The sequence below is a fragment of the Pecten maximus genome, chromosome 16, assembly GCF_902652985.1.
Source record: "Pecten maximus chromosome 16, xPecMax1.1, whole genome shotgun sequence".
Lineage (NCBI taxonomy): Eukaryota > Metazoa > Mollusca > Bivalvia > Pectinida > Pectinidae > Pecten > Pecten maximus.
In genome coordinates this window covers 10,152,238-10,224,326 of record NC_047030.1, presented here as the reverse complement: position 1 = coordinate 10,224,326, position 72,089 = coordinate 10,152,238, and the positions used below count along the sequence as shown (strand labels likewise).

General features: G+C 35.6%; 1 protein-coding gene across 1 annotated transcript; it reads left to right on the top strand.

Moving 5' to 3' along the window:
• The first annotated feature begins 36,232 nt into the window (after nucleotides 1–36,232).
• Nucleotides 36,233–66,287, top strand: LOC117345282. Its single transcript, XM_033908334.1, has 2 exons — nucleotides 36,233–36,433; nucleotides 64,168–66,287. Exons 1-2 carry the CDS (start codon nucleotides 36,356–36,358, stop codon nucleotides 65,641–65,643), a joined length of 1,554 nt encoding a protein of 517 aa, XP_033764225.1. The 5' UTR covers nucleotides 36,233–36,355; the 3' UTR covers nucleotides 65,644–66,287.
• The last annotated feature ends 5,802 nt before the right edge of the window (nucleotides 66,288–72,089 follow it).

Below are 72,089 nucleotides of genomic sequence, written 5' to 3'. Positions count from 1 at the left end.
AACAGAAACAGAAAAAATATCCGATATTGGGATGGTACTACTTAAAAAGTGCGATATAGTTTATTGCACTTTTGCGGAAGAAAAAGTTATGCGTTTTGTAATTGCAGTAAAGGAGAAGTGCTTGCCATTCTATTTTCAATTACACAAATTAAAAAAAACAAGTAAAATGATTTACGAGTGAGGCCTAATTCCCATAGAAATTATTAATTTGCTTTGAAAAATCGACTTGTTTTCAGTTGGATGATGCCTGTTTATTTCATTAAAACCTCCACGGAAAAATATTCGACGAGTCAATATGAATTCACTCTGGGATCACAAAAGAACACTGATGGCAAAGAAAAAAACAAACTGAACCCAGGAATTGACCAAGCGAAATCTCATGAGAGATAATTCAAGATAAATGTGTGTCAAACTGATAAAATACTCGTATATGGCTAATTTATATTACGCTTTAAAATGTAACCAGCCTGATCAACAGTTGCATACACGATGGGTAGTTAATTCTATGAGATATCCTCTGATTGAAATCCACCAACATCCCATTACGCAATGACGTAAAGGAGACAATGCTTGCATTGAGCAAGTGGCGGTTGTTTATAGTGCTAGAACAAATGAAATAACACACCTTGATTGACAAAGTACGAACATATAGTAACCGTCAACCTTTAAGCTAAATGACAAGAATGGCACAACATGTACAAATTTTGAAGACTTTGGTCGCTCCCTGCCACAAGCGAACATTCAATTGAAGGCAAATTATGAGTGGGCGTCAAAGAAAACTTCAGAAAGACGATGGTTCTGTAGAAACAAATTAAAACACAAAAGTCCATATTTAGTCGCCTCTTGCGAATGTTTGTTGTATTGAAATTCAGATTTCATCACAGTTCCTTGTAATGATAATCAAGTTTGTATATTTACCATTGTATGGCACTGCCACTATATAACCCTACCAATTCAGTTGCGAGTTCACCAGCTTATGAACTGCCAACTGAAATTTATATTTGAAAATTAAAAAAAAAAAATCGCACGACAAATAAAAAAATCGCATATGGTAAATATAAGCATTGAACGGCTTTCAGTTGGCATTCATAGTCAATATGAATGCCAACTGAAAGCCGTTCAATGCTTAAATACACGGCGATAATATGTATAGAAAGACAGGGTTACAATAAATAAAGAAATCGATAAATAAATAAAAAGTATCACATATTTTTTTACGCGATCTTTACAATAATAACATCTAAATATTCATCAGTAGTATATACAGTGTGTATCGAACGAATATTTAATCATACAAAATAAATAATATCGAGCACGAGAGGTATAAAAACCGTTCGCATTATGAATCCATCATATGGCACTGTTTTACAGCACTCTTTCTTACATAGCCTAAACCCCAGAATTGTACTTTATGAGTTATTGCCTTCGAGGCGTATTTCAATTCAATGTATCTAGGCCAGTTGATGATAACGCAATGCTATCATGTCAAGTGTTATAATTTACAGTTCCATCGTACTAATGTTAATTGTATATTTATTCTGTGAATGTGTATACGTACATGATGCCCGCTCGACCGTAAATGTCGTTATGGGTGACTGATGGAATATGACGTGTGTAAATCCAGTTTTTAACGTGATTTTTGCCCGAATAAGTCCTTTTGATGTTATTCATGTGTACTTTAGATGTAACTAAGATAATAGGTCGCACATCTTTCACAATGGATTAGCTATCTAATATTTATATGAAAACGTTTCGACTTACGTCTGAGATGTCTGTATCTGTTCGACGTCGCCTGGGGGGTGTTCACGTTAATTGAAACAATGAGCTTAACTATACCAATCTGAGCGCGATGGTTCTACGAGGAAAAAATGAAAAGCATTAAGAAAGCTTCTTCTTATTTTACTAACTTAAATAATCTAATTTCATCACCATAACACACCCTAGGCTAACCGAAGAGTCGTATTAAAGTGGAGATAATCAGCCATATACACGGAATTGCAGATAACGGTAAATTATATATTTGTTCTTTAAAAAAAGGAAATTAATTTGACTGGATTATTACAATTTTTGATACTTAGTGAATGGTTTATGTTAATCCACCTCTAAATAATTCATAATCGATAGTGAAATCGATACAAATAGAAAGTACCACAAGCACGAGACCCAATGAGTCCTCCTTCAACGTATACGATCTACTATATTTCCTCACAAAAACATTGTCGGTTTTACTTGACGTAGTTTATAATTTTAATACAGAAATGTGACTTTTGTATGCTGAAAATTGGTAGGTAATTAATATCGCTACGACATTTAATCGAATCGAATGAGTAAGCTGTCGGAAAACAATCGTCAAAATATTCTTAACCACGATCATGACCGTGAAAACAAAACATGGTCTTGTAATGCATTATTTGACCCGAGAGTCACGGTGACATTGAAACTTTACATATATGTTTCAAATGAATATCGTAGACCATCCTCTGACTTTAGATAGCTAATACAAAATCACATTGAAATACAAAAATGTTCATTCATAGCATCTCTCAGTTGTATAGTTTTGAAATTAACATCATCACATAGTAACGTAACACAATAATTTTAAACACATGTTTGGTAGTCATTATATACTTGATTACCATAATTATAGGATATAAACTTATTATTATCAACAAAGATATTTCTGTAAATTGAGATATTCTTAAATGTGAAATATGTATGCAAGTAAGTAAATATTCAACGATTTCAGAAAGTGTCAGGGTTGACATGGTAAACATTATTTTACGTTGACATCATTTCGCTGATCCCAGATAATGGTTATATCTCTTACTAGCTATCACACCCAGTAACGTCTACATGGTTTGTATGTCTGTATAACGTTGTCATACAACATATAATGACGATCATTTTCCTATATACTTGATTAATCATCAATTTGATTAGTCTTATTGGGATATAACTCCGTTCCGAGATCATTGCAACCGTCACCTAGGCGACAAAATTAGTTAAACGTGATCTGGAACGTACTGTTCTGACCAATTCGTCCACGAGTTGTTCTAGTGATGTAGTTCAATGTCACTGGAAACAGAAAGGATAGTTTCACACTGTTGGCTTCAATACACTATTCTTTCGATATACTCCCTGAGATACAGCAGCTGTGAAGTTATGTTGCGACATCGGCAGCAGTTCCAGTAAAAAGACATAAACGGTATTGAATCCGGTTCTACCAAATATTGGATTTTTTTCAGAGGCATGTACATGTATAAGCTTTGGCAGATATCTGGGTCAATATTACCATGTCGACATACTGTAAAAGTGGAAATATTCGCGGTGTGGAAATTTTCGCTTATTTCGCTATCAGTAAATCTCCGCGAAAATTTCCACACGCGATATATTAACACATAAAAATACTAAATGTAAAAGATACAAGTTAGCGCAAAAATATCTTGACGGCACGAAATATCCACACCGCGAACACTTTGGAAGCTGGCGAAGCGAAAATTTCCACACGCGAAAATATCTACTTTTACAGTAGTACACAAGCACTATGATATAGCATTGGTTCATCTACTATGATGATAAATAAAGATAATCTGAAGCTCTTATATATCAAAACAAAATAACAGTCTCAACGTTGTTCACCAATTGATATTTATATTTAAGCTGCATATTTACTATATGAACCTCGTGAGCTCCGTTTCGGTTCATAGGACTACATGTATGTATAAATGCATGAATGTAAACGATGGAAGTCACACTTGATCCTCTGGCTTAGCGATAAGAAAAAGTCGTAGTTTTATTATCCCCCCCCCCCCCTACTAGCTATCACACCCAGTATCATTTACATGGTGCAGGTGCTACTGGCGTGTATATTTCGAATGGGGCAAGTGTTCTTGTTATTGGTGGTAAGTATTGCGACAGAAATAAAATGAATATCATTTAAATGATGTATCATTCAACCTTTCATTTAAAGACGATATCTGCCCTTTCACACTGGAAATCGAGGAAGGAGAACATTTGTGGTTTATCGATGTATCTAAAGAGAGACATGTAGGAGTAAAAGGGAATATTGGGAGCAGTTCCTTTTGCTTGAACACCAAAATGATCAGAAGTTAGAGGGAACGGTTAAGCCTGATGTCAATATATCGTATGTCGCACTACGTAGTCAATGATCATTATTTCGGTGAGATGGCACTATAAAGGCGTTCGTCATTTGCCCGAATGTAATGTTTGTGGAAACTGTTGTTGTCATGTGGCATTTGTGGACTAATGCCGTTAACAAATGATGTTGATTATTAGCTTGAAACAAAATATGCTACAGTTTATTGCTCCATGCCTATTCTATTCCCTTGCCTGTGTTGCAAAATAAACATGAAATTGTTTAATGCAAGAGTTCAGGTGTTAATTAAGTACATCTGCGGCAGCACGTGGTGGATGACATTTATGACGTGGTGTACATTGTCCGTTGGGATATCATCATTTTAATTAGACACACCATTAATGAAATGTATTGTATTAGCTTGTCTCATACCATACTGTATTATTCAAACCGTGTGTCGTCAAATGGATGTCTAAAGAAAAAAGAAAAATACAGATGCAATTATTGGGTTGATTGTTATGAAAGGCAAATTACTATCACATGTATATTAATTCAAAATGGACCAATCTCAAAAATAGGCAAATTGATTAACATGAAGTGTTTTGGAGCATCTCTAGTTACATTTATCTCGGACAGTTTCAATATTTCATTTGAATCCAACATCATTGAAGAGTTCCGGAATAGTTATAACTATTCTATACTTTTACGTATCTTCCAACCACACGACTACGCCTACACATATCGTACACAGTACATTGATGAAAGTTATGATTATGGACACCATTCTATAAGATTACGGAGACGGGGGTCTCCTAATTTGACATTGAAGAAGCTACCTTTTGACCTTGTGGACTAGTTCTGTATATATGGTATTGCAGAAGCCATTGATATGACCAGTTGTATCCTTCTGGGGCAACCATATGTGTCACTTCAAAGTGGCGGCCCTTGAAGAACTGAATTTCTCTTCTCGGTATTCTTTTGGATGGACGTGGACTATCAGCTTGCTATCCCACTGCGATATTAAGAGATGTAACATTTCCCTGTTTTCTTGTCTACCCATTCTATGACTTTTTTTAGTTCATTTAATAGTGGCAAAATGTACATATGTCCTAATCGTTCTTTTGAAATCCAATATTACACATTATGACATTTGTTGAAATTGTGAGACCTTATCACCTCCCCATTCAGAACTTGATAATAATTTTTAACTCCTTCAAGTTTAACTACCTCCTACAATAACTGCAGGCCGTTGACATCTCGGGACGAATTCTAGAAGGACAAATAGCTGTATGATGCAGTTTTTCATTATCGTTATTGATTGTGGCTTTCAATTTGTTTTCCTCTGAATAATCGAGCAGTTGAATAAACGTTAAGCGACAAATATATTTGCAACACATTAATGAATACAGTATACTTATACGATACACTATATCATTTGCAACTAACCGTGAACCAAAATGCAACACAGGTATATTAATGAACCCATCACATCGTCCCGCTGTCTGATTTTATTTTTGATATTTTGAAACATTGGCGCCAGTTTTCCATATATATCAATGATTATTAATTATACATGGTCATAAAACGACTTTATTGCTGTGTAGATAAAATTAAGTAACTTTATTAGCCTCTATCCCATGACATACACCACAGGACGACTACAGCTCATGACAACGATTTTATTTTGATTACTGCACTGGGTAACATGCTTGACAACAACATCATTCAACAGCTAATGTACGAGTAATACGATGGATGAATTTTATCTACACTACCCGAACTCATAAAAATATAGATTAATTCTATATTATTTTGAACTGCATACTGACATGTGTATCTACATATATACTGATAATTTGCTAGTGAAATGTAAATGTGATTCGCTCTACTATCTTTAAATCATCTTTTATTCATCAAAGTTATTTATGTTCAGCTGTCATGATTAAATGCTATATCTCCACTGTCTGCTTGTCATCCATACGATAACTTGAACTAAGAGTCACACAAAAGGCTCGCCAGAGATAACCAATGTAAATTACGATATTTCAATATGTTCTGATTATTAAGAAAGTTTCTATCAGCCACAGAATTTCTGATACAGCTGATGGGTATAGGACGGTCTTGTCAACATCTCATTGCAGCATTATATTGTCAATAGTAAACTTGTGTTGCTTATATTAAACCCTTTTCCGTCTTAACCGTGGAACTGTTTTTATTCCGATAATCATCGTAAACGTCAAACATACTTTACGCTTCTATCATTTTTGTCCAATTACAGTAGCACTGTACAGGTTAAACAATATTGATAATAATAAAAAAAAACTGTCAAAGTGAAATTTGTTATCTCTTTAGCAATGAAAATACTCAAGCAAAGAATTTATTTTTCCCCCGTGAAAATGTCTTGAAGGTTTCCAACAAATGCACAGTATTTTTTTACGTTACATATAACAGAGTGCACGTTTGCTTTTATATTAAAATTTGTTTATTGACATAACTTAAGAATACAGCAGTGATAATCTTTGTTGACAATTGTGAAAATAGCATAGCTGAAATCACCTCCAATAATACAAGTTTGCTTTTGCTTGTCTGGAAGAATACCATTTAAAATATCTTTATTTTGTCGAAGCTGTTTCTAGATTTCAGAATTAAATTACATTTGCTGTTAATAAGGTAATACCTTCGAAACTTGTTTGTCCGTGTCTCTGGTCGCATGTAAACGTTAGTGTCATGAATTATTTGTATTTTTCGCTGATTAAATCTACATCTCCCTGGCTCCCCCGGGTGTTGGAACGATAGAATACGCCTTACGCCGGATTGGTGTTCGGCGATCCAGAGCCCCTGCGCGCCTGTTAGATTACAAAATTTCTGGTCATATATCAATGAAACTTATGGACAACGTGTTTGTCAATTCACGTGCAATGTCATAAGGTCAACACGATATATACAATATATATGTATGTGAAAGTAGAACATACAGCAGTGCTGTTCGCTTAGAAAACACTTCTATTTTTTGTGGTTTATCTTCCTATGAGGCATTGTGTTTGATGACGTGCACAGAAGCCAATCGGGAAGACGGTAAACAACTATACTTTGCATGCAAACTAACGCATACTGTATATCCTAATTAGTTTTCCCTTCAGGAGACCAATTAATACAAACTGTATTTACGTCTGATTTCACATCAGGCCACTATTGATATGTTTACAAGCTGTTGACAGTTGTTTGTTTCGGTCAGTGCAACATATATTTTCCTGGTCATGTTTCTGCTCCAGGAGTTTACAATCCTGTTTATCTCCTGTATACCTGATTGTCTGCCCAGGCCAGTGCTGTCCTTGACAGCTTTGGTTAGGCGTGCATTGCCCTTGTCCGTGTTATACCGCAGATTGGCTCGCGATAGGCATTGGTCAGTAATTCTAGACTTAAAAAATGACCGCCGGAGGTCAATTCTGGTCTGACCGCGAGATGGACGTATGTGCTTTCCCACATTGCCAATTTATGTTATGATCGCCGAAGAATCGATGTAAATCAGCAGATTCCTCTTTTTTTAATTTCTCAACTCCACGTTGTTAAGCATGTACATTTGTAAATATTGAATATCGTTATTCCTTTGATATTGCTATCCAATCGAAACGCTGCATACTGATTACTGCAGTGCTATCCACCTTCGTCGTGTTGCAGTGACGTTGAAAGTCACATAACATATACATGCATCAGTACATGAATAAAGTAAAACAACATATCACAGAGATCAGAAAAGAATATAAAACTATTGCCTCATTACAATTTTATGGCTGGCATCAGTACCAAAATTAAATTTTCTTGAAAATTATGACTATATGAAATATACAAAATATACCAATATATAAATTAAACAATATATAAATATACCAAAGTATAAATATTACAAAATGTAAATATACCACAATGTAAATATACCATGGCTGACACACCTTGATCATTCTTGTCATTGTCTGTTATCGTTTATGTCAATCAAGTATCCAATTATTTATTTACCCCCAAAAATGTTTTCCTATATTCCTAGCTATGGAGACAGCTCCAAATAATAAATGCGTCATAATAATGTAGTTATATACAGATATCATTTCGAATTCGTATGATATTTACAATGTAATTATATTGGACTAAAGTGTATCGCCTAGCCAAAATTCCATGTACCTGCGGTGTACACCACTTCACCACATCCATGTTCTTTGTGTAGTCAAACTCGCCTATAGACGTCGTGAGAACGGAAAAAACTCAGAACACATAAGCTAAACTAAATTATGTGTTGCAATGTTTTCTAAAAGACGTCTTCCAATCCAATTACGCCATCCAATGCTCGCTATTCAAAACAAGAACAAACAAACAAAAGAAAAATAATTATAAAACCTGATTAAAATCGGAAATTGTGCACTCTGTTAACTGACTAGGGGCGTTTTTTGTCGCTTAGTTTGTTTATTTTATTTTTGTTTTTTGCTTTTTGTTTTTTGTTTTGCTTTTTCGACGTTTGCCAAAATGAGCTAATTAACCAGCAAGAATAAAACGTTTCATTTTATCTAAATGGCGTTTTTTTTTTCATTCTGAAAATTTAATATTAATGACGCTGACAAGAGTGTATATTACGTGTACTTTAGTAATTTACATCTTTATTCCTGAATGCCGATTCATTAAACAAGGGAGAGTACTCCAAACCAATTGCAAAGACTTAAAAGTGGAACTCTTTTGTTTTCGATTATAACTTATTTTGTTCGTATTAAATATACATATATCGACATATCAAATAGCCAATATCACTTAAAGTGAAATCATTGTTTAACATGCTTCCGTACTGTTGTTCTCCGTTTTATATCAAGTTCGCAGAAATATGAACATGAAGACGTGAATAGGGAAATATATCACTGCTGAATAACGGTTTTCGTGATATTTGATAGCGCATGCGCACCCCACATCTCAACTGCAAAAACTGGCCTTCTGCGCATCGTCTGCGGTTGAAAAGGCTTATGCACAGCGTCAGTTAAAATTCTGAAGATGGCCAAATAGGCAAAAGAAATCCCTAGGGAAGCAATACGTATAGTAGATGGGACCTGTTTAGGTAAGCCGAGGCTACCTGGACGGTGCACATGCCTATTCTGCGGAGTGTTCGGTACATTTAAAGTGTGTTTTTACAAACGAGGCAAAACATGAACGTACGGTTAGCTCCACTTGTTGTTTATAAGTATAATTTTTTACACTAATTGGAATGGATATCACCTCTTCATAATCAAGAATTAACTTTTCGTCATCAAATAACATCTGTTACAACTATAACCAAATCCGATGTCGAAAACAGGTTTACGTACTGTGTCCCTGTTTACAAAATGACTGACTCGACTTTTAACCAGCCACGTGGTATTATCAGCGCTGTATTCGAGAGAGAATTTCCGACTAAATCATGTGGTCAAACTGGTCACTGGAAATCGGTGTGAATATCGGTATAGAATAGAATAATAAATATATAAAACACGTACAATGAATTAAAAAATAATGTTTTTACCTTGATGTCCCTTTAACGAGTGGTCTGCGATACACATTGTATATTGGTAATTCCAGCTAACATATATGGAATTCAATAAACGTGTCTGCATTGTTACGATATGACCAGATAAAAGGTGTTTGGGGAGTCTGGACCGTGAGAAGGTGACAGGAATCGATTAAAAACGGAAGATATTACTTTCATTAGAGGAAAATTGACAGAAGATAGTGTACATATAGACTGCAAGAAACATCCAGTTCTATGCAGCTTTCAGATGTTATCCGAAAAACTGAACACGACATATTGAACAATACATGTCACAATACAAGTAACAAAATCTCATATAAATAACCACAATTGCATTGCTGATGATTGTGTTGTCTTGATCTCTGTTCATCACAAAATGATAGTTTCATAATTTTCAATTGTTTCAAGTAATCTAAGCGTCAAAGTCTTCTCGGTGACGTGTAGGTCTCCAGGCCCCTATTATTTCGCTCGTTCACAAAATATCACAGAGCATCCGGTGATTTGCATTTCTGATAAAAAAACAATTATGGATTTTTGTTGTCTTGCGGCTACACTTCATCCATTTAATATTACATATCCACGACCAGATCGTTGGTTAGTCACGAGGTACAAACCTAATATCCCATATTTCTGGCCTTGAGTTGTATCTCGCCGCCTCTACGCTAGAGCTGTTAACGGACAGTATCTCCTAATGTTCTTTCAACAGGTGAGGCGTGTAACAATTTGCTCTAGATTTGTTGAGTTGGAGTTAAAGTTTCGTTAATGCATCAGTATTCTTCCTTTTTTAAAAAGGTAACATTGTTTATAACTGCTATGTACTCATAACAATAGCAGCTTGTCTTGTTAAACATGGTCGTCGCAGGCGTTGTGAATAATAGCGGCCATTACACTGTCTAATAGAAGCATTTAGCCGCTTATAGCCGCCTCCTATAAAGTGCACGCAGAAATTTTTTGTTGAGGGATTTATGTTGTAAAACTAGAAGACGCGCAATAACCCGATGTTAACACAGCGAAATAGATCCTGACTACAGAGTGCACATCTCCCTCTATCATACCTTTCTTTAGATATTGTAATAAAAATGTAATATGTCATTTTTGTTCATCGGGAATACATTTCCATTTGATACTTACAATAATAAATACATCTAAAAATAACAGTGATAGAGCATATTTCACAGCACTTTGTTACAGATGATTCCGAATAAAAAAAAAGATAAAAAATTTAAAAAAAACCCACAATAACATAGCCAAATATTTAGATAATTAAATTTGATTTTCTCCCTTTTGATAAATCAAACAATTCCCAATTTGTATGATATGCAAAATCATTCTAGGATATTGTATTAATTTTTGTAATCAACCTTTTGTAACGGGGTACATGGATCCTGCAATATATTCAGTATTTTATCACATGTGTACTTTAAAAATGTAATACACACTTGTTTCAATATTACTTTTTTCATTCTGCACGTTGTTCAGACATTCAAGGCATGGCCAACATTAAACGCCATATTGAGCTTTTGTCAATTGATCTCTCATACATACTGTGGCATCATTCGATTGCATAGTTCTTGGAAGACATTTTTCGTTATGAGGTAGACAAACAAAGGATCGCGGAGACAAGCAAGACAAGGGGCTATCTCAAAAGTACTCCCCGGTCCTTCACATGCTTGTCTTCATGCTATGTTTACTGGGAATTGTCAACATCAACACCAACCAGTGAGTTTTTAGATATAGAGATAACACACTTCAATTGTCAAGATATGGCAAGGTCGTCATAAAATTGGACTTGAGCTTGTCATGTGCCGATATGTCTCTCCATAGCACATGTATGTTACCTGTGATATTCACACGTGGTCTGGTCAAGGTGTATGGCTACATTATCCAATACGGCGTCAATATAACATTTTCGAGATTATCCCTGTATTGAATGTTATAGGTAACCGTCTCTGTTTTATGCACAAGTTCTACCTCAAACTGGGAAATTTTTAATTGTCAAATATATCCATTGACGAGGCAGTTAGACACGTATTCAATATAACTATCCCCCGACCCAAGTTAAAAGTTACTTTCTTAACCAGCAAGTCTGCTAGCATTTCATTCAATCCATTAATAGCTTCACGTCATCCTATCAAGGCGTTTTGACTGACAATCTAACGATTCACTACTTACAAGTGATGAATTATGCCTTCCGTATTTGATGTCTTCAGTATAATTATATAACCGACTCAAAAATCTGAGTCTGTGATTATCGATCTCATTTCCTTCTGACCGTTATGTTTAGAAGTAATTATTGAAGATTATAACGCACCGCAAGAGCAACCGCGACCATACAAAATAAAATCGCTTACGTGTTGGAATTACCTCACAGTTAGTCACTGTTAACAGTGATAGCTGTGACCTTGATAATGTCTCCTTCTAATGGTAGGTTCTATTTTGACGTCAAATGCTCGTGAACGTATTACGCCTACGATTCGGATTTTTCTCAATACGCCAAAATGCCTTCATTTTCTTGTGAGATTTATCGTTTTCATCTAAAATAAAGTTGCTATCAGCAATGGAAAACCATTAATGATTTCGTTTTGATTTAAGCTATAAATAATGAAATATTAATTTTATCACTAATAATACTTTCCATTAGATTTGTTTCTTAAGGTGACATTTTTTCTAGCGATGTTTCCTGTTGATAATCTGCAAAAGAATGACTGAAGAACAAAATTGCCTGATAAGAGAAATAAGTTAAGATCCCATTTTATTTTGTCTCTCACAAATTGGGACAGAGGTTACATGATAATGTCATAGAATGATAAGCTGTGTTCACACAAACGTTCATAAACATATATCAAACTTTCTCACTATTCATTGCTAGGAATGTATCGACACATGCAAATATGTTGGTTGGTTGGTTGAGATAGTCAGATGTAGTTTAATCTTTGTAAAACGTTAGATTTATATAACAAACAGGGATATCTATACATGCCATGATAAGCTGTAAGTGAGCATGAATCAAAATGATAACAATAACAAGTCGGCATAAAGATTCGTGTATTTAGCCTACCAATAGTTTGCTGATAAATCTTGCAATCGAGGATATTGCTAACTATATATTTGTATTGAAATATGATGTGCTGTGTCATCGTTTGATTTGAGGCCCTGTCGTATTATGTCACAAAATCTACTGTAGGCAGAATAGTTGAATAAAACCCATTAATATACAGATCGTCTTTTGTGAAAATATATCATGATATGTATACGAAATCAGTTGCCAACATACAGACTACCTATCAACATTTTACATCGACAGAAACATTTCAAGACCGATAGTAAACAATTACTTATATACGTTCTGAATGAAATGATTTCCGTTATACTTAATAATCTAAGCTCCAATATAACTGACACAATCTCTCTTTCGAACTCAGAGAACATGTCGTATAGGCGATCAATGATTTTCAACTTGCTGCATATGCATTTTATGTACAACTTATATCATTGTCAATACAGAAACATGGATGAAACATTCATTTAATAGTCCCTTCAATGTGATATTGGATGAAGATCTATCAAACATCGTCCCTTTTACGAATACCAAGGACAGCGAACCATCGCACAATAGCAAGAATCAAAATCAGAAGCAACCAATGGAACAATGTTTAGACTTTTAAATAAATATACCCATGGGACGTTTATAATCAACAAGCCTATCACCTAAATTATTTTCCTATATATTTTTTTCTTTTTTTTACATGAAATTAAAAGAAAACAAGTTTCAATATCGTTTTTATTTTAGTCTACAAAGAAAATAAATGGTGTTTAAAAAGGGAAAGCAAGAGTAATTAATTTTTGAAACATGATTACTTTTTTCTTAATTATTGTTGTATGGTACAATAACACTTTGGGGAGGGAAATGAGTTAGATGTTTTGAAACTCTTGAAGGGTCAGTGACATAGCTGGAACATTTGTAGGATTCAAATCTGTGCAAACGTAGGGCTGACGTAGACTGATTCTTTCTAGGAGGAATTTACCTTGGAGCATCGTAAACACCAATTTTCAGACAATCATACTTAAACTATTTTGAACTTATCTTATTAACTAAACGTTTTCAGGCTTCAGCGTACGAACATACAAGTCAACATATGCACTCTTCCTTTGTTTGGTGTGCAATAGGCATTGTTTCGGATCGGTGATACAGGGATTCCCAACTTATCAATGAAGTACATGAACACAGTGTTCCATTTCATAACGAACATATCTAATTACTACGCGTATCATAATTGCGGGATGCTTTAATATACATTCACTAATAACAGAGTAAATAATTAACGATAGGTGGCGTTCTCTTATACCAGTATGGATTTGTAATTACTAGTAGTGTATTGATTTGTCAATGGTAATTGTTTGATAACTTGGCGTTTTACTTTACATGTCGAATGCTTTGATAAAGTACCTGTGGCTGTAAGATTAATCTCTTCATTTAAAAGTAACATTGATGGTAGTCTAAAATGTGTGTGTGCGTTACATATATATATGTGTGTGTGTTGGTAGATAGAAAACAAATATCGATCTATATTATCGATATTATTTTACCGCACCTCTTTCACTATCTGAGTGGCATATGGTACCCTATCATGATGCAAGGATGAGAGCGCATTTATTTAAGACGCAAGAAGTGAGTGTTGTTCCCTGACTTCGTCATCAAGCTTTATGTCAGAAAATGATTGAAACCTTGAAGTGAAAGGATATCAACTTTTAATATGATATTCATCCATTATTAGTTTATTATTTTTTTACAATTAAGATAATTAACCGCCTGTTAAATGAACAAATAATGAACTAGTGTGTTATTATTGACCTTATCTCATTGCAGGTTGATCGTACACGGCGAAATACATGTTCAGCCAGCACAAGGTCAACCGTACCGTCTATTTTTTTCTACTGTGTCTTCAATTTTTTGTGCTGTGCCCGTTCTTTTTCCTGTTGCCCGGTGCAGCCCGTTGCAACACATGAGCTCTTTTTTTCATTTTTTCCTCTTCTCCCTTTTTCCGATTTTTAATTTTCTTTTGTTGATTTTTCTCAAACACCAATGTGGATGCGTGGATGGGCAACTCCATTGGTAAACACTTATTAATACTAATTACATCAGCATATAGTTACCGGCATATACTTTTCCCGCCGATTGGGATATACTTAGGTAGAAGTTGATGCCCGGTATTTGCATGTAGGCCTGCATTTACCCAGATTCGATTTTCTGGTCGGTAGTATTGCCGTGAGCCTATTTACTTATGTAGTACTTTTACAACGAATTGCATTTACAACATGGACAATTATTGATGTACATCAGATAATATCCCTATATGCTTATATATAGTAGTGTTTGGCGGGTATCCAGTAAAAACCCAAACACGTTCATGAAGTAATTCATGCCTGGTGTCCAACTGTAGCCTTCCCTGCTAGAAGTTCATGTGCACGTGGCATCGTGGTTTATCTACGTGGTAGGGATCACGTACCAGGTTATTAGAGTAATTTACTTAATGCCAGATAATTAGTGAATTTATTTATTTACAAACAAATCCCAGATGGTACTATTTAACGTTCGTATGTTTGATGTGAAAGCAGTATCCATGGTCGTCTTTATGAATAATTCACAGCATTCGATTCGGTTAGTTGTGTCTTCTGACGTCAAGCGACCCTTGGGGTACATTGTCGGGTGTAGATACTGAAACGGAAATTATCAAGGCGATCTAATACAAAACAAAAACAAAAAACTAACACATAAAAAAATCACGAAATAAGGAACATTAATCTGTTTCACATCAGAGTGGATGCTTTCTTAATACATGCAGGTGGACATTCCACATTTATATATGTATTGCCCTGGCTTTGAGAATACGTGAATCCATGTTCCTCCGAGGCGTGACATGTCGGGGGTGAACGTATGTCTCCCCAGGGCAAGGCTCATAAAGTGTCCAATATAACGAAATCAATAAAATAATTTCTCCGACGGGGCATTTCTGAGTTCATTTAGTTCAAACCGTTTAAATTCAATACTTGCTTAGTCTTTCCTGTTGTTGAAAATGTATTTTTTAAATAAAACACAGTAATCTATCTCATTTCAAATGTGATATATCTAGGTCGACGTTTGTTTGTTGTCGTCTGGAGGGGGGTTGGGAGTTGGGTGTTGATGGTGGGCATATTCAAGAAAAGCTATTTTACCAATTAGCCGACATCCTGAATTCTAGGTATTACGTATATTACGGGTAGGCACTTTATGCAGGAACATCATCTATTTTATCAATTCGCCGATACCCTGAATTACGGATAGTGGCAGCCGTACACAACTATACCTTCCTTTGGAAATCTGAAATTTCAAAAAACAAGTAAGGAACGGTTCGATGGGGATAATTCCTTTCATTAAAACATTTTGTTTAGAAGTGTGTGGTAGACTCTGAATCCAAAACAACATGATCTACATGGTTGGTAAAATATAGCCGCACTTATCTGCAATCGTTGCGTTCAATTTTGATACATAATTAAAAAAAATACATTGATTATTAAAGTATGCAAAGCATTACATAGCAGTAGCTCTATACGAAGTGCAATATTGCTGCTTGATTTACGAAAAAGGTTTTTACTTTAACTTCAGAGAAACGTTTTGCTGATACATTTTCCATTTTACACATGGATGTTTCATTTGTGATTAAGTTTACGAATGGGCTGGACAGTAAGTCCGAAACTGATTTAAATAATATTTTTTCAATAATGTTTAGATATATTTTTGGTGATACATTTTCCATTTTACACATGGTTGTTTCATTTCTGATTAAGCATACAAATGGGCTGGACAGTAAGTCCGACACTATCTTAGATGATATTAACACGCTATTTACATACATTGTGTTGAGAGTGTGGCACTGGGGCTGTGAAAAATCATGAACCAATATTGTGTTTATAAGCATACTTTTCCAAATGATAAGAACAAGATTGTATTATCGACCTATATCGCTAATTCGTGGTATGAAGCTTTGGATAGGGGCTGTCTTACAGTTGTTTTATTTCTTGATTTCCTTAAGGTTTTCACCTGGTCAACCACAATATGTTATAACATAAACCTCAGTTATACGGCTGTTCTTAAATGCAAAAAGATTTTTTTTTTTAAATCGTTCTTCCTTAATCGTTTTCAGACTGTATGATTTAAAATTGCTTTGGGTGAAAAATCAGCAGCTAAATGTTTGTGTGCCTCAGGGATCAATACTTGGTCCTATGACATTCATTTATGTGTAAATGATTAACTTCTTTAAAATAACTCCCTCACGTACGCTGATGTTAACTCAATAGTGAAATCGTTCATCAAAAATATATGAACTTTTTTAAAAATAAATTTTGATGCCTAACCAATATCTACTAGATCATCAACACATAACCTGTTTTACTTACCATCATTTAAAATATGACTGTTTAAGAGATCTTTTACTTACCAGGGTCCATCTAAATGAGATGTTTATCTGAAATTGTAAAGAAATGCAACTTCATTTCTTTCCTTTAAAGTGTTAAAAAGCTTTCTTATTTAGTCATCTTAATGCAATACTGCTTATTTTATCGTACGTCTGGCTGTTTTCTTATGTGTTTCCCTGCGATATACACAATACATACTGTATATTTTATGTTTACTTAACTAAACGTAAGAAGAGTCTTTGACTTATTTTATTATCAAGAATAGATACAGACTATTATCATTATTTTTACCATATAACGATAGCAGATTACAGAGATTATCGATAAAATATAAAATAAAAATTGTAAGTTTTCAGATGGAAATGACTCCGAGTAGATAATAACGAAATGATGTTCGTTTATTCGGTGATATGTTGTTTGTGACAAACTTCCAATGCCATCGGCTTTAATGACGCTTACGAATATAATGCCTTTTATGATATGAATGCAAGTACGCGCTCTCAACGCTCTTGTCTGACGTCAAAGGAGGTGACTTTGTAGGAGTGACTACGCTTCTTTTCCGTATGGTTTTACATTGACCCCTTCTGACTCTATGACTGCTGCTTTTAGAATTTAGCAAATAAAACACTCAAGTAATCAAGCAATTTGATTTTCCTTTAAAACGTGCTAAACCAATGAAGTCATCCGTCCAATCGGAATACAACAAATTGCATGTGGCAAAAGTGGGTTAATGTGTTGCAGGATACAAACCATTATTCTATTGTACTCACTTAGACGTCACTGAGTGTCCTTGATCTCAGTTCAGAGAGTCACAAAATGTTAAAATACATTCTGAACTCCATCAACACCAGCACGTGACGACAATTTCCACGCCACGAAATATTTTATAGAAATATTTGTAACAAATCCATTGATATATTTATCATACAAAGCGCCAATACTAGGTATATTATATTTATGTATATATCACAACACACAATGTTTATTCGTAGAGAGATTCATATTGCCAGAAAAATACAAATACACCTATGGCCGTGGCTTACATAAAAACAAATTTCCGTGATCTCTTAAGCTCTAAAATACATACATGTAGAAAAAAATTCAAATTTCAAACTGAATGATTTTAAAAAAAAAAAAAAAAAAAATCAAAAAACGAAAAAAATTGTAGCATCCCGTATGTATTGCAGTGTCTTGTCTCTATGAATTACTGACCCTAGTCATTAAGGATTAATGTATCTGGACTATGAATTACTGACCCTAGTCATTAAGGATTAATGTATCTGGACTATGAAATACTGACTCTAGTCATTAAGGATTAATGTATCTGGACTATGAAGTACATGAAAGCATAGTCTCAGGAGTATACAGTCTGGTCCCTATACGCTTCTGCACAGAGCTCCTATGCAGCACTGAGAAGATTATAAGACTTTCATATATGTATATGTAGGATAGGGATATTCCACCCGAGGGGTCACAAAATGTGGTGAAACCCGAGGCTTGCCGAGGGTTTTACCACATTTTGTGATCCCGAGGGTGGAATATCCCTATCCTACATACACACATAATGAAAGAGTCTTTTTCTCTCATATCATTACCGAATTTCTGGCGAAAGTGTCCCTCAGCCATCCATTTTCTTCAATTTTTTAATTTCTTTATTTGACGTTTTTACTAAATATACGTGTGATATTCTGAAAGATCATACCCTATTTTTGGCAAACAATGTTTGCACACAAATTTCATTCATTTTGTGGTTAAGTGATGAACGAATGAACAATTCGTCGATAAAAATTACCGTAACTTGACCGACTTTTACGTGGCCGTGATCAAATTGTCACCATCCGAGAAAAAGAAGTTCTATCAATAATACTGAAAGCCAACGCTGAAATGAGTTTTCCAACTTCACATATAATTTGATTTGCACCTCGACATATTTAATCATTTCACAGAACACACTGTACTTTTAAATGTCAAGTCAAAAAATTTTTATGAAATACTACGTCACTGCATGACGTCACGACTGTCATTGGAATTCCATTCATAGTTCAATGAGAGTGATGTCGATCTCGATCGCCATGACGCGGCGATGTTTCGTGGCTGGTAATTTTAAATTCACTGTGATTTTGGCAACTTCGTGTGTGAACCAGCGAACAGTGACTCTATACGAGTATTCGATCTTTTCTGTGACATAGGATTATATGTGTTTAACCGGTTGTCTTGATGGAATGACGAAGGTAGGTCAGTCGATAGGCTAACGATGATCATATTGAAAGGCTAGGATGGCAGTTAGTTTTCATGGTTACTCTACACAAATATAGACTCTGAGTTACAATTGAAATACATATTTTTATATGAACATCGAGGGGTGTCATTTTTACCGAATGTTCGTTCATTTAAGAGCCAATTCCCAACTTCCAAATACACAGGTTACTGAGTAGGCCTAACAGTTACTGACAGTACAGTAGAGTAAACAAATTCCAGGGCCCCTGCTGACGCAAACGGAACCATTTCATAGGTTGTGACGTTTGACATTTTCTTTTTTATATTTTTTTATGTATGGCTTTTATTTTACTTCCTGTCATTGCCAGGTGATTGTGTGTGTTTACATGTTTTTAATGACAAATGACAAATCTGTCGAGTAGGCAAGTCTGTATTGTACTGTAACTGTTACAACAGGCCTGTAGGCGTAGTCTGTTTGTTACAGTAACGGAGTTATCTGTTCGCTCAGATGAAATGTCTAATCGTTTAACCGTGTAGCCCTATTGATTTACTGCTGATATGATATATATTTATCTAAGAATGTATGTATTTTTAAAGTTAAGTCCAACGTTTCAAAACAGACACCGACGATAAGGACTGTCGGATGTGAACACAAGCAGACGACGTTGTGAGAGTTGTCCCCCTTGAACGCAGATTAATCCGCGCTCGTGAAATGCTATGTAAGATAGATTTATCTTACATAGCTATCTTACATGGGCAAACTCTATCCAACATGGCGAGATATGAGAGAAATTATCAATCCTCTGTACAATATCACAATAGCCTTGCTCACACTCAGTTTCAAAGAATATAATAAATATTAAAACCGCTTCCATAGGAAAATTCAGGTAGGCGTGTTTCACTTGTCGCCCTGCCCCCCTGCCCCCTCCCCCTCCCCCTCCCCATTGATGGATCAATGATTTCCTCTCCAACTCTTTGACACCCAATTATTTCTTAACCATTGCCTGTCCGCATAGACTTAATAGAAATCATGAAACTATTCTTTTCTCATTTGTGAATAACCCCCGACTTGATGCTGAAAAATTGGCTATGAGACAGGCATCATATTGGACCCGTTATCATCGTATCACTTCACTCGTTATGGACGGCTCATGTGCTGACAGCTAAATTTTGGAATTTGATGTGCCGTTTTTTACTTTGTTAATGCCACACGTTACATGTCTTTGACGGACAAATAGCTATTTCCCCAGTCGAACACAGTGATTAAACACTGAATATCAATAAACCAGAATTGATGTAAGTAATCTAATTTACGAAGCCATTCGACGGTTTCAATTATCCGGTTGTATATTAAATTAACCTCGTATGAACGATACTGTTGAAAAACATCTTGTATTAACTGGGCGAGAATATTAAATATTTCATGTACTACACTGATGTTATTCCCAGCACGGACGGACTAACAGACAAGGTCATCTACACTCGCAATGACCACTGTCCATCTCATCGATGACTTGTTAGCATACATAAATATGCATATATGTATCTCAAATAAGATATTTATTCTCAGAAGATGTGACCTGTGCTGGCCGTATGATGTGGGTTCAGTTGCTATTTGAACTCAGTGGGCAGTAAATGATCAGTATGTTTGAAAACAGCTCGACGTGCATGCCTCATTGAATACTTTTACACCACACACTTATTAGTCTAAATGAACCATGCCTATTCACTCTTCTTGTATGTACGTGACACCAGGCTTACGGACTATACCATATTTTGCCTAGACTTGAACCTATGGTGAAACCTTGTAATGCTTTCCTCGCGAAATCGTGGCCGAGGCAATTTTTCAAAACATGCACGAAAATTGCTGTTTCAAATCCATCCTAGAATCAGATTTCCATGTGTGATCTTTGCTTTGTACACTGGTTTAGAGTAGACAGGCCCAGACCTTATATTGGTAGCAGGACATACAACAAAGGCATACAATGCCCTTTCATCGACATACGGACAGTGCGTGTTCCTGCAAGTCAGCAAATTGCTCTGACCTTCATTTGTCACCAATAAAAGAAATTTATTTATTAGCTTTCTTTGTTTCACTTTGTGGCATCACGATTTGCCTGGAGTTTACCACGATACTCTGACAATATATCACGGTCGTTTCAGGTGAGGTCTATCAATGGTTTGCCAATGCCTCAAATGATTTTTGACTTATGTCCAATTGTTGTATGCTATGCGTAGAATAGTTGTGACCGCCAAGCGAGCCCTGTCATTAGTGCTTAGAATAGCTAAGAGTTATTTTATGATATCGAGAAGAGGTATATCAAGATTGGTTTTGGCTTCAAGAACAGGCGTGTTAATGGTTGTTATGTATTCGATGACGTCATCGTGAAGCACGTGTATGCATTAAGGTAAAGCTGACAATTCTTATACATGTTTTACATTAAATGTGAGTTGTGCCAATGCTTCGAAAAGTATTGTTTTAACGTCGAGGATTGCAAATACTTATAAAGGTTGTGAGGTCCGAGTGAAAAAATATGTTAAAACGTAGAATGTGTTTTTTACTTTCTGGTTTGAAATAGCCATAGCCAGTTTAGACTTAGCTTGTATCAATTATTTCATTTCATAAGCCAGATTATTCCGGAATCGGTAATACATCTGAAAAGGTTTGATCTTCAATTTTGTATTTTTTACTCAGTACTTTGGTGACACTATCAAGAACTGATGTCTACTTCTATTTTCAATAAAACTCTCACATACAAGACTAATATACCATCTAGTAACTAAAGTTCTACCATAGGTACATGTGGGACACCAGTAACGACACTGGTCCTGTAGTGGCAGTCATAACAAGTCTGTATTACTTCTTTTAAGCAACATATTGCCTAGCACAAGTACAAGTTTATTTTTTTGTGAGGGATTGCCCAAGCTTTTTCGGAGTTCCGTCTTCATTCTAAACATAAATTGAATGTATTTTGTTCAATCGAAGTAGCATTTGGTTTACTTGAAGAGGGGTGTAGTGTGTACTCAGTGTAAAATAAATTGGTATAAGATGCCTTGTCATAACCGTGCAATTGGCAGGTATATTTAAGATGTGAAACATTTAATTTCTGTTGAAATCTACATATGTAAGCTGTAATCTAAAAAAATGTTTCACGGGTAGTGTACTTATTATCAGGTTTCCTTCGTGAGATTGGGAACACCTTGGACAAGGAATTCTAATGAACATGTGACTTTATGGTTGATTGGTCTTGGATAAAATTGCCATATAGTGCTACATAATCACGGATTATCAAATCAAGAATTTTTACTATTTTTTTTTCTAATTTTTACTTTTTACTCTTCATGTTAGCATGTCTTTAAATTAATATAATGGTTTAAATGATAGTGATATATGAAGTCATGCTCACATAAGGACGTAGATGTTTTTTTAAATGCGAAAGAGCAAACTGTTTTTGGTTTTTCTTCATTAGTTATGATGGGCGTTTGGTCGCGATAAAGAATCATTCTTAAAACCCAAACTGTCATCTTCCCATATAGTCCAAGGTATGTAATGAATGGAGAATGTAGCTATTGATCAAACCCACAAATATGTTTACAATAGGATTGACCGATAAAGCCAACAAAGCACATTAAACAACATTGTGATACTAAAAAGCGTTGACATATACCATCAAAGTTTTATGTATGCATATTGTGAGATAAAGATAAAACACTTTTGTTAGCCGAGTGCATACAATGTTTTAATCCCTTAACTATCATTTACATATTGATCGTTGTTTTGATATTACCATTGAAAATTAAAAAATAACTAAATATGTTTTAATTTGATACTGACATCAATTACGACCAAATTAGATTTCGCCAATAATCTATTTCTCTCAGAATGTTATTTTTATATTAATGTTTCATGGAATTTCATTTTATGTATTAAGCAATGAAATTTCCCACACCTGTAAAAATTGTTTGATTACCTGTTACCAATATGTTAGGGTGTTCATTATTGTAATTCCCAAAAAAAAAAAGAAAATGACAGTCAATGATGAATCTCTAATTCATTTTGCCACTTGGCTAGTGGCGATAGTTGATGACAGAACACCAGCATGTGTTACCAGGAGGAGGATTATCAAACACTTCAGCTAATTATTTAGCACAAGGCCAAAATGAAACAATTGATTCATGGTCGTCATTAGACATAACAATGTTCATATCATCTGTGTTGCAGCACGTGGTTTAAAGGTTGCCCTCCTGATCAAATATATATTTATGCCCCTCCAAATATATCACGACTAACTCAAACAAGTATATGGAATTGAAATGGCCACTCATTTATTACTGAGAAAGCCACCTAGTGGCTTCTAACATGAAATAACCTTTATGATTGCAAAGTAGTTGCACCTATACAATAATGGCAACCACAATCAATATCAAAATGTAGATAAAAACATGCAAGAACAAATGCTAGCCTTAGTTGGGTTGATAAATAAATATATATAAACGATCTACAGTTGTACAGTCAGTTGGGGAATATGCAAACATATACAAATACAAATGTATACTAATTGCAATGCTTGATTTAAGCTCCCTTTTCTGTAATTAGATTTTCAATCAGCTGATAACGAAAACTTTACATATGGCTTAATATACAACTTAATCATAAGTAATGTCAATATGATTCCAATACCCTTCCAAATCTAATGTGTTTGTCTGTACACAGTCAACCAAATGAGTCCTTAGTAACGTCACTGTGATTCCAATACCCGTCTAAATATATTGTGTTGGTCTGTACACAGTCAACCAAATACGTCCTTAGTTACGTCACTGTGCTTCCAATACCCGTTCAAATCTAATGTGTTGGTCTGTACAAAGTCAAGCAAATGCGTCCTCAGGAATATCACTGTGATTCCAATACCCGTCTAAATCTCATATTTTGGGATGTACACAGTCAACCAAATGAGTCCTCAGTTACGTCACTGTGATTCCTATAAAATACGACTTAATCATATATGCTTTCTGTACACAGTCTAACAATTGAGTCCTCGGGTACGTCACCGTGATACCAATACCCGTCTCAATCTGATTTATTCGTCTGTAAACAGTCTAACGACTGTACCAAGAACTTTGTTTGTACTTTCTTGAGAGTCCATGCAAATCAACATCATTTTTTTTACGTTTTGCTCTCATTTAATTGGTTTTTAGTTTGAATCATGGTTTCGTTATTATCCTAGATGTTGTTTTGAGGTATTTTTGCCTTTAAATTCACATTAATATCAACTATCGGACAATTACACAGCCTGAGATATATCGTATAGCGAGGTAAACAACATTTACATGGATAAGATTACTTCTTATTTCAAAATTGTACTGTTTCGTTGTTGTTATCCGCCATTATGTTGTCCGGCACTTATTTTAAAGTGCAGAATATGCCTAAATATGTTTTCCAAATTAAACACGCCTAAGACTGAAAACAAGAAACGTTTTCTTTTTACAGTCGCAATATCACGTGACTTTAATGTCTGGTTAGTAAATTTGGATTGTTTTTTTTTTATTAAATAATAGAAAATATAAGTATATTGATTCTTATAAAATTAGGTGTGAGATATGAAACTGTCAAACATAATTGTGCGGGAAGTTTGATATATTGTATACATTTTACAGTGTTCAAGTGGTATCCCTGGAAAGTTAAATGTATGCTACATCAGTCTAATCTCTGTAGTGATTTACTTACGTAGTAAATCATTCTTCACGTTATCCAGAATGATAACTCAAGTTCCATTGAAGGGTCCTGGCTATAGGCAGACGACTTTAAATGGAATGTGAATATCAGATTACTTATGGCGTCAGTGACAGACTATAACGTAGTGTAGGTAAAACGAAAACATGTTGCATTGAATTTGCTTTCATGAATTTAGTATATAATTCTTTAAAATAACTTCACATAAAATTACAAATGAACAAAAGAGAAGTATATGTCTCGATAGAAATTTTAAAATCACACTTAAAATCTACATTTGTGGTCGTGAATGCAAATAACTTGATTATATTCTGGAACATTATTACGATGTTGAGAATAAATAGATCGTTGTTTAACCAAGGGAATAAAACCAACACATTATTGATTTTTTAAAGGCGAAATACTAGCAAATCCTGATTCAGCATTCAAATCGTTTTGATTACTTAATAGTGATAATAATGTAGATCTTCCTTGTTCATACTCGATTCTTAAATTAGCAAACATTCAGGTAAACAATGGTTCGTTTATGTCTTGTCACATTACCTAAAGAAACCATGAACCAAACTTGTTCTATTTTCTTATTAATGAGTCTGGCTTTCACTTAGAATATAATGATATATATTCCGGAATTTGACTTAAGGTATATCCTTTATGAAGACATCAAACATCTTTACACCAATCATCATCATGCACTATATCATGATTATATTACTGTTTACACTGTCAGTACCTTTTATTTGACATTCAACGGTGAATTTCGAATATCATTGTGACAACTGTCGAATGCTGACGAAGGCCAAATACTACTTGATTTGAAAATACATATACGTATGATGATGAAGATCAAGTAAATGGTCCTGATATGACGTCAGCCATGTTTGAAGTTGGTTGACATGCCTGATTGTCATTGTCACTGTCGTGTTTCCCAATCCAATGACGTAATATAACCTTGATCAACATAGCTGATGATGTCGATTGAAGATATGACACAACCTTGATTTACAAAGCTGGATATGTCGATTGAAGAGATGACACAACCTTGATTTATTAAGCTGGAGATGTTGATTGGGGATATGGGAGAACCTTGATTTACATACCTGATGACGTCGATGGAAGATATGACACAACCTTAATTAACATAGCTAGTGTTGTCGGCTGAGGGCATGACACAACCTTGATTTACAAAGCTGGAGATGTCGATTGAAGAGATGACACAACCTTGATTTACTAAGCTGGAGATGTCGATTGATGACATGACACAACCTTGATGAACAAAGCTGGAGATGTCGATTGAAGATATGACACAACACTGATTAACATAGCTAGTGTTGTCGATTGAAGAGATGACACAACCTTGATCAACATAGCTGTGACGTCGATTGATGACATGACACAACCTTGATTTACAAAGCTGGTGACTCCGATTGAAGAGATGACATAACCTTGATTTACTAAGCTGGAGATGTCAAATTCGGACATGACATTCCTTCGATTAATATACATGTAGCTGGTGGTGCCGATTGAGAACATGACACAATATTGATATATATAGCTTATGAAGTCAGCTGAGGACATGACACAGCCTTGATTACAAAGCTGGAGATGTCGATTGATGACATGACACAACTTGATTAACAAAGCTGATGACGTTGGTCGAGGAAATGGCACAACCTTGATTTACATAGATAGCTGATGCCAGTGATGTCGATTGAGGACATGATACAACCTTGATTTACATAGCTGGTGACGTCGATTGAGGACATGATAAACCTTGATTGACATAGCTGGTGACGTCGATGAAGCTGAAGACACCTACTGTTCCTTTACTCATTATTCGTTTGCGTTTACAAGAAAGTCCGTGTTTTGTCCTGGTTTGATCGATTTTGAGTAAAAATAACGATTTATTATACATAATTGTATGCTCTGTATGAGTTACGATGTACATGTACTGAACAAGTGCAAAACACCCATATTAAGCTTAGTAAATGTGTTTTTGACTTTTAAAGGGATTTTGATTTTGAATATGACATGCGATTCATCATTTTAAACAATATGAAAACAATCGTCATACTTCTTCTATGCCAACATTCTACTTGATATAGGCCACAACATTTCAAGTGCGAATAACGGCACTTTATGTACATTCCTGGGCTATTGGTTTGGTGTAACTTCAAACTAAAATTAGAGAGGGTCAGATACGTAAACCAAATGAAATATAATAATATTTTTGTCTTGTAAATCTTCCTTTCCAATCTTTATCGATTTGGTTGGCGATGTCTACTAAATCTCAATGAAATATTACTAAGATGATTACCACCGTACTCATACATTATAATGCCAATAGGGACATTTATTGTTGCGACTTCAACAAACGAATGAACAATTAACAATGGTTATTATTGTAATCAATTTGGCTAAAACCTCAATTAAACACAATGATCCATCCATTTGTGTGTTTTATAACTGTATTGGGTATGAAATGTGTATTCGTACATTACGTTTGTCCACTTTACTCCCGAGATGTTACACGTGTCTTTATGTCATGTCAATGAATGATAAAACGTCTCGATTCATTCCTTGAAATGTCTCCAGTCAGACTACACACAACTAAACCACACACAAACGACTAAAGGGTGAATCGATTGGATCTGATATACAATTCAAATGCCACTTGTGTCGTTAACCGAAACGAACGCTAAATGATTCACAAATTGTCTAATATGGTTGAAAATGTTACATCTTTCAAAAACAAAAGATAGATGAATCTAAAAAAAGGTCAAATCAGATAATTATATAGCCCCATATTATCACATTTCTTGCGACATTTGGAATTCTCTCTGAAGTAACAACGTTTTAAATATGTACGGGTTGAAGGGTATGCGAATATGAATGGCATTCCTTTAATAAGCTGGCAAAGGGAAGATAATTTCACATGGCGTGGACGAGTTATGATATGTGGCGTTCGCAGGGGAAACGATATAGATATTTTTGTTGTCAGTTTCCTCTTTTATCAGTTTCCTTTTTTCTGTGGTATTTTAGCAATTAAAGTTTCTGATATAGGTATTCCTTTATTCAAAGCTGTATGTTTAAAAAATGACCATGGTCGCTATCACCGTTTCAAGACGTCAATAAAAAAAAAATAGAAAATTATTATTTTTTTGTTTATCTAAAAGTATACAAATCTGAAAGTAATGTCCCGATTAATTACAAAACAGTTTGAACAAATTGAACTTTGTAATCAATTTCAATTCTACTTCCTATAAAGCACGTCCCAATTCGTTATAAAAATAGTTGTAACACACATTAATAACAGATTGGGACGTTGTTACAAATTGGCACGCAACCAAACTTGAACGTTAACTATACATGTTTAAACATGATAATTTCACTAGACAGGAACTTCTCGTCGGTTTTGTGACATGATTTGCGATGACATCTGAAATATTTTTTTAAAAAGTCATAAAGAAATACTATTCAAAGTCATAATTGTTACAGACATGTTGTTATTTGTTGTGAAGTGACGTGGGATTCTCAAAGAGTACTTGAAAGCGTAATAGTGAAATCTTCCTATCTCAGCGAATCCTCCTGTATGAGTGAAATCCTCCTGTATCATTAAATGCTTCCTGTATTAGTGAAATATCCCTGTATCAGAAAAATCCTCGTTTCAATGCGATCTCTCTGTATCACTGATATCTCCATGCATCAAAGAAATCCTCCTGTATCAGTGAAACTTTCTCGTGCCAGTGTAGCTTCCTGCATCATTGAAAGTTTTCTGTATCAGAGAAATTTTTCTGCATCAGTGAAATTGTCGTGTATCAGTGAAATATTCCTGTATCAGTGAAATGCATTTTAAAACAGGCGTTATATATATATTTTTGGGGGTTTAAAAAAAAAAATTTGACAACCCCACTGGAAACATTTACTGAGATGCATCAATTTTGGGATGGTGTCGATACAAAATATGAAATTGACACGAAAATAAATGGGTTTGAACAGACTACTATTTTTCATCTGTTTGCGTGAAATTGTTATTTCAATTTTCTGTCATAAAACCCTACCCTGTTAGGCTTACGGCACAAGCTACAGATTAAGTTGCAATGAAATTTTCCTACCTTGACAGAAATATGTAATTTTCTGATCTTAGTATGCTTGAAGAATATTTAGATAAACAGTTTGAAGCTTTCTTTTATTTTAGATTATCTTTTGAAAAATTGATTGGAATACAGTTGTTTTCCACGTATATTATCTTCGCAACAGCCGGGTTCGGCTGTCATGAAGTCGCCGAGAGAATAGGAATAACGTAGAAAGCAAAGGCAGACAGGAAGATGTTTTCCTTACCCACTTAATAGAAGACATGGATGGAAAACCCCGATAATCACATACATACATAGCTCGAGTATACACAATAATACAACATGAGGAGTACATATATATTTCATCATGTCGTATTTAGTGATGACTAACCACTGTTTATATCCTCTGGACCTGGTCTAGTGTTGGATCCGATACCTGTTGTACATGAATAGATATCAGAACCAGGTCTGGGTGTCAATTTTAACCGAGACAGGCGCGAGAAAAACGCTAAAAATAGGGAATTGCCGAATCTCCGAATGTGGCTTTAATTCTGCGATAAGAAATTTGTACCTGCTTCATACAATTTTTTTTTATGTTTTTATGTCGATTGAGCAATACCATTAATATGGAAAATATTTTGTTTTTAATAAATGAGATTTCAACTCCATTCTTAAGCGTAATCAGTCAAGAAATGCTGTCTTCTCTTATGTGCGCATGTGTATACGTATGCATTAAACAGACTCGGTTTCATATTACACAAAAATGACGTGGCTATGTAACGCTTGATGGATTTACATGTATGTCACTTTAAAGAATGACAAACGTATACTGTATGGGATTGATAATAGAACAACTACAAATACTACAGAAGGAATCTTAATAATGAGATTTCCATCAAATATGAAAATAGCATTAGTCTTTATAAAGGCTGTGTCAGGTGACATGTGTTTTCCGCTTAAGGCTGCGATATATATCAATATCTATCTGGTATATGGGAGGATACGCATATCGTATCTCCATATTAAATTACGCTACAATTACAGAGCGAACAAGTGGACGACAATCGCCTAGTACAGTACAACTTGTCATATAACACGTATTACAGTATAAGGAAATGTAAAATATGCCATGGGTATTCTGATGTTACCATAAACATTTAAATATGATTCTTGAACTTGTATGATGCCAGTCTGTCAGTATGTGACGGTTACAAACACGACTACAAGTTGTGAAAGCATATCTTTGCTGTTATTATATTGCAACAGACTTAAAACATGTAGATGTTTTGGGGGTATTTTTTTATAGAAAAACACATACACAATAGGACATTACACGATTTAATTGTGTTTAAATAACTTTTTTAATTGAAACTTTAACCAAACACTTTATTACTATATTGAGTCATGCATTTATTTATACAAATATGTATTAGAATTGCTATCCAGTGTTAGAATGTACACCTCTGAGGACTGTTGTATTTCGGGTAGTCCGTGTCTTTCGATCAAATTAACACTGCAAAATCTAAATATGGAAATCCTTAATCTTACTATCAATCTCGCTTTAACTAATGATCATTTAATGTAAGAATAGCTCAACACGGTCTCATTTCAAATCTGATTGCCTTGCACACTTTCAGGTTTCACATCGGCCCAGCTCTCGCAAACTTGAGATGAATTGGAAAGAATAATTATATTACAGCAACCTATATGAATGGAGTTGGATTTACAATTTGGAACCTATGTGAAAATAGATGAATAAATAGTTTTCTGTAAACCAGATTCTGTTCATGTTAATGCTCAATGTATTTTTGCTCATTGTAAATCCACAAAGGATTTATATTAATTCATGTATGATATGCACCGATGATTTTAACAACAAAGATTGTTTTAATGGCATCTAGGTATGCAGTGTCATGCATAATTTTATATTGGTACGTAACAACATTGCCATACAATTTGTTCCTGTTTAAAGGAAATCGACAGCGCCGAACTTGCAAGATAATTCAAGCGAGGGAAATTGGGGTTTCACAGTCTACCTATCTCTTGGTTTGGTGTTGCTTTTGTCTAATAAACACAAGTTGTCATTTCACGGGAAGTGTCCACAAATAACCGGACCACTAACGTATATAGTGACATATTTTCTTCATTCCAATTTTTGTATAGTAAACAGAACAAAATTGCTTTCTTAAATAAAACATGAATAGATATTGATCAATTTCATATTTCTAATTACCTCTTAACAGATCAACATACTGTAGGATAAAGAAACGCTAATATGTTAAGTTCATGAGAATTGTCTTTCCAGACGGGAATGTACTAGATACTATTGGTCCATTTTATGGGAAAAAAGATGATGCAAATATTTTGAAAACAATGCTTCATTCATTTGAAAACCTGAACTTGTGCCTCAGTGATGATGACAATGTGATTGTTGACCGGGGTTTAGGGACGTGCTGAACCTGCTCCGAGGTTCAGGGTTTTCCGTGTACGTGCCTTCCTATCTTCTACCAGATCAAACACAGCATGATTCACTAACTGCCAACAAGGACCGCCAGTGTACAAAGTCAAGATGGGTAGTAGAGAGATCCATCGAAGACTGAAACAGTGGATACTGTTCAGAGAACAGCTCAGTTCAAAATATTTCCTTAACGTAATATAAGAACTGGTGAAAGTAGCAACAGTTTCCATGAATGCTGTACGCGTGGCAATTTATGTGTCTACACCAGAGAGGGATGTGGGGACCGACGCCTTGCTGAGCGCATGCAATCCCGTTTTGTTCTGCCCAATACTTTAGCTTCAAGGGTCGGTGATGAACCCGACCTTTCTAGACGCAACAGGGTAAATTGGGTAAAACTTGATGCCTGTGCGATCGAGTTTCCAAAACTTAATATGGAATATCTGGAGACAGTAACCTATGGATGATATCAGTTAAAAGTAGCACCAAGGTACATTGCAGAGCATCTTACACCAGCTGGAGACTTTGAAGTGTGGGTCTACCAGCACGCTGAAAATCTCACCCGCGGTCGAATCCATTCAAGGCACAGATCACAGACAAAATATAATGTTTGGATTGCGTTTGACAGAAATGACCAAGACAACCCTTTAAAAGACTACTATTGTGTCTGTCCAGCAGGCAAACGAACAGTTGGTATGTGTGCACATGTTGTATGCATTTTGTATTTCTTGGGTCGTGCTCGCCACCAAGATCACAGTCTACCAGCCAATGTGACACTCAAGTTCAAACAAGCAATCACTTCAGTTGTTTTCAGTATCGAGCTTATTGGAATTTTTTGTAATGTATTGAAACTGCAATAGTTGCATATCCATTTGACATCTCGAAAGTGACACAATGTAATGGTTTGGAACTGACGAAATCAAAACCAGTCATTCTATCTGCAATATATAGTCTTAGTACACTGTATATACAATGTCATGCCTTTGAACCCAATAACCTATATTAACATCTTGTAATTTCAACACTGTTTCAAACACAGTGTAACCATTTCAGCAAATCGCATTCGTGTGGCCTTGAAAAAAGGTCAGGGTCACCAATGTTAACTAAAATGAACCATCTTGCCAAACATCACTTTAACTTTTCATTGTCAAATTATGGTTCTTAACTTTAGGTTATTTAGGAACAAAAGTTTAAGGACAAATGGGCACGACTCTGTATTTTCGGTGTTTAAAAGCAAATGTGTAAAACGACAAAATACCGGTTTTCATTTTTTTTCTCATAAGGCGTCATGTTGAAAGATATTATTAGTAGCCAACTTTTAACCAAGTGTAAAAGGTAGACTAGTTCTGGAACTATGCAAATTCAGTTGTCCAAAATGGGAATTTTCTCATTTGTAATGGAGTTTTGAAACAGCAATAAAAATGAACATTTTCCTTTAAAATATTGTAATATTTGGTATCAAAATGATACTAAAGTAGTTGGAATATTCTGAACACAATGATAAATATTTTATGGTAATTTTGTCATATAATACTCTTGGGGGGATTATATAGCAGCACCTCTAACAGGGACACAGGTATTAGTCCAGGAGGTCCCATTTTTCACAGAATTAATTCTGAAACTAACTTTTCCATATTTAAGCTTCTGATACCCATACCTTTTTGTATTTACCATATTTTGAAATTCCAAGTGGGGGCCGATAATGTTAAATCGCCATATCTAAATATACTGGTATAACACCACAACGTGGACATGCAAACAATAACACAACTGTCCACTTACGCAACAAATGTGTCACTTAGATAATCGGAAAAGGTGAATGTTGATCAGTATATCACGAACAAATGATTACTGTTTACGCCAATAGCTTTACTGTTTCTCACAAGATTGGATACAATCGAGAAAGTGATACACAAATATGTCTTTTTATCAATCGAAAAGCAAATGAGAGTCCTATACGATCGCTAGTACTAAACATATGGGTGGAGTACAATACCTTTTCATTGGTGTGTATTTGTAATTTTTCACTTTGCATTTAAAGGAAAAAGAAAAGGTTTCCTGTAGTATAGTATATACACAACTGTCTCTTCCTATTTTCATTTGATCATAGTTACTCTTTTTCTGAGATTTATCAAACAACGTATATCTTGTGATAAAATACATGTGATAAAATAAGTTGTTTACATGCAACTGTAGTGTACGCTTCTTTTAATGATGGGACCAATGATGTTTATATTGCAATGAAAAATCTTTCTTCGTTCTGTTTTTGGGGAAAAAACAAACAAACAAACAAACAACAACAACAGAACAAAAAAAAAAATAAATAAAAAAATAAAAACTCCTTCTGTGACTGAATTGTTTGTATATGAACGTCCTTAATGATCGCTAGTATCAAACATATGGGTTTATAACAATAACATTTGGTTGTAATTTATACTTTTCACTTTTCCTTTTAGAGATTAAAAAGAGAACCTTAACTGATGGCGGTTGGTAATAGTATACAGTTATTGTATGTGTGTGAGGGAAATATCACTTTTATTCCAATATGTCCAATCAGAATGAAACAAAATCCCAAAAATCCGCGAAAATATGAATGCGCTTATTCCAGGTAATTAGTACTTTTAACCTGGTAAATAGCATTTTTTGGAGGAAGTTTTTCAAATAGCATTTATATTGTCTACCTTTTATATAGAGTAAAATAAGGAAAGGTTGAATAATGCAAAATAAGAAACCTGTAATATAGTATAATTATACAAAACCAACTATTCTCGTCTTTTTTCTGAGATGTAGTGTCTATAAATGTGATAAAATAAGCCGTATACATGCAACCACAATCTATAACGAAAATAAGAATTCTTAATGTATTCAATAAGGCTTGAGTTATACCCGGATTAACAAAACCAATCATTACACCCAATAGTACAATACACCATAAACCCGTACCGCACAAGGCAATTGTTTCGGGGTACCTAGATCTAAGAAAAGTAGTGTCCTGTTTTTGGTTTTTGTTTTTCATATAATCAATACACAACAAACTCAACGCTCGAAAAATGTTTACAGGAATATGCAATGATACATTTACCCGAAAGATCTGTCTTGTCATAAGAAGTATTGGGTCTCTTCCCAAACTTATAGAACCGCAATATAAATCTGGAAATAGCAACTTCTCAAACGAGATAATCCTAATACAACAAAAACAATGAAAACATCAATCAAATAGGTAGATATGGAAAATAAGTTGCAGATCTGCCAACACATATTCAGATAATTATTTCACAAAAAATCATCAAGGTCAAGGACGATATCAATGTTTGCCTTGTTGTTCGCATAGATAAACCGTGCATAACTACAACGTAAGTCCCTTACGACAATATCCAATCTGAACATTTCTCTAGCAACCGTAATTGTACATGTATCAGCCACAGCGTCATCATCAGTGAATCCCGTAATGCTGGTACGCGGTAGTACTGCTTTATAGGAAACTATCATACCCCCCCCCCCAAACAAAACGATAAAACAAAGGACATTCATCCTACCCCCACACACACAAACAACCAGCTATCTGTTGCCATACACATAGCCCATTATCTGTCAAGTGTGCCCTAATTGTAGGTACGTGATTGTAGCAGCCCACAACGTGAGTTCCCAGCAAACAAACACCAGTGTCACAAAACACTAGCACCAACACCACTTTACTTACATATTCCATAAACCAACCAGATAAAATAATGTATATAGGTACGTATAACATGCTATGATGATACTATAAGTTTTATCATATTTACTAATAAAAGAGGAGCCTTCAATCTGAATGCAAGTCTCGTGCATTTAGAAATCCATCCAGGTAAACGTTGATACATAGATACATAGTTTATACCTTATTATGCTGTTCGGTGCGTAGGCGTATGTCACGGTCTGGTTTTAAAGAATTAACAATGCTGGTTTACTAATGAATGTTTTATTCGAAATACAATAGTCGTGTTCACTGATAAAGCAATAAATGTACCTCTATTGTTGTAGTGATTAAAATAATAAGTCGATCTTTATAATTCTGTTCTTAGAAAAATCAATTTAATGAAAAGCAATGAAATTTAACACTGCGTCAAATTTACACACTGCGTTAAATTTAAGACCCCTTTTGGAAACAATTAAGTCTAAAAGGATTTCTGTATCAATAACTGAATAAAAATGTCAATGATTTTACAATATGCCTGTATTTTTGTATTTGTGTACAGACAAGCAGTGAATGAAACGCACAACAGATGCTCGATGATATTTCCTTGATAACATAACTGTGTAATTGTAATGTACTTTACTTTTAAACTCATATTGGGAGTGGTCGTACACAGAAACAAAACCTGTGACCTGTGTAATTCGAATATATCTTAGAAACCCGTCTACCTGATAACTGGTTAATCTAAGTCTACTTGAGTTTTTGAAGTATCAGTCCAATCGCTATTATTGATATTTAGCTATTACTTATTCATAATCTATCTCGGGAAGTAGGCGTATTGGTCTCTCGAGCGTATAAAAGACGTTTTGGAATTCCAGCTTAGTAAAAGAAAGTTTGGCAATAAATGATGATGTCACTATTTTCTGCGTAGGCGACGTCATTGTTATGTGTGTAGACCACCTGACAACTGCCTCATTAAGCGTGGTCTAATTGATGTTTGACAGCCAGTCTCTTTGTTACAGTTCCCTCCCTAGCCTGTACAGATCAATCCGGTTACTTATAAGCAGGCGTGAGTGTGGTACAACCAGAGACTGACTACGTACCTGAACAAGCGACAACATGCCATCACGGACAGCGTCCATGTGGAATCTCGCGATAGCCCTTCTTTTGGTATGTGGCCGGATTAATGCTATACAGGTAAGTTATCTTTTTATTTGTCTGATTACCAAAAACGAAAACCTACCTGATGACATATTTTGTAATATTTGTATTTGTATTCTCTCTTTTTTTCGTATCTTCGTCACGTCAATTAATTTACACACAAATATCTAGTCCTAAAATATTTTGATGTTTTATATTTATATTTTTCATTTGTTACTTTAGAAGTATTCCATCAATAAAAAATGTAGATATGATTTGCCGAAACATAAACATGAACGCTTGAGTTTATGGAATGCATTCGATTAGACCGTGTAAGAGTCATCAATGGGGTTTTCTTCGGATACCTGTCATAAAGTACTGTTCAACTTGATATTCCACACAATCTGTTGTCGTACACTGTTCATTCTAGCCAAAAGATAGTTATATGTACTGGTTGGAAAAAAACTACAACTCTAACACATTTTACTAAAAAACAACTTATACAACCTTTTACTTTGATAGTCTTAATTATACGTTCGTGTATTTTCTACCAACTTCAAATCACACGGGAAGCAGATACGGTAATATTGGCGATCATTTAAGTATAAACTTTTTAACCGCTCATACTATGCATATATATGTTTTCATAGCTTTTTTTAAACAAAACTCAATGTAAATAAAAGAAAAAAGGATTTCTTTTTTTCGGCAAGCAACAAATTTTATAAATTATTTACAATTATTTAAGACGTAGACATTAGGATACCACGAACCTTAAACTGGCATTCAGCTGCCTTATGCTATCAATTAGGATAATGTTGTGCATATCATTTAGTGTTTAACTAATTACAAAAGGTTGTCATGACAATTCAGCGATGACAATATGAAGTGTTTGAAAACATAGTTTTCTAGTTGGTTCCAGCTCTCATTGAAAGACGAGGATCGTTTATTCGATCGGTGTGTGTTCCTTATTGTTAAGACGAGAAACAGAAAGCCATACAGAAGACATACGTTGACTAATTAAAACAGGAACATGATATTTTTGTATCATCTTAAGACATAATTAAATTCTGGTTTTATGCCAATGTATGCTGGCGTATTTCGTTACAGTCCTTTGTTAATAGCTATGATGGAATTATCAAAGTGGTATTTGATGTGAGGTTCAATTTGTAATATTAAACCAAACGACAATGATAATAACGGTCTTGAAAACTAATGAATCTATGTAAAGAGAATGAAAATCCTGTTTATTGTATCAATATGACAGTATTCGTAAACAAGAATTGCTGGAGAACAATATATAACCAAACTAAGGTGTTTGGCTGATACAATATCGCTATGTGTTTCAACGCAAGGTAATTACATTGTCCGTACGGTTCCAAAACATGTCTCCGCCACAATCAAGGTTATGGTTCATCAACACGCATAGTCCTCTGCCATGGTAACCCTTGTGTTCCTTGTAGCGTACAACCAGCGTTTCAATCGTTTCTAAGCATGACTAAATATAAAGATAGCATTGTTCTCGTTTCTAAACACTTTTCCCCCCAAATAGTTCTGCTAAGGCTTAAAATCACTCTTCACCACGGGTACCTTTCTGATATCAAACTACTATTCGTCACTCTGTCACTTTAAGAAACATTTGTCGCTATATAGGATCTTAAATCTGTCTTTTTCCCACACTGCTTTGATTTTCTATGTCGTTTTTAAAATGTTAATGTCTCCTTAACACCGGTCCTCATATGAACCTTGTGTTGCGAGGACCCTGAGCAACTGAACACCAACAGAACATTTTCGCGAATGTTTCGGTTGCTTATCACTTTCGGTCAATAGTACTGCTATGATGCGACACTAATTCTGATATGATTTGTAATCCCTTCCCGACACTAGTTCTGATATGATTTGTAATCACCTTTCGACAGTAGTTCTGATATGATTTGTAATCACCTTTCGACACTAGTTCTGATATGATTTGTAATCCCTTCCCGACACTAGTTCTGATATGATTTGTAATCCCTTCCCGACACTAGTTCCGATATGATTTGTAATCCCTTCCCGACACTAGTTCTGATATGATTTGTAATCCCTTCCCGACACTAGTTCCGATATGATTTGTAATCCCTTCCCGACACTAGTTCCGATATGATTTGTAATCCCTTCCCGACACTAGTTCTGATATGATTTGTAATCACCTTTCGACACTAGTTCTGATATAATTTGTAATCCCTTCCCGACACTAGTTCTGATATGATTTTGTAATCCCTTCCCGACACTAGTTCAGATATGATTTTGTAATCACCTTTCGACACTAGTTCTGATATGATTTGTAATCACCTTTCGACAGTAGTTCTGATATGATTTGTAATCACCTTTCTACAGTAGTTCTGATATGATTTGTAATCCCTTCCCGACACTAGTTCTGATATGATTTGTAATCCCTTCCCGACACTAGTTCTGATATGATTTGTAATCCCTTCCCGACACTAGTTCTGATATGATTTGTAATCACCTTTCGACACTAGTTCTGATATAATTTGTAATCCCTTCCCGACACTAGTTCTGATATGTTTTGTAATCCCCTTTCTACAGTAGTTCTGATATGATTTGTAATCACCTTTCTACAGTAGTTCTGATATGATTTGTAATCACCTTTCTACAGTAGTTCTGATATGATTTGTAATCCCCTTCCAACACTAGTTCTGATATGATTTGTAATCACCTTTCTACAGTAGTTATGATATGACTTGTAATTCCTTCCCGACACTAGTTCGGATATGATTTGTAATCACCTTTCGACACAAGTTCTATGAAGATTTCCATTCACCTTTCGGCACTAGTTTTGGTATGATTTTAAATCACTTTTGATACTAGTTCCAGTATGCTTTCTAATTAGTTGTCGACACTAGTTCTCATATACTCAAGGATAATTTTACGACACTTGCTCTGATATGGTTTCTAATAACTTTTCGATACTAGTTTATAGGATTTTTCAGAAGTCTTTGTACTAGTTCTGATACGACTTCTAACAATCTAAGATAACTTTTCGGCATACGTATTGATTAAGGTTCTTCTGTAATTCTCATCAACTTTGTCAAAGTGGTTCTATATCAATGTTCATTTCTAGTACTACTCTGATTCTTATTTATTTTAACTGCGTCCTGCCCATAGTGCTGCTGTGGCCACTTAATTAATCACTTTTGTTTATAGTACTACCATGTTTTAACTGCTTCTCGCCTATAGTAATGCTGTGGCCCCTTTATTATTTTTGTCTGTAGTACTAACATGTTTTAGTTGCTTACCGCCTATAGTAATGCTGTGTCCCCTTAATTTATCATTTTTGTCTGTAGTACTAACATGTTTTAGTTGCTTCCCGCCTATAGTACTGCTGTGGCCCCTTAATGATTCATTTTGTCTCCAGGACTAACAGGTTTTCGACTGCCTCCAGCCCTTAATACTGCTGTGGCCAATTACTTAATGATTTTGTCTCCAGGACTAACAGGTTTTCGACTGCCTCCAGCCCTTAATACTGCTGTGGCCCCTTACCTTTTTGTTTTTGATCTAGTACTGAAACGTTTTAATCGGCCTCCCGCCCGTAGTACTGCTGCAGTCCTTTAATCATTTTCACCCCTCGAACTGTTGCAGTCTGAAAGTTTTAAGTGGCTTTTAATCACTATTCGCTACTAGTAGCTTTTTGAATTCTGATCAATTTTCACCTCTGGTACTGCCAGAATTTCTAATAGCTTTCAGCTTTCTAGTAATCGTACGGTTGCCAATCCTGATTTACCTCCCGCGTTGCTATGGTTTCTTATTACTTCTCGCACCTGCTACATTTTATTTCGGTCATTGATTGAGGAGGTCCTGGTGTCCACTAAGTAATGTTCACACTACGTTGACTTGTTCACCACCTCGTAAACACATGCAGATGTCAACATAACGGCTCTATAGGTTTTACTGTATACCATACTTTTCCATGCAGGTATGGATCGAAAATCAGACCTATTTAAATAAAACATGTTTCAACATTTTATTTCTTGGTGATGTCATTATTTATGATTCATTTCCCCATAATTATTAATTTTTCCTTTCGGTATCGTGTGTTGATAGGAGGGAGGGGCCGAGTGGTTAAGGTGTCCTGGCACATTATCACTAGCCCTCCATCTCTGGGTTGCGAGTTCCAAACCTACGTGGAGCAGTTGCCAGGTACTGACCGTAGGCCTGTGGTTTTTCTCCACCTCCAAAACCTGCTACGTCCTTAAATGACCCTGGCTGTGAATGAGACGTTAAAAAGAAAAAAAAAAAAAACACAAACAAAAACAAATGTTGATATTTCAAACATGGTCGTTTTCACTAGTGGTGTTATTGTACTTGTTATGTTTATGATGTTCAATATTGTATGTGTTTTTATTTTTTGTTTAACTACAAAATAATGACCACCGAAAACGTCATTTTTAACATTCAATACTTTAACCATAAAAAGAAAATCAAAAACCAGATAGTAAGATAATTACATCGTATTTCCTGATGTTCTCAGCAATGACTTGCTTCCATCGGTGTTTTGAAGTATGTAAATATGGATGATATTCTAATAAATATTGGAAGAAATAAAGCGATGATAAAACGATAATTTGTTTAATAAATAATAAAGATTAAGTTACATTGTACTTGAGCTACGTCATTCTTAAATAATAGACATCTTCGTCTTCTCTAATTGAAGGTCAAAGGAGAACTTCCAAACTGTGGCAAACATTTAAAAGTAAAAAAAACAAAAACAAAAAAAAACGCGCGGGTCATGTACTGTCCGTCAGTTGTCAAACCTGTTTCATACCTACATACGTCACATTAACACACTCTTCGGACACTCAAGAAAAACACATACAGAACTAACAAACTATATGGGATAGGCAAAACGCAAAAATCACAGAACGAGCACCGTACGAATACAAGACCAACAGACACAAATAAACACGACGTGGGATACAAACAACACAGCAATATAAAAAGCAGGTTGCCACACAATCACGTAATGAAGCCATAATTGAAGCTAAAAAAATGAGCAAACAAAACAAAATGTAAACAAAAATATCGATTTGGTTTGAGACTTCAAAACAAGTACAAATACAATCAGACCAGTGTTTCGGAATAGAAAGCGTCTTCTGCTTCATCGACGATACCAGCCATATAAAGTCCGGATTAAGTGAAATTTGAAATGTGCTACGGTGGTGAGAACAAAACCACGGGGTATATGAGCAAATATCAAACATATGTGACTTCATATTACATAAGGAAATAGAAGTTGTTTTTATTTGCAAATCAGATCACAGTGTCAACCATAAACCTCTCCGAGCAGCCTGTTCTCGAAACCCTGTCAGTAGTTGGCATCTGTCTCGTCAAACATGATTATGAAAGAAGCCCTTGAATAAGGAATCGACTGGGATTTGTAAACAGTGAAATCCTCACACTTATCACACATCATATGATATCTATGTAAGTAACATTGTAATTAGATGACAAGGTAAGCGTCTGGCATTGTAGAATATATCGTGTCTTTTATTTCAAGCTTTACAGGGTTTATCCGATCTGTTGAGTAACGTGTTTGATAACAAACGTATCTTTGTATTTGCTAACAATATCAAAAGTTCTCAAAATAAAAAGTTGCCTGCCATCAGAATTGATGTGACTTTGATTAGAAATTAAACGAATGTATCCGCCAGAAGTATATTTCCAAGTGTTATAATTCCAAGAAAGAAGAAGCCGGACAAGGATTTTTAGAGTGGTATTTTAATAAATCACGGCTCGGGAATAAAACATGTTATTGTTACATTATGAGACACTCTACTTTTTTTTTTTTTTTTTTTTTTTTAAATACAACGTCCATATAACTTGAAGACATTGCTTTGGTGGTGTTTTTTTCTGTTCACGTTGGTACGTGACGAAGTGGGATTCACAACTCGTAATGCATACAAAAAAAATATTTTAAAAATCCTTGTCCGGGTTTCTATACCAGAGAAATGCTACCTTTGATACAGTTACAATACATATACATACATATATATGTGGGCTGGGAATTCGTGATGATCCTCTCTGCGTCATATAGTCCTAAAATTCCCCTACCTATCCTAATCTTTAAGAGACTAATTCATCTAGTGCTTTCAGATTAGTGTATACCCTCGGCTATGTTTCTCACATTGTGCGACAGAAAGTTTCTCGTCTTCGAGAAGAATTGATTTTCTCGTGTTGTCCGCCGAATTGCAAGCGTCATAGAGATATTTATTCTCGATTTGCAAAAGGCACAACAAAGACTCGGGCGTTATATGGGATATCATCTCCGGAATCTGTGTGAATACCAATATTGAGTAAATCGCTACGTTTGTATCCCTACATGTTCTCGTACAATGGGAAGACTAATTCCTCAACCAACTGAAGCCGCAGCATCTGTATCAAATGGCGGAAATAGCCTTTCATCCCCACATGAAAGAGATTTCGATTAGAATTATGCAAAATTGATAGTTGTTCTTAGTCTATACTATTGTTTCGAACGCGTCAATGTGGTTTGTTAAAATTGTCACGACATACATTGTATAGTAACTTAAATACTTTCTTGATAATGATATAAAATATTTTAAAATCATATGTTATGGATAACATCAATATAGCACGGAAATTGACTATCGCCATGATAGTAAAAGTACCTCGTTATTGATAATCAATTGGGGGAAAATTGCGAAAATTTAAAAGAAAGGCACAACAATCAAATTATATATATATATGGTAATGATACGTATGTCAAGATATTACGGAAGAGCATTGGGACCATGTAGAATAAAAAAATAGCTGTTTCGTGTTTGTTACCAGATAGTCACTCCAAATTACGACTTGAAAACTCGAGATATTGAGTTATTAAGTCAGCATTCCGAAGTATTATCTCCATAATTCGGGTTGTTAACACCGCAAATGGAACACAATTTTATTCTGTATTGTCTTAATGCTTTACCGTACGACAAATGCAATTTTAATGAGATAAAGATCCCAGGACTTCATATTGTTAACAATGAAATAAATATTTGACACCACACAACTTCAAATAATAACCATATTTTGCCGTTATAACGAGTATGAAACAAGCTATCGCTACTTGTGCCTTTGAAATTGGCACATTTTGACCTATATCTGTTGTGTTTGATTACTTCTACATTTTATCATTGTTTCATTAATCTAGGACCAAATAGTAACGGTCGATTCCAATCAATCCCATTGTAAAAGTTAGTATAATAGTCAAATAATCAATATTAATGTGTTCGGTGAAGTGTGTGATCTCAAAGATCGTGATATTGATTACAACACATGTCTTCACTACTGTCAGGTCAACCCCATAGCGGTCACCTTGGGCTTTACTTGACAGAAATTGAATCCGTGTCAGGTCAGTCCATCTGTTATATGTCGCGAACACCCTACGATACATTCAGTCTATGTTAATATATAATGTATACAACTTCCTTCTCGAATCCAAAACCAAATTCAGGGCAGTGCTGCGTATGATTCTTAATACAAATGATGTAGAAAAACCTAATGAATATTTCCGGAATAAAAACTGGTAAAAGAGGACATCAGAGAAATTTACGTTCTGTATTTATGTAATAAAGTAAGTTAAATTAATCATATGGTTTGATTTAGATCTAAAAGAAAAGATGGTACTAGTCTCATAGAAATAGTCCGGAGAAACATGGAGAGCAGCATTTGTAATAATAGTGAAAGATATCGTTCTACACAAGCAGTGCGTGATCGGTAAACCAAATCGCTGCATCCAATAGTTGTTGCTGGGCTATCAGACTTTAATTCGTGTTGTAGTCAATTGTAGTCAATATTGGAAGTTACTACCCGTGTGTACGGGGTATTAAATCTATTCTACACGGTAGAGAATACATCTCAAATCAAATTTAATTATTAATTGGAAAATAAAAACCGATGGATTTCGAGGCGATTATTTGGTCGCACCTTTTGTTGTAGTTCCGCTGCGATCCGATCAACCACGAATAATGTGTTGGTTTTAAGTGAGCTGATTAGCACAATACCTACCCAAAGGTGCTTCTGGGACTCTGAAATACTAATATCAATCTTCTAGAGCGTAAATAATGTGTATGTTTTTCGGACAAACTATTATTGTAAATCGCTACTTTTCCAACCTATCTTCAGGATCTTTGTACAATTTTTGACGCAAATGCAATGTTCCGTGAATAACTGGTAAAATTGAAACAAACAACGCGAGTGAAATTTCTAGAAATTAGCTTTCAGCGGAATTGGTTTTACCTTTGCTCAGTCAAGTATGACAAAGGGGATCCGAATGATTTGCCAAGCAAGAAGTGAAGGTCCTGTACGGTTGGCCAATTTGATAAGGGCTGTGAAATGTTAAATGTTTCAAGTAGAATCAAGTATCAGTGTGTTTTACTTCTCTTTTCACTGTTCCGAGAGAAAAGTTCGACGAGTAAATCGTTCCAGCTCCAAGCCGATTGAAAAATGGAAATTTTATGCTTTGATTATTTCTCAAGAGAACAATTAGCCGTAGGTTTATCCCGAATGATGGTTGCAAAGTGTCTATACAGCCCAGTGGAGAATTCGTAATCAGCTGACGTTAACACATCATCTCGGGCGTCGTAAAGCGCTTGAAGTCACAACGGAACAGAACTTGTTTAAATATTGGTGTCGAGAGAAACATTGCTATTGATTAACTACAATGTAACTCTGATAACATTACTAGGTATTAGCTTTAAAACATACTCTGACTGACAAATAAATCTAATTATATATGAGGTTTATTCCTTTGGCTTCCATGACTACGGCGACTGTATGTGTCTAGTATATTGTCTCCCATTGGTTTCGTATAAAAGTCAATTACTAGCATTCGCTACTCGTAAATAAATGGTGTGGCCCCAACATCAAGCGTGGCCTTCATATATAATATATATACATCTTTCCTCACTTTAAATTTGTAATGCTAACAATCTGACAATGCCAGTATAATGTAACTAGCTGAATTGAACTGACAATTGGTTTTGAAACCGGCGAAGAATGTCAGGAATAGTTATGATATCTCCAATATATTCAATACATATTTGAGTTTGATAAAGATTAATACATACATACATCTTGTACAACAGCAGACATCTGTATCTAATCTGGAAGTATTCTAGTTCTTGTGAAAATCTGTTTCGAATTTAGTTAGTGTCATATGATAGGTGTTGCTGACGAAGTCAAAGACGCTTATTCTCCTGGAACGGATGGTCTCATTTCTCTGAACTGTTACATGTGTTATCGTTTACATTTAAATGCAATTTCCCCCTATCAACTTACTAGTTGAGAGTTTTAAGAGATGAATGATGATATCTACTTCACATACATTAGGCATGCTTATTAATGCGTTGATAGCTCATTAAAACGTTAGCTGACAAACACTCTACCTGGTGAGGGTGATGCCTGTCAGATAGTTTGTGTTCCCATCTATGGCATGCTTGTTTTCTTTTTTCATACGACATCTGATACTCATTTGATGAACATGGACACGGTAATGAATAAAAGTTCTTTTAAATTCACAATTATCGTCCTGTTTATTTTGATCTCGTCTATAACAACAACGCCTTAGGTAAAGATTATAGACTACAAGAGAACTGTCCGCACTTATGCTACGTTTTTATGACTTAACCCGTTGACCAAACATTTGTATGATGGGTGTCGTAGATGAAGCAAAAGGCAATATTAGTTTATCTCTGTCCTCGTTTTATCGATTTTATGTTAGAAATTGGCGATATTCTCTGTTTTTTTTAATCCGATCCTGTGAATGGAAAATATTAAGTCCAACAGTAAGATAGACAACAAGCGTGAATCATTCAGTCTCATTAAGATTAATATTAATATAAAATCGTGACGAGAATTTTCTTTTCACATGGAAATATGATATTTCATAACATATGTATCTGTACCCGCTGTAGGGCAACATGCGTTACTAATTGTTTTCCTCTGTTCTCTATCAGTTCAGTACCAATCCTGTGCAAATATCAAGAACTGCATGTGTTATGCCTTTGCTGATAGAAAGAAATACAATATTGTTTTCTAAAGATGAACACTCCCTTTACTTATCGGCTCTGAATCTGCCTTCGAGAATAATTTTCATTGATGTAACCTTTCTCAATGAAGGAATGCATTAACGTTAGTGTCACCCGATACAGATGTCAGCTATACTATTAAAATAAACGTAGTTTGTTTGTCGTATGTACATGTAGCAGCATTGTATCACGGCTTCAAGAACATTGTTTCGCTAATTCGAAGTCACGTGGTTTGAGTATTCCCAATAGTAATATTGACACATGAATCAAAGTTTTCATGCAGTTTTTTTCTTACTCGAAATGCAGAATGACATTTTTCTGAGTAAGCTCTTTATGTTTATATTTTTTTGGATTAGGCAATACCTGTCCTGTCATAGAAACAATTGAGTACATTGATATGTTAATGGCGTGCTAACTAACTACTAAATCTTAGATTTTACATTTAACTTTGAGCTGGTTAGTGGTGGAGTCCTGCCAATATTAAGATAACTATATTTTGAAACAAATTACTGAGATATTCATATAAATACATTCGAACGGGCATCAAACTTTGGTAACATTACGATGACTCTCTGATACGACACCGACTACCTAGGCATTGCACGAGATGTATACAATGCTCTACGGGGTGCATTGTACAAATAGGCGCATGGTTAGAAAACAATCGCTTGCTCCATGATGACAGAACCTTTCATCTAAAACACAATTCATATCTTTGTATTATATTGCCAGATATACAAATGTAATATGAAGCGAACTCCGTCACTCAATATATAAGTGTTATGTTTATTAGCTATAATTATGTTGACTAGTGATTAGTTCGACGCAAAATAAGAAGGAATTATGGTAGCGAGGCATTACTTTACGTCAAAACCTAGCTTCGAATTTTCTCAAGTCCAATAAATTCAGTGGAATCTGGAAACAATAAACCATATTTACACGGGTCAAAATTACTGTTGTTGACAGCTGAATGGCTGTGTAAAGGCATTCTGGTGTGATTTTATCGTTCGAGGAAATGACCCTCTTGAATAGCGTCAATACAGGAAAGTATTGATTTTTGATAGAGATTGGGGTGCGGTAGCCATTTTGTATTGTTGTAATTCAATAAAAGCATAGAACATAGGATACTCCTAAATTAAGTGTCTTAGCCTTGGGCCGGAAATACATATTATATTGCTCCTTACTTACATCGCAAAGAAATATGTCAACTGTTCTGTTTGTGTTCACATCCTGAATAACGGATCACGCCTTCCTGCGAATGATGAACCACATATCTGACATACTTTTTGTGTATAGATAAGAGCAGATTATCGATAGATTCTGGACCTAGCTAGGCTGAAAGGATTAGGTTGTTTTTTCTGGGTTTTTTTGTTTTTTTGTTTGTTTTTTTTTTGTTTTTTTTTTATGTTTTTTTTTGTTTACACTGAAACTGTAACTTATCAATTTCTTAAAGATTGATAATTAAATTTTGTCATTGACAATGGCATATTTAGGGATGGTAAAGGGAGGGATCTATTAATATTTGCCAAGATATTCCGAAAATCCATGAAGAATAAACATCAGACTAAAACTACAATACACAATAGCATAATCATATTTGCTGAATTCCAAAATAAAGTCTGAAAAACGTATGGATAGGAATTAATGAATTGTAGTGTAGTTTAGAGAAGATATACATCAATTAGAGGAAATACATGACAGACATTAGTGCTTGCAGAGATACATATCCAGGTGCTACTACAATTCAATGGCTTATTGATGATGTGATCCGTAAAACCAACAACAATAGGCAGTGATGTCGGTCTAGTCTGTATCCAGAGTCATAACACCTTTCTATCCTGTGAGTTTGTTTCCATTCTTCTATATATTTATCTTACATATCCCTTCCCTTTCCTTTCATCTGTGTGTTGGGAAGATAAGCTCAGCACTTTGCACAAAACAGTTAAGATAAATACTGAAATAAATTATTAATTGTAATTAAAGCATGGTTGATCTGATGGAATAGGAGCTGAAGGGACCTTACTTGTCTGCAGTTAGGAACGTTTTCACACATGATAAATTGTTCATTACCTTTTCTCTCCCTCTGCCATGTGAGCCGGATTATTTGGGATGTTTATTTGATGATGTCCGTAGAATCATATTATAAGCTCAACTCCAGTGATAGATCGTCCTTTCGTTTTAAGAGCACAATATGGTAATCTATAACATAGTCGCACAATTGTCCTGTCATGTAGCCCTTGATGGAGCGTCATAAATATCGATAAACTGAATGGCTGCATTTTACGAGTTGACATAATGAAATCGAGGTTCGCATGATGCTGTGAAGTTGTACTAGTGAATTCACTAATCCCATACAACAAAAGTTGGTGAAAAGCGCGTTGACAACGGTTAATGCATTTGAAATGTTTGAGAGATATTGTCTTTCAATCGTTATATACTAGCCCGATAATTGGTAGGCTATATCTGATGAAATCTTCCTCGTCTCCGCACGTCAGATGTATGCAAGTTTTCATTTCATTTTTTGTTATGTTTATATTGTCACTCAACATAGCATATGCACTTTTAAACTTAATACTGCCTTTATAATCTGAATCCCTAGTAAATCGTTAAACATATTGAAATGTTTGATATGGCAGTTAATGTTTCTATCCCAGCGATAGTGGGTATTGTTGTCTATCTTTACTCTATGTGCACAAAGTGTAATACCATTTAACACTCTTGTATTCCTTACGTTTGTCAAAATTCTTCTGACGTGGAATAACCAAAACTTGATATTTTGTTGATTGCGTTATGACGTTCTCTCCTTGGATTAGGATTTGGACTTTAAAAGATCTACTGCTGAAATAAGACAAAGCTTTACCGGTGGAGATTTTTTTATTTACATGTAGCAGTGCTTCCATGAAGAGTGTGTTCTTAAGGAATTTATGTTTAGTTATCTAAGGTCTGTGTTGAACCTTTAAACAGCCTCGCAATTTTTGATATTTATTTAATTTTTATTTGACACACATTCATGTGTTTATCTAAAGATACATTCTAAATTGATAGTCCTTCGAATTCGCGAGTGTCTTGTTAGAACTCTATGACAAAGAAAGTTTAAACACTGTCCCCGCACCGTTTTCAGTTGATACCTTTGTAAAATGCTACCTGGTCCCTATGTTCAGATAATCAGCTTAATTGAATCATATAATATTAATACAATAACACGATATTATATATGAAATAAATGCATGTTGAAGTAATGTCATTTTGACATTTGCCAATACACGAGCTGTCTGCTTTGCGATGCCGGAGAACAGTCGCTGCCACATCTAAATTAGAACTCTAGTTTACAGAGATATTGACTATACAAAACAATACCTGCGCGCATTAACATGTGTTAGAATGATTGCTACCAATCAATGTTTTCCAATTATATTCAATTTATCGAAACAGTTACTAAAAGGGACTCATATACATACTGAATTGTAGCTTTTGTCACTTGATACCAAATTTCCTTTCCAAATAAAGCTGAAGCTTTGTAGTATTGATGTGATGTTTTACGATTGTATGTGTCGATACTTTAGACTTTGACATTTCTCATGTCACTGTCAACTACCGCACTGATATCATATGATACTTATTTACAGTCGACATTTGAATGTCGGGAATTGTAATGACGCCATGTTGTTCTTATCAACTGAATAACGAATCCCACCGGATAGTATATCTTCCAGTCTGAACATATGAACAGACCATAACCCCCACCCGGAAAACCTTGTGTTATCCATTTTCTGATTTTGCAGGCGACTCCAGTAGCGCTCGCGTTATCACTAAATTATAGGACCCCCACCCCCCACCCCCCACCCCCCACCCCCGTTTCTAAAATCCTGGATCCGCGTCGGATACCGAATGATTGCAAATTTGCTATATTCATTTTTCGAGGGACTTCGCCCCCCTGGAACCCCCTACCAGGGCGCTGCCCTGGACCCACTTAGGGCCGAGGCCCTTAGACCCCTCGCCAAGAAAAATTCGGCTCGAGGCTACGGCGCTCGCATTATCACTAAATTACTGGTTAATCACAAGCTGCAGCTATCTAGTTGAAAAAATCACAATATAAGTAAAGATAGATAAGCTGATAAATATGATTCCATGAATGATATTACAGAAACCTTGAAGGCTCGTGTTTCATAATTTTGTTAAAACCGTTCCGAACGTTTTAAATTTTTTGAAAGCTATTCCTAAATTTATATCAACCACTATACCAACAACTGTATCTTGTTTCTGCTTTTACAATGGTCTCCTTGTCAATCCATATTTTGTATACATTTTGCCCTAGTAGGTATTATTTATTGATGGGCGAAGTTTCCTAACGTTTATTGAAATACCGAACGGAAACCATTCGGTAGTATACACGTACATTTGTGTTTGTAATGAAACAAACTCCAAAAATATACTGATTACATTTCCTAAACCTAAATAACTCGCGTGGGCGGTCTGGAGTTTTGCTTTGGGAGGCGGTTGACCACCTACCTTTAATGGTCGTTTTGAATCGAACCCCTGTCGTCGTGATGAACGATAATTGTGCTAACCGATCAAAGCATTGCCTATTGACATATTCATGATATCGTACCCAGGATGGAATGGTTCGCAGTGTTGAGTGTAGCCATATAAAAAGGCTTACAAGAAATGATCAAAATGATGACATCCAATGATTGGCTCCCTGGATACTTACAATTCTTCGACCTAACGCCTAGGCGACTTAGAAGAAGACATCATTACTTCGGATTTAAATTGTATTTCCAACATGTAATAGTCTATTGTTATCAGTGTTTAGGTCCAAAAACAAACTGATGACGAGAGGATTGAAACAGAAATGGTAGATGAGAAGGAGATTGGGAGAGATGAAGAATCCGCACAAATGATAAATCAATGATAATGAAACACTGCTGCTTATGATATGCTTCATGATATGTTTCACCAAGTCCAATAGTTACTACGTAACATATTTGCAGCAGCTGGGACTGATACTGCTTTTAAGCTAATGATGTATGCACATTTATCACTGTTTAAATAAAATACATGAAATTGATGTGTTTTAGCTAGACAAAATAAAGTGAAATGTGAGAATACCCTTACTTTCTTTTACCAATGAATGTAGATTGTGTTCCAGCGTTGTCATACTTACTCAAAAAGTGGGAATAGTCAAATTCGTCTAGTTTTGATTCGATATCATAACAGGAGTTGGTCACCAATAGTCTAAGCGTACAACAGAAATATCCAAACAGCTTCAAATTGGTCAGAACCATCCGTACCATAAATTTGTGGTGTGTTTGCTAACTGTAAGACCGCCCAACGTAAAACCTTAAAAAACGTCACACGTCCTAACCGTGCCGTTCCAATCCTAGAAATTCCTAACACTCTAATTGTTGACAGGTAACGCAAAATACGTCACATATCTTAAGTCAATGGCAGAAATATGCCACCATAGATTTTACTTCTACATCCATCCAAGATCGGTCGGTAGAGCTGATCACACGCCATCGGGAATCAGGAATTACAGTCAGACAAGTGAATTAGTATATGAGGAAATTTGAATTGACGTAAGCGACCTCGAAAACCGGATATCCCTTAACAGAGTAAAATGACCTTGATCACGCCGGAAGCTTGAATTATCAAAGCTTAAGCACTGAAACATTCATAATCAACGTAGGAGTTTATGAAAGCTTTTAAATAAAACGTGTTTTTCAGTTTTATATTTTGATGTTTTATTGAAATCGCGTAGTAGAATATGTGAGCAGCAACCATAGGCGTTCGTTAAAATAAACGGACAATATGGACACAGTGGAGAAAAACAAAACGTTAAGGGTCGAAGTTTACAGTGATAACAAGCTTTAAAGTTGCGTTCGTAGGAAGTTGTCGATTAATTTATGACATTATAGTTCTGCTAGCATGTAACATGTCGTCTGATGTATACTCAAAATGGTCGGCATAAGTTGAGTGACTGTATAGGTCAACCTCAAGGTTTCCAATAATCGTACCGAGCGGACGAGAATAACTATACTGTCAAAACAATTCGTCAACACTCTTTTTACGCTTTGATGGTTTTGTTTTTATAATTATTATTTTTCAATCTCTGTTCTTTGTTTATTTCCTTATATATGATACATTTGATTCTTTGTTGACTTTTTAAGATTTTATGATGATTGGAAGAGCTTTTAATGCATCATTGTCGTGTTTATCCAGTCCCTTTGTAACATATAATGTTTATTAAGTTAAGCTCCTCGTGACTTATACATTAAATATTGATACGGAAATGTGTGAATGTGGTTAGGATTCGGAGACAAATATATTTCATTGTCAAGTAATGCTTGACTAATGAATATCTCGATAGGCTTTAATTATTCAGATGTTAGATATAGTTATGGTTTGTACTGCATTACCTGATGTGTGTCAACAGTTGATTTGACGTAAGCAATAGTGAGTCACTATAACACAGAGGAAAACATGTCCTGTGTGATTTTGTTACTTGCAAATATCAATATTAACATTATCGCTCAAATGTATCAATTTCCTAATCAAGTATGTTTGTTGAAATGTAACAAATTATATTACGGTATTGTCGGTCTGAGATTTGATTTTATAAATACGGCGTAAAATATACTGCCACAGTTGGCATAAAGCAACGTTGTCAAGACGTTTGTACTGAACAGATATTTTTTTTAAAACAATTTAAAGCGGAAGAAGAGTTTGTTTGCGTTGTTACAATTGGCTCCCTATGGTCCTGTCGTCTTGTTTCTATGCTTCCGTGTCGTCTGCTCCGACTGAATACCCTTTGCGTGCAGACAGGCGAGTCACTGACTGCCAACACCTAAAGCTCCATAGATGATTCAGATGTGATTGTTAACTAAATACCACGATCAATGCCTTCGAAAAACGTCTGGGTGAACAGCATGCTTTGAGTGGTATTGTCAGAGAATTCATGTTCGGTGTCAAGTGAAAGGTATGGATCCCACTGATAAACGTTTGATTGAGACTAATCAGGTTCATTGAATAGCCACCCTCAGAGACACTTGGCATGAGTTCAGCTGTTTAAATAGTGATTAGTATACCTATCTATATCAGAACCGTGGAATGGTGCCATTGGTTACAAGCTGTCTGGTCACTTAGATCCGTCACAGACATCAGTCCTGATCTAGCCAGATTTACATAGCTCAGACATAATCATGTAATGACTTTGTTTACAGATATAGTGAGAATTACCTGTCATTCTTACATCAAAGGCAATGTATATTACAAACAGCTTATATAGTGTTGTCTTACTGAAATCACGTAATGAAACCGCCTTGCCAGAGATAATATTTTGATGTTCTCTCCCTTTAGGATGAGCATTAAATCAACTACACTCACGCCCGGCACGAGCCACAAAGATGTATAATTTAAATTGATGGGTATTAAAGACAGATACATGTCTGTCATCCGGATCGTTTGGGGAATATTTGATCCCCTTCGTGTAAAATAATAAGTCTGAACTATGGTTCTGTGCACCCACCGGCATTATCCTGTTGTTGCTAACACCGCAATATTTAGCCATACTCCAAACGTCAATAAAAAGTTTTGTTGTATTCAAATGAAATTATGAAGCGAATGTGTGAGCCTTGGGCCATATCAATGCTTTTACTACCATTTTATCTAGCATTTTAATGTAATTATACTCCAATGCTTAATTACTGCTTTACTTCAATGCTTGCATTAAATATCATTTTGCAATATCCGGATTAAGATTTTTTTTTAAATATGCGTTTTCGCTGAAGACATACTAGCATAAGGTCTATACAACAAAAATATATATTTAATAAGTTGACGCATGATATCATGCATTCGACATGTGAACATTTAGGTGACAGAAAATTGAGAACCAATTCCATTTTGTAAGTTAAATATACACTTTAAACTTTTTTGCATCACTACATGTATAACTTAAAATCGGGGACTCAAATAGAAAATTAGGATTTGATTGTTCTTGGCGTTTTGTATTCGTGTGATGAGGATATTCAAAATACAGGAACAGTCATGAAGAGTAAGAGAAGTCTGATAACAACCAATGCATTTTGAGTCATTAGAGTCAAACGATGACCAAAGATTGTGTGCCGTTAGTAGATCATACGGCCATACGAGTGGTCCACGACAGAAAGGCAGGAATGAGAGATTGGAAGAAAGCTTACAAACATTCAGAGGATGTGTGTATTTGTTAGTCTGCGCAAGCGTAATTCAAAAACCGGAAATACATATTCAATTTTGAATCGTGTTTCCTTAAATGTAATGCATGTGACAATATGACGCGCACATTAAACTGTTCAAACAACAAAACACAGGAGCCCCCATATAGATTTGTCAAATAAGAATTAAGATTTGACATAAACAATTGTTTCCACACTGTCTATATATTTACGTCCCCAAAGACGCTAACGAAACGGTGCCCCCATATCAATAGGTGTTGGGCAGGAATATGGTGTGATTTTGTAGACATGTACAATACATAATTCAATAGAAAAAAGCAAACCATTATCCCCTTTTATACTGGAGAAACCCTTTCTGTTGATATGTGTTGGTTACACAAATAGATTCAGACATCAAAGCAGACAAATGCGAAAAGAATAATTGAGATTTGTTTTTCTAAATGGTCCCTCAAGACATAAACGTCCTTTTAGAAGCGCAAAGCGTACAAAGCAAGACAAAAACCTCTCTTAATAAACAATTAAATAACCTTGATACTCAAACCCATTATCAAAACCTTTTAATGTCAAGGCACATTTTATATCAAACTTCTATAGATATAGATACACGACGGACAAAAACACGTGAGTAAGAAATGATGTTATGTTGTTTTTTGGGGTTTTGGGGGCTTTTTTTCAGAAATGTTCGTGTGTTTCGTGTCATATACGAGAATATTTGTTTTCACAAGACTCCAATCATTGTTCGTTATAACTGTCAGCATAAGATCATGAATCACGAAATCTAGTAAATTCAGATAATAGCCCTTTGTTTCTAGTTATCACTCTCAAGGCTTACTCAATCTGATCCCCGTGGTTACTAATAGGGTTTGGGTTTGAAAGAGTAGCTCTACTCCAGCTGCTGTATCTCCCGTTCGTTATCCTATTATAGCTATGTCGTCACTTATATAAGGTTATTATACCTCTGCATGCAGTACTATATATAGATATACTATATTCGCTAGGATATGGGATTAATCATGACGGAATTATATCTTCTGTAAGAGACGGACCTATAACGTGCCCAATAACCGATACACTGTATGTGGGCAGTTATCCAAGAACATAAATTACCTTTATAAATTCATCCAAATATAGATTTTGAACTTCCAACAGAGCAAAAGTTAGTGGCTGTTTTTAAAACGCTGTTTGGACAATGTTACTATATACTTAGTGACTCCTTATTGCTTTCTAATTAAAAATCGCTGCTCTAAGTCAATGAGGAAAAGCGTTTCGTTTTGTTTACCAAATGACAATGTTGAGACACCGCATCCCAATTGGCATTGCTAGATTAACTAATGTGATAATCTGATGTTATCCCGAGATTTATGTAATACATATTATGTTTGGTATCAAGGGAGTATTTTACTTATGTGACAAATCCGTACACAAGGCAGTAAAGAATACCAGATATGTCCGTTATATCTCACTGAATGTCGTAATAAACGACTGATCATGTCCACTCATTTTTGAAGGAACAGGGTTTCCCCGATGTCAAACAAAGGTGTTCCATGCAGAGTCCGGGATTTTCGTTTGCAATAACAACTTAAAGGACGTTGCAGAGATAAAAAATATCCGACTACCCGTTAAAGTGTTTAGGTGTTCTACATACATTTTGACATTTATGTCTTAATGCACGATCCTATCCTTCTGTCTCTCTTGATACGTATTTCGCTCATGCTAGGAAATACATGGGCTCCAGGCTATGAGTTATGAACCATAGTGATCATTATTTAATTCTTAGCTCCGAAAAGGACTTGTAAAGAAATGTAACTGGTCCATCATGCTGACACCGGAATGGAACAGTTATATGCCTTTAATTTTTCCTGCGACACATCATTTCAGTTAAATGTTCAGCTATAACACTAATACGTGTGTGTTGACATGTTATTTTGATGTTTTGTCCAATTTGCATAGGTAACTATATCACTATTATTGTTACAATTACTTAGCTTAACTCGGCAATCGAAAAAATAAATAAAAAAAAGCTATGGCATCGAACCTAAATGATTTGATGACATTGATCGGGCGTTACACCATACACGCCTCTAATGATGTTTCATATAAAGTCATTTCCCACTCACCTTGTCCTGGTTTTTAAAAACCTATACAAGTCTCAAGCAATTGTATTAGATGTATTTCGAAACTTTACTTGTGCAATGGGGATAACTATTCTCCTTTATAAGACATGTTAATGTTTATCATTGAAGCGATAAATGTTGCAATGCTTTTCGCTATTGAGACGCAATTACACTGTAGGACAAATGCATTGATTCCTTTACCATGTTCGTTTGTTTTTTATGTCTAAAAAACTGCGACGTAAATTGGTAAGGTGATGAAAGGCCGTATGCTGAAATCATATAGATAATTGTTTTAACTTTCAGATGTGTTTATTTTACCTTTTACTATAACTTCTTGTGACCTTGGTATGCTACCGATGAAAACATAGTACCGCCGAATGGTCAGTAAACTCGGCCACATTGCGCTGTGAGACAGCCTTGATAGATTAATGTGTCCAGAACCGGAAGTAAAGACTATAATAATTCTGGGTAATGTGTCAGTTAACGGGCACGTAGCCTAACCTGAGCTGATGACTTCCGGTCCGAGTGTACTGGATCGAGAGGGATATTACTTGTAATTTTACCACAGTATTCTGCGCTATTCCGATATAGGACCATTGTGTTAACATTCTGACTAAGTGATGAATATATGGGTATGCCACTAGAAGTATATGACTGCCCAATGTTTGATTGGTTGAGATTTTCAACTTTGACCGGAAATACTTTTGTTGAAACAATCCCGCACATGATGCATTTTCGTTACAATTTAGAGGTTCTTTTTATGGCTGCGCATTTGCGATAAACATTTATAATAGGCTGTCTAGCAGAAATGATGGTCTTGAACTCTGACAGTGACATTTTTGGATGTTAGATAGCACCGCGCCACATATGTCCATATAGTTCGCGATTGTTTAGCAAACACTTAAGATGGTAATCCCTGAGTTACTCCTGGGATAAGGAAACTACATAAAAAGAGGGATCGTCTATACAAACACAAGGAAATATCAGGGCATGAAGCCATAAGAACAAAATTCAAAAACACATCTGACAGTCAAACTGGAGTTACATAGAAGAAGTGGGCATAGTTATATGAAGACGTTCTGGACATATACAGTATTAAGCATAAAAAGATAAATTCCAATGGTTTAACATCGCTAAAAGTAAACGGCCTTTTAATGATCGATTCTACAAGTTAGGCCGCTATCTTAGATAAGCTTTTCCAATCTGTATTCAGCAGTAGGGAATCCATACCCCTGCTACGTTTCGAAAATATGCAAAATTACCTCAAACTACCCTACCATCACTGGCCTTGCTATCTCTAATGAGGAAATTACTATCCACCCTAAACATATATAAAGCTCCAGGTTCTGACAACATTAACCAATAATTTTTCTTTGTTTTCATGATAAATACTCAAATGTGATTGGTCGAAAATTTCTTTTCATTCTTCTATGTGACGTCACAATACGACAATTGACGTTGCGTATTGATTTGAAAAAAAGAATCCCATTTAAAACCAGTAAAATTGTACATAAAACATGTTTTCAATCAGAAAATCATTTTCAAAAATTTATTACAAGCGTTGATGTCAATTTTTTTTAGTTTCATCGGGGTATGAAACAAATTTTGTTTGCAAACTTCTGTAAGAATCCGCTACGCGGATTCATACAGTTTGCAAACAAAATTTGTTTCATACCCCGATGAAACTAAAAAAAAATGACATCAATGCTTAATACACTATCAGATGAACTAGCACCTATTCAGACTATCTTATTTAATCATTTTCTAAATAGATGAGTTGTTCTGTTTGACTTGAAAGTAGCACACATTCCTCCAATATACAAGAATGTCATAGATATAACACTGAAAAGTATCGCCATCTTCTTAACCTCTTTCTGAAGTAAAACTATGGAACATATAATTGTCAGTCCCATCACAGAAGTCACGTCACACGCACATGATAACAACATAATATAGCCCAGTCAACGGAGCTTTCAGCACTCCAGATCGGTTTGTCAAACATGTAAAAAAAAAATGGATTTTTCAAAAGTAATATAAGGTCAGCCACCCCATGATGGCACACAAGCTCAATCAATATGGTGTCAGAGGATACGTTAACACCTGGATCAACTTTTAGTAATGATATATGTAATGTTATCTTTGAGGGAGGAAAGTAAAGCTTTGCATTCTCATAAACGTTAAATTTAGTACCGTTCCAATTCCAGTCGTTGTACACAAACACATTTTTCTGGATGTAAAATAGAGTATTGTTTCGATAGACTAGTAAATCGAAGATTGGTATTTTTAATTTTTTTTATTTTTTTTTTGTACTTCAGATTGCAGCATTATAGGACGCTGTTTATGTAACATGCGGCAATAGAGAGTATTTCATGGTCGTAATTACATACATGTAAATATATATATATTAAATTTTCTCTTGAAAAGTATATCACATAAAGACAGCAGAGTACCCTGTATTAAATTGATTGTATATCGGTATGATTGGTCAATATCAATGTAAGTACACAGGCAAAATGTCTTGAGGTTAATTTCACCTGAAAAAATATTGACCTGAAATTGACCTGAATTTCATCTGAAAAGACATGAAGACATTTTGCCTGTGTAATACAAATATTGTATTACAATCAGTAATATCCATTGTGGGCATATTTGCATTTATTCTTCCATTAAATTCAAATCCATAAACAGACACGTACCTCAACAATATACATGAAGCTTAAGAAAAATTAAACCAGAATTTTTATATAAATCCTTCCCAAGTATGACGATGAAGTCTAGATGAAGATGGCATACCCTGTACTTGTTTTGTTTTTTGGTATACTTTGTGTTCTGATAATCCTAAAATACTAAATGTGCATCATATTGAGAGAAACCCGCCATGTTCTTCCTTTGTAATTGGTATTTGTGACCATTAAGTGTAAAAGACCGTTGTATTCGTCATAAAACTTACCAGATTATGCTAATACACTTTTGCGTAACGATAAACAACAAAACATGAAAATCTTTATAATGTGTTCTTCCTTTGTAATTGGTATTTGTGACAGCTAAGTGTAAAAGACCGTTGTATTCGTCATAAAACTTACCAGATTATGCTAATACATTTTTGCGTAACGATAAACAACAAAACATGAAAATCTTTATAATGTGACTTGATAACCTTGTCAAATATTTATGTGTATGAAAGAACATTATATCTTAAAAAAGACCAGTGTCGTCATTTGAGTGGTTTGTACCGCTGAAATTAGGCCACAACATGGGAACCAGTTTATCGGTACATTCGGAACTCCTTGGGCTATAATGGAGGTCGACCAACCGTAATTATCCATTGATAGAGATCCGAAGGTAAGCCAGAGTAACCTCTCGTAACCCCAATATCTCATCGGGAAATGAATTAAAGTAATCATCCAAGTCCTACATTTACCAGCTGCCTGATATTAGCTTACACTGAACCAATTACTCTGCATAATGAGATGGTTTCTTTAAATATGGCGGTCTGGTCAGGGGATAATCAGGACTTGTCATTTGAATTTTCCATTTGTCCTCAACATCATTAAAAGCTCCCTCTTCTGTAACTCGGTATATGGAATAGCCTTGATATACCCTCTATCTACGGATCCCATAAACATAACGCTATCCCTGTCAATAGCAATCTCATTGTAGGTTTACACGTGTCACGTGACCAAAGGAGAACTGATGTTCTGTAAAGGGTCTTTTAGAAGAGATGAGGTTTTAAGTCGTATACAACAAAAAAAAACAAAAAAAAAAACAAGATTAATCCAAAAATCACACGTCGGCGTTGAGGGGTTCTTTGAATGTCAGTTGAATTTGTTTCAGACCAAATTCGTTCATAATTGAGCAGTTATGAACAACGTTGACATCTATCGCGACTCTTGATGATTTGATATAAAGGGGCAGCGGTGATGAAATCGTTATTTGAATATTCACTGGGACTGTTCCTAGAAAAACTCAACCTATGCTTTTATTAGTGTACAATACCATCTGAACACAGTTATCTGGATTAGTTTAAAATCATTGTCTTTATGTCTAATGCGAGAACAGTATGGGTGTTCTGAGTATCTGCTGAAAGCTATATTTATACCGTTGGAGTGAACAAGATTGAACCCCAGACGCAATTAAATATTCTGTATCTCAGTCAGACAACACTGAAAACAACCCGTATATAACAGTATGATGAATTATGTACTCAAAATGAGATATAATGAAATATGTATGGTGCCGATAAATTCATTTTTGCTCTGCTGTTGAATGTACCTGGCTCTAGATTTCTTTTGCAGGATGATAAGTCTAATATCTGTTATAAAATCGTTCTGTTATTGTGCGTTTTAGATGTGTTTACCTTTATATAAACTCTACCAAATGTTGTCTGCCGTGATTTAGCTAAAAATACAGCAGTACCTTACTCATTTGGGGGAACGTAGAATCAACTTAATTTCTGCATGTCCAAAGTGTCACCAGTCAGTTGTCATTATACAAATACACTATAAGATTTCATAAAGTCAACGGATCTATAATACTCATGTGTTGAAATGATGCCAAGTTTTCAGGGAAAAGACTCTCGGGTTTAATAAATGAATAAAAATGACCTATTATTAATTTATTTTCACTGACATTATTATAATTGACGACATATTGACGATAGATTTCAGCCGAAAGAAATTCGAAGCTAATTAATTATGTATCGGTGATAAGCAAGCGCGACCAAAAATTGAAAGCTAAATAAGCATAAATTCAAAGGAGTCCACTTAAGGGACTTTCTAGTACACCAAAGTGTGTTTTATATAAATATGGTCAGTGCTTGTCTTCAAACGATAAATGTACATTTTCACTTGACTTATGATTGTTCAGAAAAATATGCCTATTTGCTAAAATCTTAAACTGACAAATACAAACGATAAGATGTTTGTTCATTTCTGAATGAAATATACCGTTGTGTTCCGGAAATTGTAACTGTCGGTTTGGTATTTTATCGCCTGCTACGAGCACGCCCTCGTGTGTGTTGTGGATATTTACAATCGATAGTTTTGTCGTACCAGTAATAATACATACACATTTTTAACATACGAAGTTAACGTTTTCTGCGGAATATTTGAGATTAATTTTTATTCGTTTTTGTATTACACATTAATATCATTTAAAAAAAACGATGCATCATGAAACCACAAAACAAAGTGCCAGCGAATAGTTTATGGTACACTGCAGTGTGAAGAAAATATTCAAAATTGAATCAAATATTTATAAACAAAAAAAAATTCTTCTTTTATTTAATTTTGGGCACAGAAAGGTCATATCGTACAAAGTAATCCGAAAGAAAACAAAAAGAAAAACTTCCACTTTTTAATGTCTTTGGGAATAATTAAACCAAACATTCAACACTTTGGGTGGTAATTATCTCTGAATTAGAGGGACACACTGCCAAAAATCCGAAATTGTGTTATCCCTGTTCGATTTGTACTGTCGTGTGTAAATGAATCCATCAATATTACACCTACCAGGCACATCGAGCGACGAAACCGATCTAAAACAAGCAGCTATTTTACACCGGAAGTTAATTCGACAATCATACACAACGGACACTAATTACTTCATTAAAGCCAATCTGTGCCTACATTTACATGTGGTGGCGATGGTAATTATGCCACACCGTTCTCGACCCATTATCACCTCCGATAGCTACACCGTGGACCTGTGATTAGTTCCATTAAAGATTCCAAACCTACGTAACACTTCGCCTCGCATTATTTACACATTCCGTAAATTTGCTCGTCGGACATTGACAGGTTGTGCGCATGACTGCTACATTTGGTAATTTTGTGACCGTGGCAGGGTGTCTTCAAGTGGATTTATGGGTGTCGTTTTGTCATCAGATTTTTCAGGAGCACGTGAGTTAGACGTACTACGCGTGCATGGTGTATACAAGTTATCGCGCTCTCGACGCACATGACCCTCGATAATCGATGTCACAGATACTGATAGGTTAATTGCAATGGAAATATAGCTTTGAATAAATGGCACAAAACCTATTACATCAGCTAGATTGGTTTTTGTTATTGAACATTCACACGCGAGCATGCTAGTGTTAGCGACAGGGACTTACAGACATACTGTTATAGGTATGGTACGTATTGGTAATTTAACTTGAGCGTCTACATATAGAAACAATTTATAGCAAAATCATTTAACCATACATTCAGGAACACGAATGTCAAACGTAGATAACATCTTTCTATAAATATGGATGTGGTTGAATTCAAATGATGAAATGATTAATAGGATACATTCAGTGTAATTAAATTAATGCATAAAATGTAGGCTTACGTTTGATAGGGTTCAAAAACTGCTCGAGTAAGTAAACGGATTTCTTTATATTTTATGTGTCATAGGTTTTGTTGTCGCCAGCTTAAGTAGCATTTGAGATTGTATTTGTAACTCATCCCGGCTTTGACCAAAATGTATGGCTGCTGTCGTCAGTGAAGCAGGCGACGTTTACTCTTTTGAACGCCTGGTCTGATTTCCCTTATCCTTTTTTCAGGAATTTTCATGCAAATCTATATTTCTTTTCATATTTCACTCTGTTGTTTAATACATTTTGAGTTTGTATCATGGATTCGTTAATATGTCAGCACTTTTTGTTTGTTTTATATCCATTATGTGTTTTACATGTTTAAATGGTAATTTATGAATATACATATATATATATGTTTAATGAAATTGTTTTTATTCGTATTTGTCTAAGTTATGATGTTTAACAACTAAGCAGAGTTCTTAGAATGAGAGTGAGTGAGCAACAACGCCTTTTGTGTACATGGTACTATTTGAAAAAAGGAATGTTTAAAAATAAATCGGCGATTGAAATACATGTATGTGTGCACATTTCATAGATAGGCTCTGATTGGTTCAGAAATATATTTAAATTTACATATCTCCAACGCTTGACATGGCCTAATATGTATGGCAACCAATTTATTTACGTTAATTGTTAACCATGCAAAACGCAAGCACTATTAGCTGGCCCTGGTTTGATTTTGGTTCTGTTATCAGACCTTCAGACACATTTGTCTGACTCGATAGCTAAATTACAAAGAGAAAAATGTGCTAAAGCGGATTGATGTGATCGGGTCTGACACCTGAATAGCAACAGCCTTATTCGGAGATGGTATATATTGTTTTATGTTGAAGAAATTTCAACTCATTCATAGTGGGTCATTGGCTATATAGCAGACTGTCTTGCTCGTCTAGGTGACCGTACAGAGACGTAAACTGGTGATGTAATTACCCGAACCAAATTGAATCAGCCATCGCCGTGATTACCTTTCAACAATTTCAATCAAACCATGTCCTTTTTTATCTTACAGGCAGACCCTCAGCTTGATAAACGTGAGGCTGACCAGGACGTAAGCATAGATGAGCTTCCGGTTGATGAAGATGAGATAGATGAAAAACGAACCTTCGATTCCATCTCCGGAAATGGTAGGATTTCTGGATTTGCAAAAAAGACATTTGATTCGATATCTGGAGGTAATAGTATGCCAGCATTTGCAAAACGTCCCCTTGATAAAATTTCTGGAAATGGCGGGTTTTCATCTTTTGCAAAACGTAAGTTTGATTCAATATCTGGAAGTGGAGGAATATCTTCATTCGCAAAACGCAAATTTGATTCGATATCTGGAGATGGCGGAATGTCCTCATTCGCAAAACGCAAGTTTGATTCAATATCTGGAGATGGCGGAATGTCCTCATTCGCAAAACGCAAATTTGATTCGATATCTGGAGATGGAGGAATGGCCTCATTCGCAAAACGCAAATTTGATTCAATATCTGGAGATGGCGGAATGTCTTCATTCGCAAAACGCAAATTTGATTCGATATCTGGAGATGGAGGAATGGCCTCATTCGCAAAACGCAAATTTGATTCGATATCTGGAGATGGCGGAATGTCCTCATTCGCAAAACGCAAATTTGATTCGATATCTGGAGATGGTGGAATGTCCTCATTCGCAAAACGCAAATTTGATTCGATTTCTGGAGATGGAGGAATGGCCTCATTCGCAAAACGCAAATTTGATTCAATATCTGGAGATGGCGGAATGGCCTCATTCGCAAAACGCAAATTTGATTCGATATCTGGAGATGGCGGAATGGCCTCATTCGCAAAACGCAGATTCGATTCGATTGCTGGAGGTGGCGGGTTGTCCACGTTTGCAAAACGCAAATTCGATTCAATATCTGGAAATGGTGACATGTCCGCATTTGCCAAACGTAAATTTGATTCAATTTCCGGATATGGTGGTATGCCTGAGTTAGCAAAACGAAAATTTGACTCAATTTCTGGAAGCGGAGGGATGCCTTCATTTGCGAAACGAAGATTTGATTCGATCTCCGGAAACAGCAGATTTGCTGGATTCGCAAAACGTCCGCTTGACACAATATCTGGGAATTCTGATATCTCAGGTTTCATCAAAAGACGGTTTGATTCAATCGATGGCACGGGAAGACTAGCAGGACTTAACAAACGTAGATTTGATTCCATCTCGGATCATGGTGGCCTCAGTGGATTTGCTAAAAAGAACTTTGATAGTATCGACAGAGGGGCGGCATTCGCGGGCTTCGTAAAGAGACCTGCAGGCAACGATGGCGCAGACGACGATACAGATGACTTGACGAAAAGACGTATGGATTCCATCGCTAGTGGTGGATTTGGAAGTTTGAGCAAGAGAACTTTTGACTCCATAAGCAGAGGTGGATCACTTATGGGATTTGCAAAGAAATCATTTGATAGCATCAACACAGCAGGACTTAGAGGGTTCGTTAAAAAAGACGACGAGGCCTGATTGGCTTGTTTCAAATCACATGACTAGTGTATGATGTACGAAACAATGTACAACGAAATCCAACAGTGTACAATCACGTACAACATACAATGTACAAACGTCAGTGTATCAAATACAATGTGTACACATGAAGTACACCGAACATGGTTTATCTGTGTTGATCATTGTTTAACCAGAGCGTTATTTTGAATAACTGTAAATATAAATATGCAAACACAAATATATGGACTATTTTATTATGGCGAGACAAGGCGGTGAAAGGGCGGAAGTGCTGATCAGTTCAGCCTGTGATATGGACTTTATGGTAGTTGTATTTGAGTTAACTCATCTTTGTTATTGTTTCCCAGGTGGCGCGGTATTGTCTTCACTCTACAAGCTCTAGGATGACTCCCTGGACCAATATGTTACTATCAGAAGGACTCTGCATGTCTGTATTTTAACCTTTGTCCTAGATTAGCGGTACCCGACAATGGTTCTTGTTAAATGAGCCATACAGTAGCTAACGTTAACTTCTCTGTGTTTTAAATATTGACACATGTAAGTCTCGTTGATCGAGATCACTACCCTACTGTTTCAGACCACAACTTTATAAACTTGCTTTATCACGTATGTGAATTTCAAATAAAATACATCTTACAAGTTCAGACTCGTACTAGTTGTTCTGACAACTGATAGACGTCGAAGTATCATATTGTGCTGTACTGAAACATTTTAATGAAATACCTACTCTTCATAAAATTACCCGCTTTTTAACTAAAAAAAGGTATCATAATGTACTATGGTAAACTTTTGAGTGAAAATATGGAGGGCACATGCTATAATAAAATACTGTAAATATTACAATATACATTATGTAACATATTTTATAGGTAATTTTGTGGTTTTGTTTTTGTTTTCCCCCACTGGAAGCGATTGCGCTGATTACACTCTCAATATACTGTTTCTAGAATAAATAAGGCGGATGTACCAATTCGCCATTGTGTTAATCTGTGGTAATGCCGGGAATCTGAACAGGCAAACATCAGTACGTTTACAGTGATAGTGAGAGTCTAGGCGTACAGTTCATGCTATAGTCAGGTACTAATTAAAACATTCAAGAGACATAGGTTTTGATAGAGTACCGATCAAAATCATAGCGGGACAGCAAAAAAGTGATTTAAGTTTTATTGGAATACATATGAGAAAGTATTAATTCAAATTATAGAGGAACAAGTGTTATGATATGATATTCATTCAAATTATAGAGGAACAAGTGTTATGGAAAGTATTGTTTCAAATTATAGAGGGACACCGGCTACGAGAAAATATTGGTTTTACATTATAGAGGGATACGTGCTTGGTCTATAGTCGACACGACGAATGTTTATTATTCAGAGAAATGAATGGTTTTCTAGTGGTTGTACAAAGTAAGCAAGCTCATTACTTTAAGGTTGTAACTCAACAGGAGAAATATAAGTTGAAGTCATAATTTAGGTGCACAGTTTAGATTTAGCATTTCAGAAAAACGTCACATAATTTATTTGTAGTTGCTCTCTGAAATATGTTGATACACACTTATAAACAGGTGGTAATGTATAAACATCTACATCAGTTCTCATAGGATGTCTGAAATCAGCTTTACATCAACAACATTTTTTTTCGATAACTACATGACTGTTATATTATCTTTTTGCAACCAGATCTGACAGAGCCCCATGGGAACCGCCCTTCCGGTGATAGTTTTTGTAATAACTATGCGTTATGAATTATTGTCCAATTAGATTTTCTCTTCCTCTCTGACGTTGGGAATTTTTTAAGAAAATGGCGCCAAACGTCTGACTTGATATTCGTCCGCTTCTTTCTATTGTTTTCCGTCTGATATATGTCCTTTGCTGAACGAGGGCTAGGGCTCGTCTAGATCTCAATGACACATAATGCAATCTTAGACATTATTTTAATTAGAACAAGATAGTTTAAGATGTTTAATAGCGACCTGAAAGCACATAGAATAGAATATGTCAACCTTAGATACCAACTCTATTTGTATTCATGGTAATTCAATACTCCTATCTAAGTGAGACATTGATTTAAAACTAATATCAAAAGAGTAATTTGTTTAATTCCACCAAAAATAGTGCCTAGTAGTTTTCCACCGAAGATAGATAACATTCTAAAAAATAATGACTTGTCGGACACCTTACAAGCACAAGAAAAGGTCATTCCAATGTTAATGCAATCGCCGACCTTGTGGTCTTGTATTATACAAGGACGTCGTACCATATCTGTTGTAAGATCTAGTATACACGGACGTCGGACCATATCTGTGGTAAGATCTAGTATACACGGACGTGGGACCATATCTGTTGTAAGATCTTGGATACACGGACGTCGGACCATATCTGTTGTAAGATATTGTATACACGGACGTCGGACCATATCTGTGGTAAGATCTTGTATACAAGGACATCGTACCATATCTGTTGTAAGATCTTGTATACAAGGACGTCGGACCATATCTGTTGTAAGATCTTGTATACACGGACGTCGGACCATATCTGTTGTAAGATCTTGTATACACGGACGTCGGACCATATCTGTGGTAAGATTTTGTATACACGGACGTCGGACCATATCTGTGGTAAGATCTTGTATACAAGGACATCGGACCATATCTGTTGTAAGATCTGGTATACACGGACGTCGGACCATATATGTGGTAAGATCTTGTATACACGGACGTCGGACCATATCTGTTGTAAGATCTTATATACAAGGACGTCGGACCATATCTGTGGTACGATCTTGTATACAAGGACGTCGGACCATATCTGTTGTATGATCTAGTATACACAGAAGTCGTACCATATATGTTGTAAGATCTTGTATACACGGACGTCGGACCATATATGTGGTAAGATCTTGTATACAAGGACATCGGACCATATCTGTGGTAAGATCTTTTATACAAGGACGTCGGACCATATATGTTGTAAGATCTTATATACACGGACGTCGGACCATATCTGTTGTAAGATCTTGTATACACGGACGTCGGACCATATCTGTTGTAAGATCTTGTATACACGGACGTTGGACCATATTTGTTGTAAGATCTTGTATACACGGACGTCGGACCATATCTGTTGTAAGATGTTGTATACAAGAACGTCGTACCATATCTGTTGTAAGATCTCGTATACACGGACGTCGGACCATATCTATTGTAAGATCTTGTATACACGGACGTCGGACCATATCTGTGGTAAGATCTTGTATACACGGACGTCGGACCATATCTGTTGTAAGATGTTGTATACAAGAACGTCGTACCATATCTGTTGTAAGATCTTGTATACACGGACGTCGGACCATATCTGTTGTAAGATGTTGTATACAAGAACGTCGTACCATATCTGTTGTAAGATCTCGTATACACGGACGTCGGACCATATCTGTGGTAAGATCTTGTATACACGGACGTCGGACCATATCTGTGGTAAGATCTTGTATACACGGACGTCGAGCGATACTTGCAGTAAGATCTAGATCTCGCATACATTCTTTACACAGACGTCAGACCATACTTGAACTAAGATTTTGTATACATTATTCACACAGACGTCGGACCATACTTGAACTAAGATTTTGTATACATTATTTACACTTACTATATTTGCAGCAAGACCTTGTAAGATTATGAACATGAACGTCAGATTATTCCTGCCATAATATTTTGTATACATTATTTACACTGACGTCGGTTAATAATTGCAGATCTGGTACACGTATACACGGACGTCGGGTCATATTTGCAGTAATATCTTGTATACACGGACGTTGGACCATGTTTACAGTAAGGCCTTGTATACATTATGTATTGTACACGGATGTCGTGCCATCTTTGTATGTCCAGTATACGTGTCCACGGACGTCGGGCCTTATTTGAAGCACAGGGCCACGTCACTATCGTATCGTTTTGTAAACACTTAATATGTATACCCTACGACGCATAACCTGACTAGTCGTAAGGTAGACGTATTAAGTGTTTACAAAACAATACGATAGTGACGTGGCCCTGTAAATCTACTGTACTGGACTCGGGTATGAGATTGACTTTCTAGCAAAATTTAATAGCAAGATGTCAGACTTTGAAGCAAAGTCAGGTGCATTTCGACTTCAGACATTCTTTGAAATACGATACATTTTATATAGTTTACTCCGACGCATATCAGACGTGTTAGAGGCTGCTACGGGAACAAAGAATCTTTGTAGGTAAGATCCAATATATTCTACTCTGTGACGATCATTTCGTCGTGTAAGATGTACTTTACTCTTACGTTGGACCACCAGTAAAAATGTTTTGCGGTAGTTCGACGCCGGAACATCCACATCGATATCTACGTTATTCTGAGGTTAGACAATCTAAAAAATGTGGCAGGGAATTGGAAGCCGGATCATCGGCGTGGCGAGATCTACAACACCCTGCTTCAACATCAGATTATTTTTTTTTCATTTAAGTTTAGCGCAATCTGCTTTAACGTCTTATCAACTCTGCTGTATGATATTCTATAGGTATTCCTACATTAATGTTTGCAGTTAAGTCTAAGGTATTCTGCTTGGACTACGAATTATTCCTAATACGTAGCATGATTATATGTACAAATGTACATGTATTATATAAGAAGTATACTCTAGAAGACATAATTGAACACACCGAATTTTGATACAGGTATGAAGCTGTGATCTACACAACAGAGCTGTTTAGATACCACTCTGGTAAAACCTTAAGCCATACATAACTCAAAATGGATATTTTTTACGGGTGTATACTTTTGAGGGGAGGGGAGATATTGACAAATTATCGTTACATTGTGTTATATTATCCAATGTATCTTCACGAATTTATTAGAGCTAACTGTCCAGACAGCATGTCCTTGACCTTGTCAACAAAACTCAACTGGAATTTCAAACGACACATAGGCTTAATTGAATTGTGTCTCGGGCAGTGTTGACTTACTGAATTAAAGCTAGCATACACGTCACTTAAATGTATAGCAAATTGTGATGGGGCAGGCGTAGTCTTCATTATTTTGTTAAAAGACCATACATAGTAATTTAGTGTGAGTTCCTGAACATGCATGACAAAGACTTCCATTGTCAGATCATTAACTTCCTTTAAACATAGGAGAGTTCAAGGGAGGGACAGGCAAATGCGATACATGGTTGTCATGGTATCACACGCGTTAGGATGAACTTTGTCACAGACACTAGACAGACATGAGTTATCTACTTAACAACTGGAAAAAAACCTTGTTACAGACGTCGGACAGGCATGATCAATATAGTCTACATCCGGAAGAACCTCGTAACAGGCGCGCATCAGAAAATATAAGCTGGCCGACATTTGGAATAAACTGATTATAGACGTTGGATAGAAAAGATTAAGCTTTAAATCATTCGGGGAATATTGATACAGACGCCGGACAGACATGAGGTATTTGGTAAACATGTAAAAGAGCCTTGAAACAGACGTCGGACAGACATGGGGTGTTTGGTAAACATGTAAAAGAGCCTTGAAACAGACGCCGGACAGACATGGGTTATATATGGTAAACATAAATAAGACCAGGGATACAGACGCCGGACAGGCATGGGGTATATATGGTAAATATGAATAAGACCAGGGTTACAGACGCCGGACAGACATCAGCTGTTTGGTAAATATACAGAATAACCTGGTATAATTAACACTACAGAGCTATCAGCTATATGGTTAAGATGCGGAAGAACCTGGTTACCGACGCCGGACAGACCTGAGCTATATGGTAGATATGTAGATAATTACCATGGTTACTGACGCCGGACAGACATGAGCTATATGGTAGATATGCAGAAGCACCTGGTAACAGACGCTGGACAGACACGACAAAATCTTATAAACATCCAAATTAGCCTTGGTACAAATGCTTGGCATGCAAGGACCATATTGTCAGACTGTCTTTTAATAATGAGGGCTAGGCAGACGCGGCAATATCTTCGAGCATATGTCGGAACCTTCTCGCTTCAGGCTTCATCATTTGGTTAAACTCTGTGGTTCAACCGTTATAAAGACAGAATGTGTAAACATCCGGACGAAACCGTGTCGTGATGGACGCTAGACAAACAGGCCAACATATATTGTTTAAGACGACAATTTGCCCTCCCAACATATATTGAATGTTTAGGACATAGATAGACGTAAGTTAAGATGCCAAATAAAGTGTATCAGTTTATGTGTATCCTATTAGATTTTTAATTGGAAATAGTGAATGAAAATGAACTATTTCCATATTTCACATGTTGTTTAACCAGATAAAGAGGTTCAGTAATGCTACAGTACGGGAAGGGAATATCAATAATTGTTTAGAACTTAGAATATCGCTTCTGCTCCAGTATGTGATAATTGTCATGTACCGGTTTTCATATAA

Excerpts from the sequence above, each read along its gene's own strand:
- LOC117345282 (XM_033908334.1), top strand. The coding sequence starts at position 36,356 with ATGCCATCACGGACAGCGTCCATGTGGAATCTCGCGATAGCCCTTCTT. Across the intron at positions 36,434-64,167 it reads GCCGGATTAATGCTATACAG|GCAGACCCTCAGCTTGATAA; the intron begins GTAAGTTATCTT and ends TTTATCTTACAG.